Raw genomic sequence first — 64297 nt, 5'->3', positions numbered from 1 at the left:
CTTCAAGAAGGACTTTAATAACACACTTAAAGAAATGCAGGAGAACACTGCTAAACAGGCAGAAGACAATAAAGAGAAAGCACAAAAATCCCTTAAAGAATTGCAGGAGAACACTGCTAAAGAGTTACAAATCCTTAAAGAAAAACACGATAACATAATCAAACAGGTAGAAGTCCTTACAGAAAAACAGGAAAACACATCCAAACAGATGATGGAAATGAACAAAACCATACTAGACCTAAAAAGGGAAGTAGACACAATAAAGAAAACCCAAAATGAGGCAACACTGGAGATAGAAACCCTAGGAAAGAAATCTGGAACCATAGATACGAGCATCAGCAACAGAATACAAGAGATGGAAGAGAGAATCTCAGGTGCAGAAGATTCCATAGAGAACATCGGCACAACAATCAAGGAAAATGTAAAATGCAAAAAGATCCTAACTCAAAACATCCAAGAAATACAGGACGCAATGAGAAGACCAAACCTACGGATAATAGGAGTGGATGAGAATGAAGATTTTCAACTCAAAGGACCAGCAAACATCTTCAACAAAATTATAGAAGAAAACTTCCCAAATCTAAAGAAAGAGATGCCCATGAACATACAAGAAGCCTACAGAACTCCAAATAGACTGGACCAGAAAAGAAATACCTCCCGACACATAATAATCAGAGCAACAAATGCTCTAAATAAAGATAGAATACTAAAAGCAGTAAGAGAAAAAGGCCAAGTAACATATAAAGGCAAGCCTATCAGAATTACACCAGATTTTTCACCAGAGACTATGAAAGCCAGAAGATCCTGGACGGATGTTATACAGACACTAAAAGAACACAAATTCCAGCCCAGGCTACTATACCCAGCCAAACTCTCAATTAACATAGATGGAGAAACCAAAGTATTCCACGACAAAACCAAATTCACACATTATCTCTCCACGAATCCAGCCCTTCAAAGGATAATAACAGAAAAAAACCAATACAAGGACAGGAACCACGCCCTAGAAACAACAAGAAGGTAATCCCTCAACAAACCTAAAAGAAGACAGCCACAAGAACAAAATGCCAACTTTAACAACAAAAATAACAGGAAACAACAATTACTTTTCCTTAATATCTCTTAATATCAATGGACTCAACTCCCCGATAAAAAGACATAGACTAACAAACTGGCTACACAAACAAGACCCAACATTTTGCTGCTTACAGGAAACTCATCTCAGAGAAAAGGATAGACACTACCTCAGAATGAAAGGCTGGAAGACAATTTTCCAAGCAAATGGCATGAAGAAACAAGCTGGAGTAGCCATTCTAATATCTGATAAGATTGACTTCCAACCCAAAGTCATTAAAAAAGACAGGGAGGGACACTTCATACTCATCAAAGGTAAAATCCTCCAAGAGGAACTATCAATCCTGAATATCTATGCTCCAAATACAAAGGCAGCCACATTCATTAAAGAAACTTTAGTAAAGCTCAAAGCACACATTGCACCTCATACAATAATAGTGGGAGACTTCAACACACCACTTTCACCAATGGACAGATCATGGAAACAGAAACTAAACAGGGACACAGTGAAACTAAGAGAAATTATGAATCAAATGGATCTGGCAGATATCTACAGAACATTCTATCCTAAAACAAAAGGATATACCTTCTTCTCAGCACCTCATGGTACCTTCTCCAAAATTGACCACATAATTGGTCACAAAGCAGGCCTCAACAGATATAAAAATATTGAAATTGTCCCATGCATCCTATCAGATCACCATGGCCTAAGGCTGATCTTCAATGACAAAATAAATAATAGAAAGCCAACCTTCACGTGGAAACTGAACAACACTCTTCTCAATGATACCTTGGTCAAGGAAGGAATAAAGAAAGAAATTAAGGACTTTTTAGAGTTCAATGAAAATGAAGCCACAACATACCCAAACTTATGGGACGCAATGAAAGCATTTCTAAGAGGAAAACTCATAGCTCTGAGTGCCTCCAAAAGGAAACTAGAGAGAGCACACATTAGCAGCTTGACAACACACCTAAAAGCACTAGAACAAAAGGAAGCAAATTCACCCAAGAGGAGTAGACGGCAGGAAATAATCAAACTCAGGGGTGAAATCAACCAACTGGAAACAAGAAAAACTATTCAAAGAATCAACCAATCAAGGAGCTGGTTCTTTGAGAAAATCAACAAGATAGATAAACCCTTAGCCAGACTCACTAGAGGGCACAGGGAAAGCATCCTAATTAACAAAATCAGAAATGAAAAAGGAGACATAACAACAGATCCTGAAGACATCCAAAACACCATCAGATCCTTCTACCAAAGGCTATACTCAACAAAACTGGAGAACCTGGATGAAATGGAGAAGTTCCTAGACAGATACCAGGTACCAAAGTTGAATCAAGATCAGGTTAATGATCTAAACAGCCCTATATCCCCCAAAGAAATAGAAGCAGTCATTAATAGTCTTCCAACTAAAAAAAGCCCAGGACCAGATGGGTTTAGTGCAGAGTTCTATCAGACCTTCAAAGAAGATCTAATCCCAGTTCTTCACAAACTATTCCACAAAATAGAAACAGAAGGTACTCTACCCAACTCATTCTATGAAGCCACAATTACTCTGATACCTAAACCACAAAAAGACCCAACAAAGATAGAAAACTTCAGACCAATATCCCTTATGAATATTGATGCAAAAATCCTCAATAAAGTTCTTGCTAACCGAATCCAAGAACACATCAAAACAATCATCCATCCTGACCAAGTAGGTTTCATCCCAGGGATGCAGGGATGGTTCAATATACGGAAATCCATCAACGTAATCCAGTATATAAACAAACTCAAAGACAAAAACCACATGGTCATCTCCTTAGATGCGGAAAAAGCATTTGACAAGATCCAACACCCATTCAGGATAAAAGTCTTGGAAAGATCAGGAATTCAAGGCCCATACCTAAACATGATAAAAGAAATCTACAGCAAACCAGTAGCCAACATCAAAGTAAATGGTGAGAAGCTTGAAGCAATCCCTCTAAAATCAGGGACTAGACAAGGCTGTCCACTTTCTCCATACCTATTCAACATTGTACTTGAAGTCCTAGCCAGAGCAATTCGACAACAAAAGGAGATCAAAGGGATACAAATTGGAAAAGATGAAGTCAAAATATCACTTTTTGCAGATGATATGATAGTATATATAAGGGACCCTAAAAATTCCACCAGAGAACTCCTAAGCCTGATAAACAGCTTCGGTGAAGTAGCTGCATATAAAATTAACTCAAACAAATCAATGGCCTTTCTCTACACAAAGAATAAACAGGCTGAGAAAGAAATTAGGGAAACAACACCCTTCTCAATAGTCACAAATAATATAAAATATCTTGGCGTGACTCTAACTAAGGAAGTGAAAGATCTGTATAATAAAAACTTCAAGTCTCTGAAGAAAGAAATTATAGAAGATCTCAGAAGATGGAAAGATCTCCCATGCTCATGGATTGGCAGGATCAACATTGTAAAAATGGCTATCTTGCCAAAAGCAATCTACAGATTCAATGCAATCCCCATCAAAATTCCAAATCAATTCTTCAACGAATTAGAAAGTGCAATCTGCAAATTCATCTGGAATAACAAAAAACCTAGGATAGCAAAAACTCTTCTCAAGGATAAAAGAACCTCTGGTGGAATCACCATGCCAGACCTAAAGCTCTACTACAGAGCAATTGTGATAAAAACTGCATGGTACTGGTATAGTGACAGACAAATAGACCAATGGAATAGAATTGAAGACCCAGAAATGAACCCACACACCTATGGTCACTTGATCTTCGACAAGGGAGCTAAAAACATCCAGTGGAAGAAAGACAGCATTTTCAACAAATGGTGCTGGCACAACTGGTTGTTAACATGTAGAAGAATGCGAATCGATCCATTCCTATCTCCTTGTACTAAGGTCAAGTCTAAGTGGATCAAGGAACTTCACATAAAACCAGAGACACTGAAACTTATAGAGGAGAAAGTGGGGAAAAGCCTTGAAGATATGGGCACAGGGGAAAAATTCCTGAATAGAACAGTAATGGCTTGTGCTGTAAGATCGAGAATTGACAAGTGGGACCTCATGAAACTACAAAGCTTCTGCAAGGCTAAAGACACCATCAATAAGACAAAAAAACCACCAACAGATTGGGAAAGGATCTTCACCTATCCTAAATCAGATAAGGGACTAATATCCAATATATATAAAGAACTCAAGAAGGTGGACTCCAGAAAGTCAAATAACCCCATTAAAAAATGGGGCTCAGAACTGAACAAAGAATTCTCACCTGAGGAATACCGAATGGCAGAGAAGCACCTGAAAAAATGTTCAACATCCTTAATCATCAGGGAAATGCAAATCAAAACAACCCTGAGATTCCACCTCACACCAGTCAGAATGGCTAAGATCAAAAATTCAGGTGACAGCAGATGCTGGCGAGGATGTGGAGAAAGAGGAACACTCCTCCATTGTTGGTGGGATTGCAAGCTTGTACAACCACTCTGGAAATCAGTCTGGCGGTTCCTCAGAAAATTGGACATAGTACTACCGGAGGATCCAGCAATACCTCTCCTGGGCATATATCCAGAAGATGTCCCAACCGGTAAAAAGGACACATGCTCCACTATGTTCATAGCAGCCCTATTTATAATAGCCAGAAGCTGGAAAGAACCCAGATGTCCCTCAACAGAGGAATGGATACAGAAATTATGGTACATTTACACAATGGAGTACTACTCAGCTATTAAAAAGAATGAATTTATGAAATTCCTAGCCAAATGGATGGACCTGGAGGGCATCATCTTGAGTGAAGTAACACAATCACAAAAGAACTCACACAATATGTATTCATTGATAAGTGGATATTAGCCCAAAACTTAGGATACCCAAGATATAAGATACAATTTGCTAAACGCATGAAACTCAAGAAGAATGAAGACCAAAGTGTGGACACTGTGCACCTTCTTAGAATTGGGAACAAAACACCCAGGGAAGGAGTTACAGAGACAAAGTTCGTAGCTGTGATGAAAGGATGGACCATTTAGAGACTGCTGTATCCAGGGATCCGTCCCATAATCAGCTTCTAAACGCTGACACCATTGCATACACTAGCAAGATTTTGCTGAAAGGACCCAAATATAGCTGTCTCTTGTGAGACGATGCCGGGGCCTAGCAAACACAGGAGTGGATGTTCACAGTCAGCTATTGGATGTATCACAGGGCTCCCAATGGAGAAGCTAGAGAAAGTACCCAAGGAGCTAAAGGGATCTGCAACCCTATTGTTGGAACAACATGATGTACTAACCAGAACCCTGGAGCTCTTGTCTCTAGCTGCATATGTATCGAAAGATGGCCTAGTCGGCCATCAATGGAAAGAGAGGCCCATTGGACTTGCAAACTTTATATGCCCCAATATAGGGGAATGCCAGGGCCAAAAGAATGGGAATGGGTGGGTAGGGAAGTGGGGGGCGCTATGGGGGACTTTTGGGATAGTATTGGAAATGTAATTGAGGAAAATATGTAATAAAAATATAAAAAAAAAAAAGAAGAAAGAAAATCGGTTGGGATTAAAGAAAATAAAGTAAATTACAAATTTAACAATTAATGCTATTTTTCTTGCAAGCTAGTAAACCTACCTGTGATAGTTTAATTAACTGAGTAAATAGAAAAGGCCTTATCTGCCTGGTTACCTTACTAAACTGTTGTAAAGATCAGAAAACTGGAATTAAGGACTTTTAAACTTCACTTGGTGTATTACAGGCACTAAGGTGACTTTTTACAGAATAAAAATGAATACTTCAATCTTGAGAACCCTTTAAAAATATAATTTAAATTCTTTTATGTAAAAATATAACAAAGAATATAGACAATATACTAAAATAATTTATATATAATTTATATATAGTAATAATATATAAATATGTAAAGTAAAATAAATTTCTATGATTATATAAAATACAAATTGACATAAAATTATTATTTTGATATATAGTATAATCAGTACAATGCTTTTAATATAGTATACAATATAGAAATAATAAACGTGATGAAGGAAAGCAATGAATAGAAATCTTAGTTCAAAGACAAAACTACATTAATGTTTTGGTTGTGGATAATTTCTTTGTGTAATTTTTGATGTATGACAATAGGAAGCAATAATCTTTAATACTTTTTAGTTTTAATATTTAATACAATATACATTTTATATAGATACTTTATTGCAGTATTCTGGGGATAATGATAAAAAAGTTAATTTTGGTTTTGTTTTTGTTTTTTGTTTTAGTTTTAAGGCATTTATTGTAGAAAGGCAGAGGGAGGGAGAAGAGTAGGGAAGTGGAGGCTGGTCATGGCCACATGGGGAGAGGGGAGAAGGCAGAAGGAGATGGGGAGAGAGGGGGAGCAAGAGGGCAAGAATAAGAGAGGCAGGAGCAAGAGAGTAAGAGAACAAAAAGTAAATTGTTAATCCCACAGATTGGAGGAGAAAGATGGCCAATACAAATCATGGCCAAATTAATTAAAGCAAGCTTTTTTTATTTGTGTGCATGGGCTGTCTCTCCCTAAAGGATTGGCATTAGTCACGGGTAAGATAAGGGTTTTTATGGTTCAGGAGTGGAGGTTTCCAAATGGGGGACTTGGCAGGCAAATACATGGGAGATACAGAAGCAGAACACAAGCATAACAAGTTGGTCAGAAACTCCTGAAACAAAGACATAGTTGCAAGGTGGTCATGACAAGGTGACAGTCATGACAAGGTGATGGTCATGACAAGGTGACAGTTGTGACAAGGTGGTCATGACAACAGGTGGTCATAACAACCTTTTAAAATAGAGACATGGTTGCCATTCCTGGAACAGGTAGTATAGAACCATTTGTAGTTAAGGTTATAGATGGGGCATTTTCTTTGAGAATAGATTTTAATTATAAACAGGAGTGAATCTAGCTTGTCTTTACAATAAGATGGTGTACTGGCTAGTTTTGTGTCAACTTGACACAGGCTGGCATTATCACAGGGAAAGGCGCTTCAATTGGGGAAATGCCTCCATGAGATACAGCTGTAAGACATTTTCTCAATCAGTGATCAAGAGGGAAGGTCCCCTTGTGGGTGGTCCCATCTCTGGGCTGGTAGTCTTGGTTCTATAAGAGAGCAGGCTGAGCAAGCCAGGGGAAGCAAGCCAGTAAGGAACATCAATCCATGGCTCTGCATCAGCTCCTGCTTCCTGACCTGCTTGAGTTCCAGTCCTGACTTCCTTGGTGAAGAACAGCAGTATGGAAGTGTAAGCTGAATAAACCCTTTCCTCCTCAACTGCTTCTTGGTCATGATGTTTGTGCATGAATAGAAACCCTGACTAACACAGATGGCTTTCCAGTCTAAGATGGAGGCAAGTTGGTTTATCATTAATCTGTATATTTTTAGTACAGATCCAATCAAAAACTACTTTTCACATATGTATCAGTTACCTTTCCATTGCCATGATAAAACACTAAGGCAACTTATAGAAGAAAGAGCTTATCTGGACTTCAGTTCAAGAGGGTTAAGACTCTATCACCATCACAGCGGGAGACATGGCAGAAGGAAGATGGCAGCTGGAGCAGGAAGCTGAGGACTCATATCTTGAACTACAAGTACAAAACAGAACCAGCTCAAATCTCAAAGCCTGCCCCTAGTGACACACCTCCTCCAGAAAGACCGCTAAGGTTGATTCAAGACATCCTTAGATCCAAGTTCTCAGCACAAAGGGGATGTATTTGCCCCAGAGGGACAGAGGGCAGGGAATACAAGATAAAGACAGGAGATAGAGGACAAGGAGGAAGGGGAAAGGAACCAGGGATATTTGCCCCAGAGGGACAAAGGATTGCCTCTGGATAGAGAAGAGACAGATGTAGCCCATAGGCAAATGCCAGTTTAAAAAGGTAAAGGGACACCTTCTACTAATATTGATTGGACAGGTTAATTAACCCACAAGGGGGTTCTTGATTGCTTGACTTTAATACTATGATAGTTGGACCGTGGTAGTCAGCCTCAGGAGGAGGAGGAAGCCAAGTAAGGGGATGGCCCTTGGGGGTCAACTCTAGGAATGCAATGTAACAGTTTTTAGCAAGGCAGAGGGAAGGAGGGAGAAGGACAAGGCCTGCCAGAGCCTTGTTTGCCATGCTCAAGCTGGCTAGAGTCTCTTCAGACCACACCTTCTAGAACTACCCAAGCAGTTCCACTAACTGGGACCAGGTATTTAAATGCCCCAGACCATGGGGGACATTTACCATGCAAACCACCACAACCTGTGAATGGTTGATTTCTTTTAAATGCAAAACATGGAGCTATTGAGGGCCAATCATATTTATAATACCCAGAAAAAAATTGCAATTCACTCTTTAAGATGTTGATTAAAACAACTTAATATTAACATAAAAAATTCATGTAGTCCAGTGTTTGAAAGATCTTGGGGGTCCAGATTAATTGAGACTACTGGGACTCCTACAGGATTGCCCTTCTCCTCAGCTTCTTTCAGCCTTCCCTAATTTTCCTACAGGGGTCAGTTGCTTCTCTACCCATTGGTTGGGTGCAAATATCTGCATCTGACTCTTTCAGCTGCTTGTGTCTTTCGGAGGGCAGTCATGATAGATCCCTTTTTGTGAGCACTCCATAGCCTCAGTAATAGTGTCAGTAATAGTTTCAGGCCTCCCCTTGAGCTGGATCCCACTTTGGACCTGTCGCTGGACCTTCTCTTCCTCAGGCTCCTCTCCATTTCCATCCCTGTAATTCTTTCAGACAGGAACAATTATGGGTCAGGGATGTGACTGTGGGATAGTAACCCCATCCCTCACTTGATGTCCTGTCTTCCTGCTGGAGGTGGGCTCTATAAGTTCCCTCTCCCTACTGTCTGGCATTTTATCTAAGGTCCCTCTCTTTGAGTCCTGGGAGTCTCCCAGGTCTCTGGTGCATTCTGGAGGGTTCCCCAACATTCTATTTCCTGAAGTTGTCTGTTTATATTCTTTCTGCTGGCCCTCGGGACTTCAGTCCTTTTCCCTCAATACCAGATCAGGTTCCCCTCTCCTTCCCACTGCTTCCCCACCCCCACTCCGTCCACTTTCCCTCCCAGGTCACTCCCTTCCTCCCCACTTGTGATTGCTTTTTTCTCTCTCTCAAGTGGGACTGAGGCATCCTCACTTGGGCACTTCAGCTTATTGACCTTTTTGAGTTCTGTGGACTGTATACACCAGATGATAGGAGGCCCCCAACAGACATACAGTAGAGGACTTCCGGGTCTGTGTTCATTCAGAGATGATGCACCTAACCCTAGAGAGACTGGAGGCCCCAGGGAGTTTAGAGGTCAGGTGGGGTGGGGGTGGGGTGGGGGTGGGGTGGGGTGGAGAGGAGGTGTGGAATGTGGAACGGCCAATGCATCTTCTGTGTTTCATGGTTTTGAGACTTACTTTCTGGTAGGGAAGTGACTTTTCGAGATTATGTAATGGAATAGTTATGCTGATCTAGATCAGCGAAGCGGCGCTTTAAGACATCCTCGGAAGAAGAAACTTATTGCTTGGCTTGCTTCCTCGCTGCCAATTTGGGAACCAGGATGTGGGTGAGAGAATTCTGAAGAACTAGAAGGAAGCTGCATTACACAACCGTGGGTATCGTTACCCCAGACTCCAACCCAGCTCACCCTCACTCTTAGCCAACAGGCTACAGAACCACGTGTCTATTGGTAGCTCAGCAAGGTTGTACTGGGGCATGTGTGTGGTGGGCTGGTGAAGAGCAAGGAACAAGGCGGGGGAACGGATGGATTCCTGACTGAATGCGTATTATTGGCATGGTCATGGCCAGGTCGAGGACCCCAGTGTCTCAGTCCTGTGAGAATGGCAAGGCTTTTTCTAGTCTGAGTAAAGATGCTGACAGTGTACAGAAAGTGTCAATCAAAGCTTCCCCCTCCCAGATGACAGCATCCTGAGGATGCTACCCTACAGAGACCTGCTAGCTAGCCTGGCTCCCACTTAAACTGTATACATTAAACTTTCTGAGTTTTAGGACAGGCTGATATGTCTTCATAAGGCTACATGACCCACTCGACCCCAGCTTTTCTGTATGTGCCTATTATTTCTTCATTTCCTGATATTCTAGTTAGGTCAATCCTAAAGCCCTGGCTGGAACAAAAGTAAAGAGAGGTCTGTAGAAGACACAATGACTTCCCCTCCACCTCTGGCTTAGACCTTAGCAGCCACCCTCTCCCCTGTCTCTCAGACCAGCTCAGCTCCCAGACAACACTGGATTCTTGTTCTACCCTAGCCTGGTCCTTGCTTATTGCAGCCCTGTCCTCTAGAATCACCCACTGCCTGTCCCGAGGGATTGCTTGTCACAGGATCTCAGACATCAGGTCAAAGTTCCAGCACGTGGGCTGTCCTTGGAAGCTGGTAGAAACTGTGGTGGGGTGATGTGCCACCTACCAAAGTCACAAACAAATTGACTTTCTACTGGCCCACATTTTGTGTTCTGAGAAGAGTTCAAGGAACATTCTGACTCTTCCCTTCTCAAATTATCTGAGCCATTTGATGTAGCAGGAAGGCCTTTCTTCCTTCCAGGCCAAGGACACCTAGTACAGAGATAGAGAGAGAACTTGGCTCCACATCAGGAATAGAATTATCTTTTGGAGGATCAGTTTAGTCATTGACTCAGATCCAGGAATTGAAATGGAAGGCATTTGCAAATTTTAATTCAGAGGATTAAAGAAGTGTGTGTTACACAAAATATATTCTCTCTGGCAGAGTCAAATGATAAAATTAAGGTTCCCCCTGAAACCTCTCCTTGCTCAGTCTGTCTCAACCCCTAATAACGGCCACTTTCAGCTGGGTCAGTGCCCTTCCAGCTCTGCCTTAGGTGCACATGGGTAGATGCTGCACATGGGCTGGGCCTTTCCTTGTTTGTAAATGCCCTTGCTCTGCCCTTGTGTGGTTTGCTCTTTCCTATCGGTGATTTGTCTGGATCTTGCTTCCAGCCTCTTTTGTTAAGCATCCACAGACAGTGCATCTATGAGTGTTCTTGAACTTGTCTCTTTGGGGCAACAGCAAACAGTGAGTGGAATTCTGAACCATCGGGCATTTAACAAAGCTAAGCACTGTCAATTTTGCCTCTAAAGAGCCATGCACATCTATCTGCATTTAGAATCTGGCTACCTAACAAGTAAAGATGCCATTACAGGTTGCCATTGGACCTGAAAGGGTAGAAGGATTGTGTCACTGAACCAAGGAATGGTGGGTGGGTCCTTAGGCTATGGGACTACCTCTGCAACACTCATGGCAGCTCTCTGTTATGGAACAGGTGCTGTTTGGGTGCCTCTCCTAACAGTGGTCCCATGCTTTGCACTGGTGTCCTGGAACCAGGAGAGGTGAGAGCTGCCCTCCCGACTCTGCCTTAGCTTAGGGAGCTGGAGGGAGAGAAAGTAGGTGTTGGAAGGGGGCTCAGCAGCACTGACCATTCGGCCTTTGGTTTTTTGTGATTGGTCATTTAGGTTCTTTTGTTTGGGAAAGAAAGCTTTAGTCATTGCTATTTTATATCTGAGAAGGTGATACATTCACACAAAAAAATTAAACTATATAGAAAGTATACAGCGGTCGGGGAAGGGGGAGGCTTTATTCCTATGTGTGCTTATATGTTTTATTTCTTGACTCTTCCTTATGTATCCTCTAGAAACTTCAGATCAAATATGAGCACACTAGGTGGTTTTGCCCTTTTCTCTGCCCTGTTATGTAAGTTTGTATTTCCAGTCTCCTTCCATCCTTTCTTTCTTTCTTTCTTTCTTTCTTTCTTTCTTTCTTTCTTTCTTTCTTTCTTTCTTTCTTTCTTTCTTTCTTTCTTTCTTTCTTTTGCAGTCCGGGCACTTTATTTCTTTTTGTACATAGGCCATGAATTCCTATGGAATGGGCTCCAACAGCTCAGGCTCTTTTTCTTTAGTCCTCACAAAGTGTGCTTCCCTGGGTGGCGCACTTGCTTTTTCTGAATGTTTTGGAGAGAGTTCCATATTGATGCAAAGAGCCAGGTCTTTTCTCATTCTTCAGTTTTATCTCTGAGTCTTTAACCAGTCTTTTGCTGGTACTGTGTTAGTTCTAATGTTTGCAAGTGATCCATGTGAAATGAATGATTCTGGTTCTCTATATTTCCTATAGGTTACACACACACACACACACACACACACACACACACACACACACACACACTGTGGCTGGGACAAAGCCATCATCACATTTTCTTCCGTAGAGGTCATACTTCCATGTAAAATGTTTAACAATGGGGTTTCCCTACAGTTTTGTCAACTTTAACAGGGTGTGTTAAACCTTTGATATTTTTGCCCGTCACATAGGAACACATCAATATCTCAAAGTCCTTTTGAGTTGGCTTTCCTATGAGTAACGTTGAGTAACCCTTGCTCTGCCCAGGATCTGATGGCATTCCCCTTTCTGTGACCAGCCTGCTCTGTTAATATCCCTTTAAGTTTATTGTTTTCTTGGGCATTCGTTATGTTCTTCCACTAATGTATTGAAGGAGCTCTTCGTATGCTCAGAGAATTCTCCCTTTATATGGGATGAAGTACAATATTCTTTTTCTGTAATTTGTTTTGTGTCTTGACTTAGCTTCTGGCTATTCTTGATTTTATTTATGCATCATTCACTCTCATATCCCCATGACTTTGTTCCTTTGAGACTCTAGACCTGATGTACCTTTTTCCCCTCCATTTTTCGAACTTGCTCTGGTTCCTTTAGATCTGGCTCAAATGTCAACCTCCCTGGTTTGTCATCTCTCCTACCAGACCCTGTAGGTCTTTCCTGGCTACTCTTTTTATACTTTATCTTGTCTCTATTTGGTCATGTTGCCTTAATTTCTATATCTATCTGTCTGTCTATCTAGCTATCCATCCATCCATTTTTCTATCCCTCTATCTCCTAAGCTTATTCTTTTTTTTTATTACATATTTTCCTCAATTACATTTCCAATGCTATCCAAAAAGTCCCCCATACCGCCCCCCACTTCCCTACCCTCCCATTCCCATTCTTTTGGCCCTGGCATTCCCCTATATTGGGGCATATAAAGTTTGCAAGTCCAATGGGCCTCTCTTTCCAGTGATGGCCGACTAGGCCATCTTTCGATACATATGCAGCTAGAGACAAGAGCTCCGGGGTACTGGTTAGTTCATCATGTTGTTCCAACTATAGGGTTGCAGATCCCTTTAGCTCCTTGGGTACTTTCTCTAGCTTCTCCATTGGGAGCCCTGTGATACATCCAATAGCTGACTGTGAGCATCCACTCCTGTGTTTGCTAGGCCCCTGCATAGTCTCACAAGAGACAGCTATCTTTGAGTCCTTTCAGCAAAATCTTGCTAGTGTATGCAATGGTGTCAGCGTTTAGAAGCTGATTATGGGATGGATCCCTGGATACGGCAGTCTCTAGATGGTCCATCCTTTCATCACAGCTCCAAACTTTGTCTCTGTAACTCCTTCCATGGGTGTTTTGTTCCCAATTCTAAGAAGGGGCACAGTGTCCACATTTTGGTCTTCATTCTTCTTGAGTTTCATGCGTTTAGCAAATTGTATCTTATATCTTGGGTATCCTAAGTTTTGGGCTAATATCCACTTATCAGTGAATACATATTGTGTGAGTTCCTTTGTGATTGTGTTACCTCACTCAAGATGATTCTTAACTCTCAGCGTACTCATCTCTGTACTAGGCGCTCAGCATTTGTTAAACAGGTGTCTGTGAACTAAATGATTTAGGATCAAACCTTACTCCCTTTAAAGTTTCAGCTGATCTTATTTCTTTGACGAATCATGTGTAATGAAAATCCCTTTGTGTATATATGCTCTCTCTCTCTCTCTCTCTCTCTCTCTCTCTCTCTCTCTCTCTCTGTCTGTGTGTCTGCATTCACATGTGTGTAGGGGTGGAGACCAGAGATCAAAATCAGTTGTCTTCCTCAATTATTTTCCACCTTAATTTTTGAGACAGTGTCCCTTGCTAGATGTGGATACCCAGTAGATGGCTGCTGTCAAGCCGAGAGATCTTCCTGTTGCCAAATCTCCAGTGTTGGGATTACAGGCGTGTGCTACTATGCCAGGGTTTTTATAGGGATGTTGGGGATCTCATTCAGGTCCTCTTGCTCATATGATAAAGCACTTTACTGGTTATGCCATCTCCCCAGGCCTTAAGTATCCTTGAGAAAGACAGACAGACAGACAGACAGACAGACAGACAGACAGACAGAAGGAAAGATGTTGAGAGGGCTAGCGAGAAGGTTTAGGTCCTAGACACAAGGACATGTCTAGGATACTTTGTTGCCCTCAGCAGTGAGGATCAGGCTTCCTGACCTCCAGTGAGGATCCTCATGACCCAATTTCTCTTTTCCTTCCTATGCAAACTCTGAGAGAAGTCAATAGCCAGGCAGAACTTTTTTTTTTGTTTCAGTGAAATTTATTTCATACTCATCAAAGCAATGTGCTAGTTCTTCATTCATAAAAATTCTCATCCATATCATGGGAACCTGTTTATTCTCAGCTTCAATGAAAGACCTCAGTGCAGGCTATGTACTGGTCCAGATTCAATTCATCCCCCACAGGTTGACAGCTAGGCTCTGTTCTAGAGAGTGCTGCCTAATGTCCCCTTGAATCAACTTAAATAGATCAACCAATCAATAAATACATAAATAAATAGGTAAGTGGTTGCCCATCAGAGGCAAGGAGGAAAACACAGGCTCTCTTTGAACAGATCGTGCCATGTTTTTTTGTGACCCCGAGTGACCTGGCTTGGCTGATCACTAAGGATTCCCCTGGAGACTGAGCTGTCTGCTCATTCACGACAAGGGAGCTCCTTAACATGCCCCGGGGAAGGCATTAGAAACAGTCCAGCCCATACTTTAGGAAGACACGGATTCCATGGTGAAGTCAATTATATCCTGACCACTGTTGTTTCCCAGGAAGACAGGCTTGTGCTCTGCTTGCGAGGTGCTGATGTACCAGTTGGGGAACTCTGCAGACTCAAACTCCACTTTGCTCTTGACTTCTATCTTGTTGAAGACAAACCGCTTTTCCATCTTCTTCTTTGGGTATTGCTTGGGATCCACACTCTGCAGAAAAGTAGAAAAAAGAATTGTGTTAACGTCTGTGTCCGTGTGCATGTTGCATGTATGACAGAAAGGATAAAGCTACCACGGTAGACATGTTCTCAGGGCTGCTGGAGAAGAGAATGAAAAAGAGGTTGTGGAACTTGAGGCCACATTCTTTACTGCTGAACACCATCTTTCTATAATCACTGAAGGAACCTTTGCTATCTTTTTTCTGAATCCCACGGGAGGACCATATGGGTGAGAATTGTATTAAAGCTCCCAAGGGCACCCAGTTTCCAGGCATTTTTGTCACAGTTCCCCCTAAATCCCTGGATAGAGTGGCATCAGCTTGAAAATGAAGCTTTTGTTAGGAATGCCACAAGTGCCAGTACAGGTCTGAGGATTGATGGTTGAACCCTTTCACTGCATTCTCCAAACTGTTCTCTGTCAAAGGAGGAAAAACTGTCACCATATACAACTCTTTCATCCTTGATGCTACGACTTCTGTTGGGGGTGATAACGGTGGCCTGACATGACAACAGCATCAAAAAGGAATGATTTCTCATGGTGGCAGTGAGGTTTATGTGCACTTAAAAGTTATGCTAATTTTATTCTATATTTATGTAAATTGTCAAGAAGACCTCTAATGTTTTCTGGCGGGTCAGGCAGGTGGATGTCTGGGAAGTAAGTAAAGGCAAAGAGTCTTCGCTGAGCAGTGGGGGAGGCTTTTCTCTACTGATGGACTCACCTCCAGCTGCAGGGTGGGTGTGCCGTCTTTCATTACACAGGACAGGTATAGATTCTTTCCTTTGAGGCCCAAGGCCACAGGTATTTTGTCGTTGCTTGGTTCTCCTTGTACAAAGCTCATGGAGAATACCACTGGAGAAAAGAGAGGAGTCTGGGTCAAGGGAACAGCAATGCAGGGTGGGCTCAAGCATTAGACGTGACAGGCAAAGCCTATGCAGTCCCCCGTGTGAACCCAGAATGAGCTTCCTCAGACACAAGATATGAACTAGCAGCGCTAGACAGTCATAGTCATAGACAGTAGCAAGGTCAGTAGGCCGATCCAGGGTTCCCTCAGGACCTCTTAGGAGCAGCAATGAAGAACGAAAGGTGTCTAGTTGTTAAGCTCTAAGGGCTAAAGCTGTTATGTGGCTGGCAGGCTGTGTGTCCGTCTACGTGAGAAGTACAGTTTGGTCGCTATGAAAACAAAGCTGTGCTCCTAAAAGGACCCAGGGGCCAGCACGTTTTGAAGAAAATAGAGCAGTAGGCAGGTAGAACTCTATTAGTTGGGGAGAGTGACTCCAAAAAGAGACCCCCCACTTTGATCTTAGCCACAGTACCTCAATTGGAGGCCCCTGGCTGCTTTTATGACTTTATCAAGAAATAAGAATTATTCTTTTTAAAAGGTATAAAGCAATAAGATTCTGTTCTCCTGGACCAGAGCAGACAGCTCCCTTCAAAGCTTCTAAGATCAGAAACTAAAAGGAGATGCACACACTGCTGCTGTTAGCTGTTGTCCCCTCAGTTATGGTGGCGTGGTGCCATGTCCACACCATCATCTAAAGAGGCCCTGACCGCACTTGGAATGCTTGTTATTATGGAAGAGAGATGTACGCTCCTGATAGTCAGCAAACCTCCCTACAAGGAACTGTGTGGTATTGGTGGGAAGGATATCAGCACGAGGGATAGGACTGGGAACAGAAATAGACATATCAATTCTCTACCATCTACATTTCAGCCTCAAATGAGGGAAAAAGAACCCACAGGCAGTTATTGCATGTCCATCAAATGACTTCACACTAATGTGTTATCCCTATATGACTGGGCTGGAAAAATGGTCCTTTTTCGTTCTGTCTCTGTCTCCTTCCTTCCTTCTTTCCTTTCCCTTTCCCCTTCTTTTTCCTTTCTTTCTTTTCTTTTTTTTTTTTTTTTTTTTTTTTTGTATATTGACCATAGTGTTCCATTTTAAAACACAGGGACCCAGTAGGCTGCCAGGAGGCTAGAAAGGGAAACCAAGATGCTCCTACTGACCTTGTTGGTTTATATTCTGTCCATTGAGGTGGAGAGCTTTCAGCTCACACGGGTCTGACAGCACGAGGCTTTTTTGTTGTTCATCTCGGAGCCTGCAGTGCAGCTGTCTAATGGGAACATCGCACACCAGCAGGTCATCATCATCATCATCCCATGAGTCACAGAGGATGGGCTCTGAAAGTCCAAGGGCAGATGTTGTTTAGGCAGATAATTAGAAATGCAAGCACTGTGAAGCGAAGCAGCAGAATTTGGCTTATTGAGCAACACCTAAGCACGTGCAGTCAAGATTCTATTCTAATTTTAATGGGGGTTTAAAAACACTGGGAGTGGGCTGGGCAAGAACATTGGATTTGGCATCGTGAGATAAGCTGCAGTGTTATAACCATTCACTAGGGACTAGCAGTAGTGGTCCTTGCATGAAACGATGCCAGTAATAAGGCCAGCTCAACTGGGAGATTGTGAGATTCGCAAGCTCTAGTATAAGCCAAAGTAGTTTGCAAATCAATGGTTGAGTTGCAAGTGTAAGCATCATTAAAGCCTTTTTATGAGTTAATCAGCTCAAGATAGAACTGATTTGTTTGGAGGTTTCCTCATTTTCTTCTAATGGTTGGAATGTCTAGCACTAAGGGTCTTGCACTTGAGGGGCGTTGAGTTCTGAGAGGTGGACTGAGAAGGACCAGAGCGAGGGTCTGCTGTCTGCTCTCAGTCCTCATTAAGTACCTTCTTCAAAGATGAAGGAAAAGAAGGTGCTCATGTCCTCATCCTGGAAGGTCCACGGGAAAGACACAGGTAGCTGCCACAGCTTCTCCACAGTCACAATGAGTGACACTACCTGCCTGAAGCTCTTGTTGATGTGCTGTTGCGAGATTTGAAGCTGGATGCTCTCATCTGGACAGCTCAGGTCAAGGGTTTGGAAGCAGCCCTGTGAAGAAACCAGGCAGTGAGCACATCAAGTCATCAGACCCGAGGACTCCTACATTAACCCCAGAGAACACCAAGGGCCCGGGAGATAAGTTCTTAACTACAATCCCTGTCTCTGTGGAGCCCAGAGAATTTAATTGGCCTACCCAGGGGTACATGGCAACCAGACACAGGCTTCCTGACATTCTCTATAGTAAACCTCATTTCTACTTTATCTTTCTTGTACAGACCTTGCCTCACTGTATAATTAGACCTACTTAAACCTTTCATCTTTTGGTATCCTTGCTGCTCAAACATCATGTTATTTAATTTCTCATGACAGTATGTTCATGTCTATTCAACGGAGATCACCCAACAGGCTCTCAGTGGCTTCTCATACATTCTTTTCCTCATAGGAATATTTAGCAGACACTATAAGCACAGCTTTTGTTTGTAAAATATGTCACCACTTTTCTGTTCTTTGGAGAAACACTACATTAAGGCCTAACCAAAGTTGCCTTGAGGCATGATAATAGTTTCAAAGCTTGAAGGACAGCGATAGATCATTTCAATAGTGTAAAGGAAAGGTTGATTGGGAGAGAAGTTTCTGTCCAGAGTAGAGGCTCCCAGGGAAAGCCAGGTTCTGGAGCAGGCAGTGGGGGACAGAGCCTGGCTGGGAAGGTGAGGAGCGACACCCAAGGCTGAACTAACTAGTTAGAGTGGTCTTAAAATACATTCATGTAAGCCGAGGACTAGATTTTGTAGCTGGGGGAGACTGTTGAGGGATTGGGAAGAGGTCTGAGAGAAACAGCTGCCTCCTGAGCAGGGCAATGACGTGGCTGGACTGATGCCGTGTGGCATTAGAGCGTTCTCAGTCATCATAGGAAGGGACAGCTGGGATGCAACATGGCTCTTCGTGAGAGCAAGTCTGGAAAATGCTCTTGTGCTAGGATGGACTTGGCCAGCACTGAAAACACTTCAGAATGGAAGGTTGTGACAGAACGCCAACATTTCAGAGATCTTCTGGCCTGTGTTTCCCAAAGGACACAGTGGGGACTTGTCTAAGATCACACAGCGATTAAAGGTCTTGTCTAAGGCCACAGGTTATTTTAAAAAATCCTAACTAACTTTTTGTTTATATCACTTATTTCTTATTATCTTAATCTCCCCAGGAACATACGAAACTGTTCTTTGGCAGAGAAGGGAGAGATGCTAATTCTGAAGGCCATGCCCTCTGGATCCAGAGTTTGATTTAAGTGGTCAGATTAAGCTCCATCTATCTCAAGGGGGGGACTAAATGTATGTTGAAGACCTTACTGTCTTCTTAGCATAAAACACCATGATTGCCATCAGCAAGCCTTGGTGTGTGGCTATGGTAAACGGAAGCTGTGTGGGAGCCAGGTCAGTGTGTGGGTTTGCCTTGTCTGTGTCACTGAAAGAGGCAAAATAATCCCATCACAAAATAGCCTGGGAGCAAGGCAGTCCCATATCCCTTCCCGTTTGGGTTTTTTTCCCACGCCACAGTCCCTCCCTCCACAGGTTGGGAGCCAAGCTCAGAATCTCACCGTCATCTTTTGCGGTCCGTCAACTTCAAAGAACAGGTCATTCTCATCACTGTAATGAAAACAGACGTGGTCAAGAGATAGCTCCGACTTCCATTGTTCATAAGACCACGCCTACCATGACCCTTAAAGCTTCCCAAAGACTTCTGGGAAGTTCTACAGCGCTACGTAAGCAACAGTCTAGAAGCAGATTCTGGGCCAGGTAAGTGGGTGCTCTGGGTGCTCTCTGTTGACTTCTGACACCTAAATTCTAGACTAGCAGAGTTAGCTGAAGTCTGAGCTCTATGCCTTTGCTTCCAAGCCAGACTTTGCAAAGGAGTTCTCCTATCCTGTCTATGTGGAAGTTTTTCTTTCCATTGCATCTGTAGGAGTCCCTGTAGTGACAGCACCTAAGTCGCCAGGTTGCTTGAACTCTGATAGCCGCTGAAGTAGATGAGTTGGGGACTCTCTGGCCTCTGAAAGTAGATAGCCCTCCATTCCTGAAAGCAGAGTGCTGGACACGTGACCACTCTTCAGTACCCACTGACCTGTCAAAAGGTGTCATTTCACAGTTGAGTTCAGGAACAGTTGCCATAGCTGCTTCAGACACCTGTGTGAAGAAAGAAAGTGGGTGAGCATTCAGTGTTAGCTCCCCAAGGGGCGTCCTTCTCTTAGCTCTAGTTCAGGGCAGGCATGCTAAACTGGTCTCTGAGGAATGAAGGAATGGAGGAGCCATTGTATAGGTCTAGAACAGTGGCCCTTTTGGAGTCAAGGGGCCCTTTCACAGGGGTCACCTAAGACCATTGGATAACACAGATATTTACACTTCATAACAGTAGCAAAATTATAGTTATGAAGTAGCAATGAAAATAATTTTAGGGTGTGTGGGGGAGTCACTACAACATAGGGAACAGCATTAGGAAGATGCTCTGGAAGGAAGCAACAGCTGAGCCAAACCCTAATAGAGAAGCTTTCCTAGGAGACAGGAGCTGCCTTTTAGATGTCAGCGGCTATAGAAACAGCATTCATTTCCAGAGTACTTCATAAACCATGGAGTTACAGCTACTTTTTATAAATAAAAAGCCCAAAGCCCATCAGTGGGGGAGAGAGAGAGAGAGAGAGAGAGAGAGAGAGAGAGAGAGAGAGAGAGAGAGAGAGAAAGTCTTACTTGCACAAGGAAGCTTGGCCGAAGAGGATCCCAGATGAGCCTATTATGCCTCGAACCACCGAAGGGTTTGTTGTCCACTTGTTTTCCCTCCCTTGTTTTATAGTCCTAAAAAGCAGAAGTGAAGAGCTGTGAAATTTTCCCTTGGGTTAACTGATTTCACAACAAAACTGAAGGGTGGGGGATGGGGGAGAAGCTTGATGGGAATTCTTAGGGGAAGAGGCTATTGCTACCCTGAAATAATTTCTAATCCCTGGAAGTTGCAAGGGGTGGCAGACGGTGACACATTCGCAAGTGTGTCATCATGGTGGAAACGGGCATTATTTCCCCCTGGACAATTGTGCAGATGGTGTCAATATTAAAAATATTGGGTTTTCCTGAGTTAGCTGTACATTTTAAGTCAGGATGTGAGGAACAAAGGTAGGCACGTAGATGCACACCCAGAAGTGTGTCACCTCTCTCGCCTCCTTGTGCTTAAGCTGAGGGAGCTTTGCAGTTGGAGTTTGGTAACTGGATGGTGCTTCTGTGCCCTCCATCAACTGTGTTAGCAGGGGCTTCTGGAGAGACGTGTGCTTCCTTGTGTGGGTCAGGGCACACACTGTATGCAGGTATCAGTGTAGACTTATCATAGGGTCGGGGAACCCTGGAAGCGAGCCTATGCAGTCCGATAATGCCAGGGTGCTTATTTTTTCTTTTATTGGATATTTTCTTTATTTACATTTCAAATGTTATCCCTTTTCCAGGTCTCCCCTCTGGAAACCCCCTATCCTCTCCCCCTCCCCTGCCTCTATGAGGATGCTCCCCCACTCCCCCACCCACTCCTGCCTTCCTGCCCTGCCAGGGTACTTATAATACCATAGCCAGTCTCATGTTGAAACCATATCAGTGCTAGGTGATCAGCAAAATGAGCCTGAATTAAGTTGCACAGTGCAAAGGTGGTGAACAAGGCATCTGCCTGTTCATGAGCACAGTCCATCTTAAAAAGTGAAGAGATAGTCTTTGCCCAAAAAAATTGTTTTGGAAAATTCTTGTTTCTATAAGATCTGGGGAGACCAAGTCTCTTGGCAATATCAAGCATCACTAGACTGCTAACTCAGAGAGCCCAGGGAACTTACCCAGGGGAGCTCTTCTTGCTTGGATGGAATGAGCAACCAGGTCATATGAATGCTGCATACAGTCTCTTGGGCACATCTACGATATAGTAGACTCCTCAGTGGAAACCTAACTCCTTTGTTGAGCCCTCAGAGAGTCTGTGGACTCCATTAGAGCCAGGTCTTCACAGTGCCTGGCAGATGGATGCAGGCAGTAGGAGCTAGCACGGGTGAGTAGGAATTTGGCAATGTGTTCATTCAGATGAGTTTGTACCTAGTACGTTTTGGTTACTGAGCTTATTCTGCAGTACTGAAGGGAAATAGACAGACAGAATTGGCAGGAGGAATAGACAAGGCTCTACTATGAAACAAGGTTTACTTACTAGGCAGCCTTCTTTTGCCTATTTTGGCTCACAGCATCTCGATTTCAGGAAGGCAAACAGAAGAATCCTACCTTTGACCAGCTATATGTTTGATTTGAAATCTGAAGATGGTTCAGGGTCTCAGTTTCTTTTGAGTTTGGTGAGCAATGGTCAGTTCTCAGCACTAAGGTCTTATAAGATTTATTATCTAGTTCTGTAGACAATCCAGAGGTCCTGTCTGGGCCATCTGGTTCATTTGTCTGTTCTGCCTTCACTGGGTCCACATTTCAAACTATGCCTGGAGGGACTAACACCTTCCTCAGAGCCTGTGTGCAGGGCTGGAAGGTCTGATGATTTTATGGGCTGTCCTGACAGAGATTATTGGAGACTCCTTTGGTCTGCTGTTGTGAGTTGAACCAGGGATGGTGAAAACCAGGGGGCAGAGAAGGGTAACTAGGGGCCTGAGTGTCAGCTCCAAGTCTCTTCTCCCTGGATGATTTGTCAGGAGCCTTGATCTCAGTCTAGTTACAGAATCTTCTTCACCATCTGCTAGTTATAACACTCCTAAACCCCCCCGAGTCTGATGCATGAGAGGAGTGGTTGTCTGGGAGGATTTGGAGGAAGGCACATGCATGAAGACGAATGGCCATTTAATTGCGAGTAAGAGATGAAGAGATGGGAGGAGGTTTGTCTGGGAGGAGGCAATGATCTGGTTAATGATTCTTTTGCTTCTAGAGGGAGATTTTGGAACCACTGGGCAATGCCTCTGGTACTCATTGTTCTATCAAACCTCATCCTGGCCTGTGGCTTGGGCTCCAAACTTCCTCCCCTTGTCGTATAGAGCAGGCAAGTTGCACAATATGTATATCAAACCCTGTCTCTCAGACCACACTTCCCTTTTGGTCCCCAGTGAGTAGAAGAAATAACTCACTGTAGAAATTGTTATGCTGGGGGTGTGGCTTAGTGGTGACGATACTGGTGATGATGTTGGCAAAGGAAATGAACAAAGCAAAAGAGGAAGTCGGCAAAGCCAGGATGGTGATGGGCACTCTAGCTTTTGGGGAACTTTTCAGCTCTTGACACACTCAGCACTTTTAAGCTATAAGGTTTCCTTTGTTCTGGCATCTCACTCCTCCAAGATGGAGGCAGGCATTTCTTCAAAGCTGAAAGTGCCTTGGTACCTGTTTTACTTACTTTCTATTGCTGTGATAACTATGAATACTGTGCAGCCCAGACTGGCTTCAAGTACATGACAATTCTGCATTTGTCTCCCAAGGACTGAGATCACAGGCACGAGCTCCCAGGCCTGGTTGATGTATGTGTTCTACATCTTCTTTACTTATCCTCTTGCTCAGAACAGAGCTAAGCAATGACTGTCCTCACTACTTTCTCCAGACCTTGTCTTATTCCTTGAGTTGACGACTTAGCACAGGCCTTAGGGGTCTGTTCTTTCCCTCTCGTCTTTTCTGTCCTGGTTACTTTTATGTCAACTAGACACAAGCTAGAATCATCAGAGAGAAGGGAGCCTTAACTGACAAAATACATCCAAAAGATCTGTCTGTAGGCAAGCCTGTAGGAAATTTTTATTAATTGGTATTTATTTGGGGAGGAACCAGCCTGTTGTGGGTGGTGCCATCCCTGCGCTGGTGGTCCTGGGTTCTATAAGAAAGTAGGCTGAGCAAGCCATGAGGAGCAAGCCAGTGAGCAACACCCCTCCATGATCGCTGCATCAGCTCCTGGTTCCAGGTTCCTGCCTTGCTTGAGTTCCTATCCTGACTTCCTTTGATGATAAACTGTGATGTGGAAATGTAAGGCAAATAAACCCTTTCCTCCCCAAGTTGCTTTGGTCATGGAGTTTCACTGTAGTAATAGTAACCGACATGAAAATGAATTGGCACCAAGATTTACTGTGACATTACTGTGACAGACCTGAGCATATTGTTTTGGAAGGACTTTGGGACTTTGTGCAAGAAAACCCATAGAGCGGTCAATTCTTGGTGAGCTGTTCCTAGGAACTTGGAAGATAGGGACGTTGAGGGCAACACAAAGATGGAGGCCTGACTTGTGAAGCTTCAGAAGGAAGCTTAAGGACTCCTTCAGGGCCATTTGTTATATTGAATTACGATTCCGTGGTTCTCATTAGCTGGGGCTGAAGAATAGGCATCGATAAACAAGATTCCAGAACCACTAAAAATGAAACCTTTGCTTTGCTTAGATACTCAGTGCTGGTGAGCTGGAGCTGAGAAATTAGCAGTGACTAAGAAAAGTCCAGCATTATTGAGGTGAAATCTTCTGGGAAGTGTTTTCTGAGAGCACACAGAAGCTGTGTTCCAGAGATGGCCAAAGTTGTATTTCTCCACCGGCAGCCAAATTTGGTCATGTGGATGAGTCACCCAGGTGACACTGGTTCATGGAAGAGCAGCTGAGTCTTGGCACTGACAATACAGCCTCAGTGGCAGCTGAAGGCCCAGGATTGAAAGGGTCATGCAGAGCAGTTGAGGCTTGTCCCCATGAAGAGAGCCCAGGAGAGTACTGGTATAAGTGCAGCCCAGTCGCAGCAGAAGACCCCAGCATTTTGGAGATGCAAGTACCATGGGATGACCATCAAGAACAGCAGCAGCAGTGGAGTGGAGCCAGCCAGATCCTAAAAGACGAGCTGTTTGTGCTACAGAGGGCTGAACTGCAGAAGTTAACTCAAGCCCCTTAGAGGAGCCCAGAAGATCTTGAGTGCATCTCTGATGTTGAAAGATGCACTATTTACACTTTTGGAGTTTGGTTTTGCTTTGCTTTGATAGCGATTTTGACCTATTTCTTCTCTCTTGAAATATAATTTATTTTTGATTTTACAGAAGTCCACAAGTTGAGAGACAGAATTTTAAAAGACTTAAATTTTAAAAAGAGATTGATTATTTTAAAGAGAGAGAACTTTTAATGTATTTGAATTTGTGAGGATTGTGGGACCTTTAAGTTGTTAATGTTTTATATTGTGATATAAATATTAACATAACATCTTGGGGATAAATGAGAAAAGAAAGGTTCTAATTAAAAAGTGATATGTTGGGCCTTGAGCTCAGCAATTTAGAGCACTGGCTGCTTATCCAGAGGTCCTGAGTTCAAGTGCCAGCACCCACATGGTGGCTAACAGTGTCTGTAACAGTAGTCCCATTGGGATTCAATATACTCTTCTAGTGTGTAGGAGTACATGCAGACAAAAACACCCATATACATAAAATATATAAATAAATAAATCTTAAAAAAAGGAAAGTGGTCTGTTTGTGTGTCAAGTTGACAAGGGGTTAGTTGTACTGATTAGTTTTATGTCAATGACACAGTTACAGTCATCAGAGAGGAGGGAGACTCAATTGAGAAAATGCCTCTGTAAGATCTGGCTGTAGGTAGACTTGTAGGGCATTTTATTAATTGGTGATCAATAAGAGAGGGCCCAGCTCACTGTGAATGGTACCAGCCCTGGGCTGGTGGTTCTGGGTTCTATAAAAAAACAGGCTGCCAAAGGAAGCAAGCCAGTAAGCAGCAATATTCCATGGTCTTTGTATCAGCTCCTGCTTCCATGTCCCTGCCCTGATTGTGTTCCTGTCCTGACTTTCTCAAATGACAATCAGTAATGTGAAAGTGTATGCTGAATAAACCCTTTCTTCCCCAAATTTCTTTGGTCATGGTGTTTCATTATAGTGATAGTAACCCTAATTAAGATATTTTCCATGGTCTTTTCTGGAGTTTATCAGAAATGATAATTATGTTGTGTGTATAGTTCTGGCTCTCCTTTTTCATTTTTATTTTTATTTTTTTAATCTTAATGGATTTAGGGATTTAGGGTTAGGCACTATGGTCTTAATGAAAATTTCCTTGTTTGTTTTACAATTACTTATTTTTTAATTTAAAAAAGTTTTATTATGTGTATGGGTTGCTTGAATGCGTGTATGTGCACCACGTATGTGCAGTGACTGCAGAACTCCCCGGGACTAGACTTCCAGGTAGTTACAAGCTACCATGTGATGATGGAAATCAAACCACAATGCTCTGGAAGAGCAGCCGATGCTCTTAATTGCTGAGCCAACTCTCCAGTTCTGTTTTGGATTATTATTATTATTTGTGTATGTATGCTGCGTAGCATTGTACGTATGGCACACATGTGAAGTGCAGAGGGCAACTTTGTGCAGATGTTTCTCTGTTCACCTTCTCATGATTTCCGGGAATAAAGCTCAGGTCAACAGGCTGCATAGCCAGCACCTTACCCACTGAACCAAACAGTCACACTGTTCAGGATGGCTTTAAATTTAAGATCCTTTGTCTCAGTTGGGATTATGGGTGTACATCATCACATCCATTCATGATCTTCAGTTTCAAGGACTCTGCCCTTCTCCAACTTCATCTCCAGGTAGCCTGCTCTCTTTTTGGACCCAAGAGTTCAGAAAAGGTGTAGACAGATTCCAGTGAAGATTTAATTCCCTCCCTTATCTAGAGTAAGGGAAACTTAAACGAAGGGACTGGGATGTGAGCCTTGTAATACACGGTCTGTAGAAGTTAGGCCTGGTTCTGCCTCCCAGCCCCATGCTCCCAGAAATATGACTCAGACTCAAATAATATTTCCAAATACCTTGGCCTCTACTCTAACTAGATCCTAACTACAGATAACCCATTTATTTTAACCTACATTTTGCCACATGGCTGATTAGCTGTGCTCAGGTGCCCTGTGTCCATCTCCTCACCTCCTTCCAAGTTCCCCCTCCTCTCCTTCTTTCCCAGAATTCTTCCTCCTCCAGTTGTCTTCCCACCTCTATTTCCTGCAGAAGCCATAGGCCATAGGCTTTTTGATTGACAGATGAGGCATCCATACAATACACAAGATGATCTCTTTACAATGGTCTCCAACAGCTTTCTCTCTCTCTCTTTTTTTCACATCTTCTTTCATTTATAGAAAAAATTTTAGAAAATGGCAGTTAATAAAGGGCACACACAAATCAAGAGGAACATAGGAGTGGAAAACAGAGAACATAAAACTAAAAATGCCACTGGCTTCTTTAATTGGTTAAGAGCACAAAAAGTAACAGGTAGGTCTATTTTAAACAAATTAAACAGCTATTTTGAATTTTTGTAAAAAATAATTCTCCCCAAGTCAAATATATATATATATATATACACACACACACACACAAAATGGCATGTAAAGGAAAGCTGTCATACTTAATAAGTTGTATCCTGGATTTAAGGAAATAGTTGCTGATGCAGGGGTCAATACAAACTCAGCAACAAGTTAACAATCCTCACTCCCCAAGACAGGGCCTGACTCTACAGCCCAGGATGGCCTCAAATTCATTCCTCCTTCCTCAGCCTGGGAAGTGCTGGGATTCTGGGTGAACACTACTGTGCCCCAGCAAGGTTAGTAGTTCTTAAGAACTGAGCATTCAAACGCTGCATGGCACAAAGCTAGACTGCATAAAGTACTATTAAGCACAAAGGAAAAAGTATGCTTAACTCTTACAAAAATGCTCCTTAAGGAAAGCAACAGAAAACCACTCAGCAGACCAGGGAGGCTACAACCATCAAAGGGACAGCTGCATATCTGAACTAGGAAACTCTATTCATCCAGGGTGGATTAGACAGGGGCATCTTCAACATTTCTTATTTGACCAAGCTTAAGCTTTATGTCTCCTCCCCTATCCACCAGTGAGTCGTATGATCCAGCAGAAGGAGAGCTTTTAGAATTGGCTATTTTATTTTTCTTTCTGTGGCAAGACTGTCATGGAGTCTGGATATTTCAGGTTCACATGCCTCCATGACCAATGTCCCGCTGTTGTCAAAGAACTTAGCAATGGACTTGGTGAACTCGGCTTCCCGCTGCTGCTTTGTCCTCCCACTGATGAAGGTCAACTTCAAGGTGTATTTGTCATCAAACCTTTTGAGGCTGGAGGACAGCTGCCAAATATCATCAGGACCCATTCCTGTAGCGTCTTTTCTGTGGGCCACAAGAAAGATGCTCTTCTCTTTATATGAGGTATAAATGGTCAGAATCCCCATCATCACAAAATAGGATATGACGCACAAAGCCAAAACTGGCTTGGACTCAGGAAAGGGATGCATGTAATCCCAAATCAAAGCCACGATGGCAAAAAAGCAGGAGATGCTACAGATGGTGAGGCGACCGTCAATGAGACCAAAGTTCTCCACGTACTTGTACTTTTCCAGTAGTACCTTTTTGGCAGAGTCATCCAGAGAGTTCTTCACAGCGGATCCATCCCACTTATCAATTTTCACAGGCTTATCATCAATCTTCCACTTATCCAACAAACCACTGCGCCTGCTGCTTGTCCCACAGCTGGGGCGGCGCCAGCCCCACTTCTGCCTCTGCCACCACCGCTTCTCCGCTTCTCCCGCCTTGCGCCGCCGCCACCGCCATCTTGTCTCTGCTTTCTCGCTTTGGTTGAACAAGCAGTTGTGCTACCTTTGGAAGGCCACTGACAGCATGGCTTCCCTTTGCATCTAGCAGAAACAGCTCTAGGTGGCTGGGTGCATGTCTTTCTGTCCTTTTTCCCAGTAGGTGAAAATGCCATGAACATGGGGCTCTGGCACTACTTATCTGAGGGTTCTGGAAATATGTTACAAAAAGATTTATTTATTTATTTGTAATGATTTTGAGTGCTTTGCCTGCATGGACACATGTGCACTGTGGCATCAGACCCTTGAACAGAGTTACAGACAGTTGGCAGCTACCGTAGAAGCTCTGGAAATGAATCTGAGTCCTCTGCAAGAGTGCCCATCTCTCCAGCACCCGCGAATGCTTTCTAAAAGGGCAGATGGGGGTTTCTTTCAGGTGCAATGATTTTGCTATTGCTTCAGAAGAGCAGCCATAACGAATGCATAATTTAATGCACTTCTGTTGGGAGCACAGCAGGAAGATCCTTATGTCCCCAGATCTCCAGAGAAACCAAGAATGTTAAGCACACAGGTCTGTTCCTTCAAAGGCTTAGATATAAAACTTGTTTTCCCACCCAGAAAGCTGAGAGTTGGAGGTGATTAACAGCCTGGTGATCTACATTATCTGTTGGGCCAGGCCATAGCAAGCTCCTACAATCAGGACCAGAGTTGGTTAATAGCCCAAATGACTTCTACACTATCTGTATGATCAAGACCAGAACAGACCCTTAGATCCTTAGACCCTTAAGCTAGTCCAGGTAGCCTATCTCTACCACCCATCTTCTTGGAAGGAATGGCATATACCCTAAATCAAGTTTCAATATAATTATGCTTTCCTGTGCACTGGGGATCCTATTAACCAGGAAACTTTTCCCCAAATTGTATTGTGTTTTAAATATGCTGGCAATGATCCTCCTGTCACCAGACTCCCCAAGTCCAATCCTGGTTGATGAAGTCAATCTGAACTGGGTTTTCATTCTCAGTCTTCTTGTTTCGCTTCCCTGTTTGGACAACGGCAGGGTCTGCCCCGCCCCTCCCTCAGGCCTCAGTGGATTGTCTGCTTATTTTAGGTCACAGTCTTGTTTCCACACCATTGCATTTTACCATTTTTCTTGGATGCGAACTAGAAACAATCGTTTTTTTGTTTGTTTGTTTTGTTTTGTTGTTTTGTTTTGTAATGGCCCTTATGCAGTACCTACTATCAGCCACTCCCCTGCTGCATCACCCCAACCTCCATAATGACTTCTAAGTATTATCTAGAACTGCTCTACTGCACGTTTAATTGCTCTGACCACTTACTGCCCCTCCTCCTGTCCACACAGAACCCATTGCTGGACCGTTTTCTTATAGACACAGTCGTATTCTAAGCAGGATTGCTGGCTAGAGATGTACATCTCAGGACTTCTGCTCCTGTGTTTCTACACTGTGCTGCTGACATGGGGGCCAACTCCATTCCATACCTTTCTTCTTTGCCCTTCAGTGGGTGACATGTTGTGTGAATTTGTTTCTTTCTGTCTCTGGGGGCAACACTGGGACTTTCCAAATTAGTCGTGGGTTGTTTTCCTTCCCCTTTTCCGAGCTTCTTCCTTATTCCGATTCACTTCCTCGCCTGTGACTGGCAGCCTTGGTTATGGATGTCCGTTTGTTTTCTCCTTCTCTGCTAAAAAAAGAAAATCTCTTCAGGGTTTATGCCTTTGGAATAATGTTTTTTCTTTATGGACTTGGGGCCCTCCCATCTATGATAAACTATTCCTAACATGTCTGATCTGCCTATTTCATCTCTCTGGTTTTTACTTCATGGGAGGTGGTTTGGCCATTCCCCTCTAGGACGATGTTAAGTTCATGTCTCCAGTCACCTCCTCCTTGTTGGATGGAGCAGAGTTTTCCATCTCAAACAAGAGAAAGTTATCAGCAGGGCCACTCAGAATTTGTTGGTGTCTTGATCAGGTCCAGGACTAGACTCTGGGTGACTGATATGACTGAGTAGTGTGGGATGAAGGAGTCTGATGGTAGACAGACCTTAATCCTTACTGTGAAGACAAGACAGGATTATTGATATATAGCCTAAAACTCACCAGGCTCTGGGATGGGCTCCGTTCTTTACTGACATTATTAAGTTTAGACAATCTGCCAATATCTCATAGACATCAGTGAGGTAGTCACACAATGTCCAGTCTTAAATACAAATTTTAATATCTAGCAATGCTTGGTATAATGTTCCAGGAAAGAGGTATTGATTTGTAATGATAAAACTATCCTTCTTAAGTTTTTTGGTATTATATAAAATAATTTTTGTTTAAAATATTAAAGTGTTAAGTTCAATGAAAGTATAGTGTATATGTAAGAGCAAAAGGGAGAAGAGCTCCATTATCCATGCCTTGCTTCCTCAATCACTGTAGAACTTACTTCAACTATAAATTGTTCTCCAAACGCCACCACCCCAAGGACTTATCTATTCATCTCAAACCTACTATCCATGGATTAAGCTGTTCTTTTGTGTGGGTAAATTTCTCTCTATCCCTACTGACTACTGCGTTGTAGTTGAAGCTATCTCCATTTTAGCTCCAGCCATTTAAACCATATGCTACTTGAATCCCTTGATTGCAATGGAAACTTCATCTCCTTTCTAAACAGCCTTGGAGCTGTATCCAACAAGCAGATCGGAGGCCAGTAATCTCTTGCTTGGTTCCCCAGCTCCTGTGCGGTCAGATCTAAACATGAACATGCTGTACAAAGCCTGCCGTGAACTCCCAGGCTCTCTTCTCCTATCCAGGCTTTAGCCTCTCCCAGCTATTTGCAGCTCCCTAAATAGTACATTCTCTCTGTTGTCTGTGCTTTTGCACAACCTGTGATCCTGCTAAAATCTTTCCCTTCCTTGTCATTCGGGCCTACTCAGTCCTTCAAGATTCATCTCATGCTTCCCCTCCCTGTGACAAGCCAAGTGGAGGATGCTTTCTGTCTGTGTTCATCAGCACGCCTTTCTCAGGAAGCCTTATCTGTACAGGAACTACATGGGGCGAGATCTCCTTGCTTGTAGCTATGACTGGAGCCAATGTCCCATGAATGTGGACTGATGAAATAAAAAACCAGCCACAATCTTGCCATCACCTTGGCTTCCATTTGGGACTAGTTTCCTGACAAATGGGGCCATCTACTCATTCCTCCATTCATATTTGGGCTGTGGCCTGGAAGAAGAGTGGGAGAGAGCAGGGACAATCTCACAGAAGGCTTCCTCAAACTTATTTATATTATGTCCTGAGGGCAAACTGCTTTTTGGCTACTTTATTAGGTTCTTATAGCTACCACCTTTCTCCAGCCTAATCCCTTCCAACACCTAACACTAGTAGGAGAGAAAGAAGGTTAGACAGGAAAGGGAGTATACATCTCTTTAGACTACTTCCTGCTGATTAGGGGTCTCAAGCTCCGTGGGGCAAGTCCAATCTTTGTAGTCAGGATCTCCAGCCAGCAGTAATCCAGCAAATAGCAAGCCAACAATTCAGCAAGAGCAGCAGCAGCAGCAGCAGGGGCAAGCAGGAAGGGACCAGCAGCTGCCACCTCTCTCAGGGCGCTGGCATTTTTATATTCGCTGAAGAGTCCCCAGAATTCCAGATACAAACGATTTTCAGCTGGCAGAATCACACTCTTGCCAGTGCATGAGACAAATCATAGTTAGCTGCTGTGGACAGTCTGAAGCAGCCCCACAGCCCACACATGGGACTAAAACAAAACCATGCTTCCATATAGCATAACTGGTGTGGGTTTTTTGTTTGTTTTGTTTTGTTTTTTTCAAGATAGGGTTTCTCTGTGTAGCCCTGGCTGTCCTGGAACTCACTTTGTAGACCAGGCTGGCCTCAAACTCAGATATCCGCCTGCCTCTGTCTCCTGAGTGCTAGGATTAAAGGCGTGTGCCACCATGCCCGACTGCATAACTGTTTTTTTTTTTTTAAAAAAGAAACCAAAATTCTGGCTGGAGAGATGGCTCAGTGGTTAAGAGCACTGACTGCTCTTCTAGAGGTCCTGCGTTCAATTCCCAGCAACCACATGATGGCTTACAACCATCTGTAATGAAATCTGATGCAGTCTTCTGGTGTGTGTCTGAAGACAGCTACAGAGTACTCATATAAAAATAAATAAATCTTTAAAAAAAGAAACCAAAATTCTTACTACATGGGTGATTAAAATATTGCAAAGACTGGAGAAAGGGACATTTTCCATTCAGCTTCTCACTTTGTAGTCTTAGCGACTCCTGCCTAGAGTTTTATTTCCTGTGCTCTGGAAAATGTAAGTCCTGGAAAGTATTGAGAGTCCCTGAGTATTCAGTGTCCCTGAGTGGGAGGGTCATAACCCTGGGTCCTGCCTGGTAGACTGTACAACTCTAGCTAGTATGAAATCAAGCAGTCCTCTGAGGGGAGAGTGAGAATTATAGGAAAGAAGGAAAAGAAGACTCAGAGACAGAAGTTAGAAATCGGGAGGACTGCCCAGTCAGTACTGCGGCAGCCTCGAGTTTAATTCTCGTAGGTTTTATATACTTTGCAGTATCGTGGGAAACAAAGTCACAAGCCAGCAGAGACAATGGCTGAGGTACATTTGATATCTGTATCCATCTGGAGGCCTCCCAATTCCTCCTCGTTCCTTCCTCCGAGATTAACAGGACATTCATCCCTTCTCCTTGAGATTCACATGTAGCCCCTCTTATCGGTCCATGCGTCAGCAGGCCAGGAACTCTGCCAGCAGAGCCTGGCCTGATTTGACTCTGCCTGACACACAGGCTTTCACAGAAGCAGGCAAAATGGCTCCTGACAGTAGACTGTGTGGCTCTAGCTGACATTGCACATTTGTCTGTCTTCCCTTACTTCCACATGGGTGTTCCTTCTGAAACTGTTTGCTAGCCACAACTGCAATGTTTTCCAATAGACTCCTACCTCACAGCAGCTTCTAGGCTCCTGAAGACCTGTTTAGCCCTCTATCCAAATTCCCAACATTAGCTGATAGTCACGGGGTGAGGCTTGCTAGAGATTAGGACAGGTGCTTGACTTCCAATGCCAATTCTTCTTGCCCACACTAGGTATTCATGTGGAGAGGAGGGCCTGGTGCTACATCCTGCTCTTGCGACATCCTGGGACTATGGAATTCAGTGTCACCCTGGGCTGTAAACCTCAGCAGAATTTGCTTAGCTACTGGGAGTTGGTGCCTCTCCTGTCATCTTACCGATGGCAGTGCAGGCAATGGAACACATGGGGATGGAATGGAGAAGAGTAAGCCCTCGGTGTTCTTTCTGAGCCCATGTTTCTCTTACTGGCTTACTCCGACTGCTTGTCAGAGCACTTAGCTCTTGTACTGACAAACATGCCCTGACTGGGCTTTAGGAAATTCCCTGAGTCTTGCCCTAGGGCTACGAAAGCTAGTTTTAGTAAAGAATGAGGTTTAGTTTAACAAGAACTGATCAGTCCTGATATTTTGTCTGGTTCTACCTTTTGCCTCATTTCCCAGGAACTGTCTGCTCACATGACTTGCCTTTAGCAAAGGGCTTGTTGCCAAGCTTGGCCAGAATTCGCCGACTTCTGACATTTCTGCTTGCTAATTTTCTATTCCTTAACGTCCTCACTCGAGTCTTTGCCTATGGAATCCCATTTCCTTGGGATTATCTGATATTTATAACATGAACTCTTGCCATTATAATGCTAGACAAAGTCCCACAAGGGAAAACACTTCAGAAAGACGAAACATTGTGGACACGGGGAGGCACTTCTTTGCCTCTTCCTCTCCTCATTCTGTCCCTGCTAATGGATATGACCTTGTTTCCACTTTTGCTGTTGCACCTCTGACACACCAACAGGTACCATTGGTTATGTGTGAGCCTGTGTATGACCAGTGAGTATCACCTATGGCTGCAGTGGAGATGGGGGAAATTAGTGATGCATCAGTGGCCCTAGGGCTTTTGTCTCAGTGGAACAACGTCACTTTCCTTGGCCTCTCTACTCAGAGGCATCCTGGGTTTTCCAGCACTCTTTACAGCCTAACACCATTTAGTCTTCAAACAGAGGAGTCAAACATGCAATCTCCCTTTGGGGAACTTACTATCTTCAATATAAAAAGATAAAAGTAGGTACTGAACACAGGTTCTCTCTTTTTGCTGCCCCCAGAGCCCTTGGGACAGACCCACGTGCATACCCACTCTCATCTGTGACCACATTCTCCAGTGGTCCAGAGTTCTCACCCACACAATCTCAATACATCATTGTGTTCTTATCAGAGCTTCCTACACATCTGCATCCGTGTTCTCAGGCTGCCTTTCTGCTTTTCCTTCCTTCGATGTCCACACCCCATCTCTTCAGCCTTTGTACTGCTCTCACGTGTAGCCCTTCCAGTTCTTTTCTGGTGCACTCATTCTACAGAACCCAAGGCTGGGTCGTATATATGTATGATCTGCATTCGCCCTGTCCCTGCTGGGGCTGCTGCGGGCTGTTGGAAGAAGCTGCCTCCCCTCAGCAATGCGTGCTGCTCACTTGGCTCTCCCTCTGCTCATCAGTCCTGCAGAGATTCCTGTCCACAGCAGCAATTTTACATACTATTGTCCTGCAAACCTGACATTATTATTATTTTTTTTTATACTGAACCATGGAAGGGGGCACTCTTGGCATTTCCCCTCATGCCTCTGTTGTTTTACTGTCTGTCTTAGTAGGGTTTTACTGTTATGAACAGACACCATGACCAATGCAACTCTTATAAGGACAACATTTAATTGGGACTGGATTACAGGTTCAGAGGTTCAGTCCATTATCATCCAGGCAGGAGCATGGCAACATCCAGGCAGGCATGGAGCTGGAGAGGCTGAGAGTTCTATATCTATATCTGAGGGCTGCTAGTAGAATACTGACTTCCAGGCAGCTAGGATGAGGGTCTTAAAACACACGCACTCAGTGACACACCTACTCCAACAGGGCCACACCTCAAGATAGTGCCACTCCCTGGGCCAAGCATATACAAACCATCACACTGCCAAAGTAGCAGAAGCTCTGCAGCCTATCTGCCTCTTATGCAGGCTTAGAGCCTTCGACTATTATCTAATACAGAATTTCTTTGGTCTTTGCTCTAGCTTACTAATATGCTACTTCTAAAGCCCTTGGGATTTTCTAAGCAGCAGGAATATCTTTGATAACGTAAGAATTAATTAGCTTGAAGCTAGCCCAATGACTATATATATATATATATATATATATATATATATATAGAGAGAGAGAGAGAGAGAGAGTCAGATAAAGAGCAAAGTGCTTCAGTGGGCAGCAGTTAATGAAGGAACTCACAACTGATCATGGACCATCTTGGAAGAACAGGTAGGAAAACTGTAAGAGCCAGAAGTTAGGAGGACTGTACCAAGACAGTGTTTAATGGATATGATAAGATTCGAGCTCATAGCTATGGTTGCTTGCACAAGACCTGCACAAGGTCAAGCTGCTCGGCCTTCCAGCATGGATCAGGGTGGGGCTTGAAGAGTGAATATGATAAATTATGATAAAAAATACATGTGTATGTATGAAGTTATCAAAAATTAATAAGAACATTATATTTTAAAAGTTCATTCATTGTGCTCACCGCCTAGGAATCTACTTCCAATTCCAATGCCTCTGTAGCTTCAAAACGGGGTCTAGACTTTATAAAAATCAAATACATGATTGGTGGCCTGGAGCCACTGACATCAGTTCATCATTAGATCCTTAGAGAAGACTGAATTCGTTCAGTGACCGGAGACTCCATCTGTCTTTCTTACATAACCCTGCCCCCAATCCCAACACCTGGTTCTTGGAGCCTGCAGATGCTTCCTGGATGGGGGTACACTTTTCTGAGAACACTGACATTCCATAGCAAGCGAGTATAGAAGCCTGTTCTTTACTTGATCTTTCTCCCTGTATCTGGCCATTGGGCTAGCCCATCTGATTGGTGTCCTTTGTAAAAGAATTGTGACAAATATAAATGCTCCTGAGCTCTGAGTCTTACTAAGCAATTCATTATATTTTAAGGGGTTGCGAGGCTCCTTCAACTTAGAGCCAGTTGTTAAAAATGGTGAATGAGCTTCAGACCCGATGGAGGGGCAGTCTCACTGAGAGCATGCTTTTGAATGTGTGGGATTTACACTACTGTAACTGTGGATGCTGAATGGCAGAACTGAATCGAATCCAACACGAGAGGCTGAGACGGAACTCTGCTTCTCCGGGACTTTACTGTTCCCGCTTCTTACTCTATTTTAACTCTGTACTCGACTGGCATGCGATTTCTCACCACACCCACTTACATCACACACCAAACAAACAAACAAAAATCCAAGAGAAACAAAAAACCAGAAACAACAGAGAAACCAAAAGGAAGGCGCTTCCCTGGATGTCCCTCTCGTCTCTCAGCCCCCACCGTCCTTGCTCTCAGCACACTTAATCCAATCCTTCTGATGACCATCGGCCTCAGTCAGAGCTCACTCGGTGTGGTGTAAGATCTGACTCCCCAGCAGAGTTTTATCATGAACCATTTTCATTTCTTCTTAGACTCTGATCTTTCCTGCCTCAGTCTCTGCAATGCCACCTCACCTCTCTCTGTGTGGACCCTTCCTTGCCTGCCTCCTGCAGTAGTATCTTCTGCTGACCCTTTCCGGATTCTGAAGTGCACATTCTGTCCACGCCTGCTTCCCTCTTTGAATACTAGCTCACTGTTTTGATTTTGATTTGGTTTGAGTGTGTGCTTCCCCTTTCTCCCAGGCATGGGCATCTCAGGATGCGGAGCACTGAGGCCTGGTGGTGAAGCCAACAGGTCATTGAAAGCTCTCACAAGGGTTGCTGGTTACCCTATGGGGACCCTTGAGTTGCTTTTTAAGGGAAGCATATTTTGCTGTAGCCAGAGCCTGAGTTGCTTTTGGTGTCTCATTGGTAATGTCATCTCTGTGTGTCCTTGCTATTGAAGTTATGACCTTCTTGCCAGAGCTGAGCTGATGCTGGCATCATGTCCTTAAATTGTCAGAGCCTCAACTTAAATAAATGTCTTTTCTTTATAAGAGAGGTTGCCTCGTGTGTCTTGTTATAGCGAAACCAAGCTAATACATCCGTGTATATCCTAACGCCCACCTGATATTTGACTATGGCGCCTCCTGTCTTCTCACACATCACTCTGATGTCACAATGAATCAGCCATCCTATCAGCTCCCTTCTGTCTCACGCCTCCCCACTCCCCAGCTCCCACCCCACCCTATCTCCGAATCTATGGTCTCTTCCTTGAAAAATGGCCCTGGGTTCACCTCACAGATGATCTGTCTGCTGCTAGTTGCAAAAGAACCTTCAATCTGTTCTTTACCCCACAGACAGAGTGAGATTTCCTCAATGGATAGAGTTATGTAGAATGCAAGCCTGTATTGGATCTGACCCATGGTTGGCGGTAGAGAATTTTTTGCTAAATGAGTGAATGAGGAGCTGGGGAGATTGCTCGGTGTGCAAAGTACTCACTGTACAGCCCCGAGAACCTGAGTTCAGATCTCCAGCAGCCATATGAAAGCCAGGTGTGGTAGTATGCCTCTAATACTGGTACTAAGCACAGTGGAGAAGTGGAAATCTTGGTGACTTGGTGGGTCATCAGTCTAGTAGAAAAATCAAGCTCCATGTTCAACAAGAGACTCTACCCCAACAAATAATATAAAGAATAGTCTGGGGGGGGGCGGAGGGTTGGAAAGATAGCTTAGTAGTTAAGAGTACTGACTGTTCTTCCAGAGGTCCTGAGTTCAATTCCTAGCAACCACATGGTGGCTCACAACCATCTGCAATGGGATCTGACGCCCTCTTCTGGCATGTAGGCATATATGCTCACAGAACACTCATACATAAATAAGTAAGGTTAAGAAAATAGACTGGGAAGATGCCTGAAGTTAACCTATGGTTTCTACATGTACCTGAATGGACAAGTGCACACACACACACACACACACACACACACATGTACACACCCCCAATCTGAATGAAGAAATGAGTGAGTGAGTGTTACACTTCAAGCCCTGGGACTTAGACTGTAAGCTCGTTGATAATGGCCTTTGGCTTCTTGACTTGGGCTAAGCATGCTCCTTTATTTGACACTGAATAGAGCACACCCATCCTCCCTCTGCCTGGAACACCCTTCCTTGCCAGAGATTCAGCTTTCAGGAAGCCTTTCCTGCTCCACCTTCTCTATGGTCCTATGTCATCTCCTGGTCCACCTATCATGGACTTACTGTATTTTGCTGTGAATGCCAGCAACACACACCCACTGACAGTTTCGAAGCAGCCCCAGTCTCACCACATTCTTGGCAATACTTGGTGTAGGCAGACTTTCAATTAAAGGTCCATTTGGTGTAAAATGGTATCCTGTTGCAGCTAAATTTCCACATTTCTAATTTTTAATGAGCCAAATAATCTTTTTAAATGTTGACTGGCTACTTGTATGTACTCTTGGATAAAATACATACATTACTCTACAGTGGGGTATTTATTTTTTCATGTTTCCTTGTAGGAGCTCCTCATATCTGAGATCCTCTTATAAAACATACATGCTATAAGTATGGGCTCCTAGTTTGTGGCTCATCTTCTTACTTTTTTTATTATTGGATATTTTCTTTATTTACATTTCAAATGTTATCCCCTTTCCTGGTTTTCTCTCCGAAAACCACCTTTCCCCTATCTCCTCCCCTTGCTCATCAACCCGCACACTCCCACTTCCTGGTCCTGGCATTCCCCCATTTTTTTTTTTTACTTTTTAATAGTGTCTATTGGTGAAAATGAGGTTAATATTTAAATGTCAAACTGATCAGTTTTTCATTAATGATTTCTGCCTTAAGTACCTTAAATGAAAAATACATTCATGCCCGAGTCGCAAAGATATTCTTCTATATTTTGCTTTAAAAGAGTTTGTTTTGCCTTTCATATTTGTTCTCTCTTGGAGATCAGGCTCCATGAGGATGGAGAGCATCATCTTGATTGATGTAGATGGCCGTGGTGTTTCCTGAGCACCCTGAACCACGCTGTAGGGGATCAACAAGGACCTGTTGAATGGTTGATCCAATGAGCGAACAAATAATGTGGCTGGAGGTAGAAACAAAGTGATGTGGGAGATCTGAGGTATTAAGAGATAGTTTTGCAGTGATGAAGGAAGAGATTGAGTGAAAAGTGGTCCTTAGTCCTGGGTCCATATTGGAATCACTTGGACACTCCTTAGGTATGCTATGGATGGCTTCATCCAAGCCATCCTCTGCACTGGGCTTGAGATGTAGTTTGGGAGGCATATGAGGTCAGGGTGACTGTATTGGATTTTGAAGTAAAATGATATGGTGGTCAAGGAGATAGATATTGATGTTAACAGACTTGGGGTTTGAGTTCCAGCTTGTCATCACATGCCTGCTTGAGCCTGTTCTCTTAACTACATAATGTGCATGATAAAAATCTATCTGCCTAACTTCGAAGGGTCAGAGGAGATAAGAAGTTCCTAGAATGAAGTGCGTTTTAGGTAATTTTCATTTCTTTTCCTCCTTTTCAAATTTAGGTCACATGTGAGGTTGAGTTTGATGGGTGGTATTCAGACATATGGTGATTGGGAGAGATGGGCCAACGAGAGGGAAGGGGTGTAAGGCTTAAAGGAGCTGCTGGATGCTGTGCTGTGAAGATACAGCAGTTAGTGCTGGTGGCAGGTCCAAGACAGCTGTGAGGAATCTTCCAGAAGATAGGTGAGTGGCCAGGATGCAAGGGGTGGGACTTCTCAAGGGTTTTCATGATCGTCATCCTTTCAGGTGCTCAGCAAGGGTCTTCTGGAATTCTTGTTTTCTCCCCTCACAATCGCCATGTCTCTTTCTTTCTCTCTCTAGAGCAGTGATTTGGATAAAGAGGAAAACCAGAGCACAGAGGGAGAAGAGGCCAGGAAAACAGAAGCAAGAATTGATGTTCATCCACACATTAAGAGAGGATGAGAGTTGGGGTCCAGGGCAGAAGAACACAAAGGCTTTGGAGGAGATTTAGATGGCTATATGACCCTGCCTCAGGATTGGTAGGAAGCATTTTCTCTGAGAAAATGGATTGGACGGGATGGAGAGATAGTGCAGCAGTTAAGAGTATGTACAGCTCTTGCAGAACGTTGGCATTCAGTACCCAGAACCCATGTTGAGCAGCTCACGACTGCCTGTAACTCCAGCTCCAAGAGATCTGACTTCTTCTGGTTTTTGAGGGCACTGCCCTCACATGTACCCAGTCTCCACATACACAGTTAAAAATAAAATAAATCTGTAAAGGGAAAGAGTGGAGAGTAGTGGTAGAACCAACTCTAGTTGACTTCCTGAAACATAAACCTTTTAGCTTGGTGCAGTGTGGGGCAGGGCAAGTTGAATTTGCCATTTGAATCATCGGTCATTATAGTAGCACAAAAACTTTTGGGGCAAACTCAGGTGCGAGTAGCCTGGAAGCTCTGTGTGGGTTCAGTAGGTGCCTCAGATGCACTTTATGCTCGTATCTTCAACTGCACCCCTGTGGAAGAGTCGCCTGGCTCCTCCACAGACAGCTTCAAATCAATGTGCTCCAAACAGAACTCTTGATGTACAGGCCCAGCCTGTACCTCTCCCAGTTTCCTGGTTCTGACTACATGGGTCTTTAATTATCCAGTTGCTCAAGTGAAAAGCCAAGTGCTTGTCCTGAGTCCCTCCCTCCTCCCTTACCGCTACCACCCTATTTATCAGTGTGTTTTGTGGACTGGCCCTGCAATGGACCTTGTCTTTGTACCCATCTCATTTCAGCTGCATCTCAGGAGTGCCCCACCCTCCATTCTCCCAAGCACCCTCCCACTCATCATCTCTACCATTTTAGCTGTCTAGTCAAGTACATGCTTAAACACAACCAGGAAACCTCGTAATCCATACTGGGTAGGGCTGCAACTTTCAATGCTTCCTTCAATCTTTGTTATTTATATTTGAAACATCACTTTTCTTCATTTGATTGCTAAGAGACTCTCAAAACACCAGGCCTAAGTTCTGTTCACCTGCTTCAGTCTAGAAGTTCCTCTTCCTAGGGCTTGCTTTTCTGGGGCAAGAAGAAATTTGGAACGTGCTCATGAAACATGACTCATGGAATCAGAATCTCAGAGAGACCTCAGCTGGCCTCTAGGTTACTCTTAGAGCTTTTCTGGACAATTGGGGGAGTGTTCCTTTGGTAAAGCCACCCTGGTTTGAACACTGATCACAGTATTCAAGTAGAGACGGTCTAGATAGTCTTTGTTATCGTGAGACTGTCAGGCATTTTATTCTTTGTGATCTTGTTACTGACATTCACATTCATAGACCATTAAGCTAGGTTGCCAATGTATTAGAATTATGATGAAGGACAGTTACAGAGACCACGCTTGGTCAAGTTCAAGTCAGATTTGAGTTCTGTCAAATCCATGTGTGATATCTATAAAGTTAATTACTTGAAATTTAGATTTTCCTATCAAATCAGAATATGTAATTATCATTGATAAACCTTTTCAGAGATTCTTATTCTAATATTAAAGTAAATGGGAAATTAAAAACCTAGTACCAGGCTCTTTTACTGCCCTTTTTAATCCTGAGACCTAAATTGACTCCCATCATCTCCAACATAGTTCCCCCACCGCCTATGGAATAAAACGCATAACCCAGCTTTCATCTGATATAGACTTTTCAAGGTTGTTTAGACCCAAAGCAAGTTGATCTCAGGTAAAATAGATTTTTGAAATACTTTTTCGGGACACCCAGAAGGGACAGGAAACCTCTGATTTTATTTTTTGCATCTACTGCCTTCATGTTCCCTCATAGCAATAGGCAGAGTTGTGGTGAGTTATAGGCAGACACACTTTTGAGGCAGGCCTCCTCCTCTAGAGAAAATACATTAGTGTTGCAAATGATGGAGCCCTTGAACTACGGGGCAGTGATATGGGACAGTGAGTCTCATAGGCGGGAGCCACGATGAGGCCTTTGAAACATGCAAAAGTAAGTTCTAGGTTGTTGGCATTATCCCGACTTCCCAGCAAGGAAGCAAAACCAAATTCTTTCTGGAGGTAAGACCCTTAATTTATCCAGAGATGACGATCCCCACAGATTGAAACCAGCTGTGCCTGAGCTCATCATTGAATGTCACCAGACATCCAGAGCCACAAACGCTAGGTTACATGTGTAAGAGTCAGAAGACACAGCAGTTGGGACATTTTAAGATTCCACCCGTCACTGAATTACTGAACATATTTCTGCTAAAGACTATAACTGCCACACAGCAGGCATCTATCTTGTTACTGGTACATAAACAGTCTACATGTCATGTCTGATGCTGACCAAGCTGGACGTCTGCCCTCTCCCACTGTGTCGTCCTACTCTGTACCTGGTTAGACTACAGCAGTTAGTCGGCTCTTGGCTGACTCTTCTTGCTGTGGCCTCCTAGTGGTGAAGAGATGAAGAAGTTACGGGATCAAGGGATACCTGGCTGAAGGGAGAGCAGCCAGCTGATAGACAGGAGTCGGGGCTGTGGGAGCAGAGCAGAGGAAGCTCAGAAGAGCCTCTGTACACAATAGCAGCTTTCTATGCTTCTGACCTTAATGCCACAATATCTCCTCGTTTTCCTGTTATTATTAGCTCTGTTAAATTTTGTAACTGAGTCTCTTGTATATAATAATTTCCCTTCTGACTGAAAAGCTCAGGCTGACTTTTATATCCTGACATAGACATTGTAAGATACCAACCATCCATTTAATGCTTATCTGTCTATGAGGATGGTACTATTACTATCTCCATTCACTGGATCTATTCTTATCATCTACAAAAGATACTATCCTGTCTAAAGTCACACGCTTAGTTAGGACAGCTGTCGCTCCAGCACAGAACCACGTAGAAAATGTTTGGAAATATAAATAGAGGGGTGGAAAATAAAACCAGGCAGGGTGGGAAAAGTGGCATGACATCCTGAAAGTGAAAAAACGGGATTGTTCAACTCCATAAATAAATAAACAGCTGAATGAGGAATCAATGAAGTAGAAGAGTTCTGAAGAAATTCCACACAAGTGGAAGTAAATTAGAGTCCTGTAAAAGTCAATGAGAATCTAAAACCAGGTTAAACCACAGGGAGGATGAAAACACAAACCAACATTGACCTAATTGGAATGGGAAAAAGCAGTGTTTAAAGAGACAGCCAAGAATTTTCCAGAAGTATAGTGTATATTAGGGAGGGCACACAGATAAGTTGTAGTCTCTCTCTCTCTCTCTCTCTCACTCTCTCTCTCCCTTTTCTTATATTTTTGGTTGTGAGCCTAGCCTTTAACAGCTGAGCCATCTCTCCAGCCCTCTCTCCTTTTTCTTAAGAGACTATTTTAAGTCAGAAGACAAAGAATAGAGCTGTTGGAAAGCAATTACAGTGCTAAGCTTCCCAACGGCAACAATGGAAGCCACATGCAGTAGGATAGCATCTTCAAAAGTCAGAGTCCAACTGAAAGATACTGCTGATAAGCATTGTTGAAGAGAATTTTTTCACTGTAGTTTTCCTCTTTTAAGATTTCTATTCTTTGGAACTTTCATAGATGTGTACAGTGTATCTTACTACAGTGTACTAATTCCCACCTGTCCATCCATGCTTCTCCCCACTCCCAATATGTCTCCCTTCAAGTTTCAAGTCATGTCTTTGTTTCTTGAAAAAACCCATTGAGTCCAGTCTTCTCTGCTCCTATATACATAGGATTATCCACTGGGGCATGGGCAGCCTGCCACTAGGCACCACTCCAAGAAAGTGGGCAGCTCTCCCTCAGCAGCTATCAAGTACTACTAGCTCCCCAGCTGGGAGTGGGGACTAGGGAACCCCTCCTACCTCCATGCTGGAATTAAAAAATTAATTTATTTAGCTGTATTTTTTGTGTTTTGGTGTCAAGGTGTCAGGCCCCTTGGAACTGAAGTTACAGACAGTTGTAATCTGCCGTGTGGGTGCTGGAGATTGAACCCAGGTCCTTTGGAAGAGCAGACAGTGCTCTTAATCACTGAGGCATCTTTCTAGCTCCTTCATGCTGGACTTCATAACTGACCTGATCTTGTGAAGAACCACAGTTATGAGTTTCTGTGTACAGTAGCCATGTCATGTCCAGAGGTCAGCATGTCACAACACTTCTCAATCCCAATCCTCCATTCTTCTCTCTTTTTGCCTGTCTTCTTGGGTGTAGGGGTTGATACAGATGTTCTGTCTACTGCGGAGCATTCACAGCTACTTACACTCAGTACTTTTAAAAAGTGCATACATCTTTATTAGCCACTATCCACTGTAATAAGAACCTTATTGCCGGGGGAGGGGAGCGTAACCACTGCTGTTCTTCTTGGTTCTCTCTTGTGGTAAGCTTAGAGGGGATAGCATTGGTGGGGGCAAAACTTGGCCTTGTGAGATGATGAGGGTTGTCTTTTCTATAATAAAACGTTAACCTGTCTTAAGTCTAAGTTACTTTGCAGTAGTAGCTGACCTGTCTGAGTTCCTCTAAGGCCAGAAACTGCAGTCTCTGACATATAGCATCTCAAAGTAAAACAATGGGGACTTAAGTAAACAGATTTATTATTTGTGTTCCTTTCTCTAGTGAGTCATCCAGAATCCTCTCTGGCTAAGCTGGTTAACCATTTGTGAACTAGAGAGGCAGGAAAGGAAAATAACTAAGATGCTTTTAGACAGTCCAATATGCATACACACACACACACACATATATATATATATATATATTCAAACATTCATACACACACTCTGGCTAGGCCTGACTATCTGTCACAATCAACTCCACAAGTATTCATGCATGCTTACATACATTCACATATACCTACATACAAACATCTAGACAAACAGAAATATACATTTGGATGGATGGGTGGATGGATGGGTCAAAGCTCCCCAAGCCAAACAATTCAACCAACAACTTAATTTCTTCTTATTTTTTTATACCTCCTTTGACAAAATTACCTCAGAGATAAAATGTTGCATAAAATGGGAGTTACAGAAGGATGTTGATATGAGTTCAAAGTAGTGTTTCACTATAATATACTCAAAGCAACAGTTTTTACATGGCCTTGCCTTATCATAGTGCACACCTGTGACTTTATCCTTGGACCTAAATGTTTTTCCTTGAACACAAAACTGTCCCAAGTCTATTTCTCTTTTTAGTGTGATTATGAAAGCTCACTGTATTGCTTATTAAGCAGCCTTTATTTACCATTATGAGAAGTGGGCACATTCTATTCTTGATTCTAACTTTATTACATCTTTCTAGCAACTAGGACCATCTCTAAAAACTTCCTAAAATTATTTGAATCAAATTAGGAATTTTATAGAATCATTATCTATTTGTCTATATAGCATCACCACAAGATAGTACATCTTCGTAGGTCTGCAAAAATCTGCTCAGAAGGGTGGGTCAATACCTAGGTGATTGTTATAATTTAATAATAACAGGAAAAGCATGTTAATAGCAGGAATCTCTCCTATATTTAATCTTCTCAGCTTTGCCTAGAGAAGCAAATCCGTCATAGATTGGGTGAACCATCTGAAGAAGATCACCTGCCTGATTTTAGTCTTTTCTAGATGGGCCTGGCACCTTATCTGCCCAATATTGAGATCAACACAAATCTATGCATAAAAACATGAGTATTTAGAAGGATTTTTGGCAATTCAACTAACTAAATAACACCAAGAGCTTTGCTCCTTAACCCTATGACTTGCCTAGTTACATGTTTATAGTATCAGCCATCAAATTCTCTCCCGTGGAGCAGACCTCAAATCCAATCCAGTCTGTGGGTTGTTACCTCCTCAGGCAGTCTCACCACTACTGCATTAATGAGAACATCTCTCCTGGTAGGTTGGAATTGTAGCCCACAGGGTCCAGCAGTGGGTCAGAGCTCTGATGTCTTTTCTCTCCAGCAGCTGGCACAGGCTCTTCTATCAGAGAGAGAGGGAGGGGGGTAGGGGGAGAGGGAGAGAGAGAGGGGGGGGGGGAGAGAGAGAGACCTGGTCGGTCCTAGTTTATTCCTTTGTGTTCTCTATCCGAAATGAATGGTGTCTTGAAGAAGAGAGTTTTAACAAAGAATTTAATAAAATTTTAGAAAAACAATTCAGGAAAGAAGGTCTAAGGTATAAAAAGTAATTATGGGCAACGAAATGGTTAAGATTATAATTGAGGGCTGGAAAGATGGCTCAGTGGTTAAGAGCACTCACTGGCTGCTCTTCCAGAGGTACTGAGTTCAATTCCCAGCCATGACATGGTGGCTCACAACCATCTGTAATGGGATCTGATGCCCTCTTCTATCATGCAGGCATACATCCAAATGAAGTGCTCATTTACATGAATAAATAACTCTTAAAACAAAAATAAAAACAAACAAAAAGATTATAGATAAATTTAAAATATATTATCTTAATGAATAATAATAATGATAGTAATCATAATGATAATGATAACAATTATATCATTAACAAGGATTTTGGTAGGACTGAGGAAGGCTCAGAACTAAAGTGTTAGTGAACCAAGCATGAAAAATATTCATAAGTTTCAGAAGTTATCTGGAAGCTAAAACTGTAGGATCCTTATTTGGAGAGTAAGGATACAATTTAAAAAAACAAAAAACAAAAAACAACGAAAACCTCTATTAACTATGCAATGTAACCACAAAAAGAATAGAAGTAGAGGGCTGTAGCATGTAGTTTTTGCTACCCCTCTTTAAGCTCAGGATCAGCTCCTTGCAGGCTACCTTGGATCCACAGATGAAAGACACGTACACACACATTAACTTATTTTTCAGTCTGCCTAATTGGCTCAACTGCTGGGCACTTCTAATCTCCCTTGGTTAGCTTGCCCTTCCCAATACTCTTAGCTCAGCACTCTAAATCTGTCCTCAAGTTGCTCAGTTACCTTCTCCTTGTTCAGAAACCCAAAACTGCCCTCAGCTTAGCTGCACTTCTATGGCTTATGGCCGTTCCACCCAAGGTCACACGTGGCTGGTCACCTTTTCTCCCTCTGAAGCTTGGTGAAATCTCCCTTCCTCTTCCTCTGTCTCTAAGCCTGCCTGTGGGGACTGGGAAGTCCTGCCTCTTTCCTTCCACCCAGCAATTGGCCCTGGCATCTTTATTGATTGATCAAAGAACCAATTGGGGAACAGGAACTTAGCATTAGCACCACCCTCTACAGAAGGCGTAACTTCTGACATAGTCAAGGGAAAATAGGGAATAAGCACACTAATTAAAATATATTGCAAAGAGTCTAAAAAATAAAGCTGAGCATGTACTTCAATTGGCAGAGTGCTGCCTGGGATTCAGGAGGTCCTGGGCTCAATACCCACCGTCACGTAAGACAGTCCTGGTGTCACAGCTTGTCATCCTAGCACTTGAGAAGGGGAAACCAGAGATAGGGCATCTAATTAGCAAGTGCAAGGACCTGAATTAATCCCAGCACTGCCACAAAAAAAAAAAAATAAAATAAAATAAAATAGAAAAGAAGATACTTAGAAAAAGGAATTTATAGCATAGGAAAAAAAGAATGGAAAATAGGAAAGAAAGTATCACTAATGTACTAAACTCACTACTTAAAGGTGAAAGTGAGTACTAACAATAACTAAAACATGTATAGTGACTATACTAGTCTTACTCATACTGGAATCTAAGATTGGAAGCAGTATTGTAAACTAAGCATGTAATGATAAATGCTTAATTTACCAGAAAGACAACAGCATTTAAGGAACTAATAAAATAAATATAAATAAGACAATACTGGAAAGACTGGAAATACACAATGAAATCTTTCAAATACAACTCTCTCTCTCTCTCTAAATATATATATATATATATATATATATATATATATATATATATATTTCAACTTTATGTCAAATAGGTATAGATAAAACTGGAAAAGACTTTAAAATTTAAATATGCTCTAAATGAGTTCATTTAATGAACATCTGTTGGAAAATGTACAACGACACCATAGGATATATACTAGTTTTCAGTTTACGTGACCTACTCACAAAGGTTGACCAGATGCCTAGAATTGCTGTAGAGCAAAACCCTTGGGTAAGAAAGTCCAAGTCCCCCTGCCTTCCTCTACTTTCTAGATTTATCTCCCACCATGGTTTGCTACGTACATTGTACTGTTTACTGCTCTTCATATATGAGCCTTATTTCTCAGCTCAGATCTCTCCTTGGTAACTATTTTGTATATATTTTCCTACTAAAACATTATTTCAAGACTTTGTGTAATCAGAGACAATGTCTAGTTACTCTCTCCATTTTTCTAGATTACTTTATTATTATTATTACTATTATTATTATTATTATTATTATTATTATTATAGTATGGTGTACATTTATAGGTGTTCATGTGCTACTTGGGCAGAAGTCAGAGGACGACTCTGGGGAGTTGGTTTTCTCCTTCCCCCTTTACATGGGTTGCAGGGATTGGATGCAGGTCATTAGGCTTATGGGTCAAAAGGTTTCACCTGGTGAGCCATATTACATATCTATCTATCTATCTATCTATCTATCTATCTATCTATCTATCTATCTATCTATCTATCTAGTTTTTTCCTTTGCTAGATCATGAGAGCTTCTGAAGAATTGCTTTTTTCAGGAAAAAGAAAGATCATTTGTTTGTTTGCTCCCTATAGCACAGTGAGCTTTCTAAAGTGATTATTGATTCAGTTAGAACATTATTTAAATTACCATAGTCTATGTTAAATTGGCCTGTAGGTGATCATATTATTTCTAGTGTACCCAGGGACTTGAGATCCATATCAATCAATGGAGGAGCAGAGATATGAGAGCTTCTCTGTAGGTGCTGATAAAATGAGAATGTGAGGAACAAGACTTGTTTTGGTCGTTACTTAAGACCGTGACTGGCGTCATATAGAGCATGTCATGAAGTAATTGTTGGGGATTTCTGATGTTTACCCAAAAATTTACCTCCCACTTAAGCAACTGGGGTGGGTGACTTTGTTGATGGAAACTCTTGGTAATGTTGTGGTCACTTTTTGGGGGAGTTATGCAGTTTTTGAAGAATTATGTTTTATATTTCTCTGACTAATATTTATCTTAGTAGGAAGTTTGGCTTTTGGCAGAGAAAATGTTTGGGATATCTTCATAAGTGATGGTGTTGTGTTAGAAAAGTTATTCTAGAGTTGCTATTTCTGGCAACTGAAATCATGATCACTTGTTTATTAAGGCCTGGATTGGATTGCGATAGTGAAATACCAAGGCTTTGGTTCTCTACAGCAAGATACGAACCCAGTTTGTCTCCTAAACTAGATTAGGTGATTAATTAGCCATTTCTAAGAGGAGGAGCAGACCTGTTATTGTTTTCCTGTGTTGAAAGCACCCATCTATCAAGAGACCCTTCCAACTGTCCCCAACTCATGGGTGACATAAGGCCAACAATGATTGAGGCAGGATTAATTGACCAGGCTGAAAACACTGCCATTTGAGGGCAGTGGCACTGGTGATTTGATTTACTTCAAAGCTAGATTTAATTTAGTTGAAAACATAGTCTGCAAGTATCCAAGAAAGTTGAATTATGTAATGATGCTGAGAAGAACCAGCTCATTTACCTGAAAGACATGAGCCTGAGCGATCAGTTGACCAGATTTGGAGATGAGCAATACTGTCATTCATTCCTCCCCTAACTGGCACTTCAACCTGGTTTATCTACTGCATGGGGGACTTACAGGCTAGTGATCCTGGGGAAGAGGTGTGCCTTTTCCCCCTCCTACTGATCGGGTACCGACTTGAACACTGGGAATGTAAAGTGGACTAAGGCATAGTCTCCAGTGGCTCACAGATTTTTCTGGAAAGATAGATAAAAATAACAACTATCACAAGTCCCATACATAAGATAATTACAGTGCACATGAGGGACTAAGAGGGAAGACAGGTAATTGAGTCTGGGTGCATTAGGGACACACAACCGAGAAGTTGCTACAAAACTTAAAAGAAAGGAAGCTTGGATAGTGTCGTTGAAAAAGAACTTCAGGCTAGGTCTCTGCAGGAAATGACAAGGGTAGCCTGGGAAAGGGGGCAGATTAGGAAGGACATTATTGGGCAATCCTGATGGCATGGTCAGATGTACACATGCCGTCAGTTCTTTTGCTTCCCACAGCAGTAGAGAAAGGGCTGAAAGTGAAGGGTAAAGACAGTGAGATAGACCAGAGGGAACTCACAAGGCCTTGTCGTAAGGCAGGATGGTGAGGAGAACATGGAAGGATAGAACTGAGCTGTGCTTCATGTAGAATCAGAATGGATTCAGTTAACTACCTGGATGTGGATAAGGGGTCCAGAAAGGAAAACTGAGTGTGGGGTACAGATGAGCTCTAAGTGTGTTACCCTGCCTGGTAACAAACACAGAGTGGATGTGTTTTATTGATGTGAGCATGGCCATATCAAGGACCCTAGACCCACGGAAATGGCAAGACCTTCGCTGGGCTAGGCTCAGAAGAATGGCAAGGTCTCCCAGTAGACCAACTATGGATGCTGACAGTGTATGTGGCAAGTGTCATCTGTAGCTTCCTCCTTCTAGATGACTGGAGACTGAGACTTCCCCCATCCTGAGACTGCTCTCCTATACCTATCGACTGCCATGATTAGCTGACCTGCCTCCTCTTCATTCCTGCTGTATATAATAAACGTCCTGAGTTTTTGGATGGCTGCTGCAGCGATCATAACAGAAAACACAACCCACCCAATTGAATGAAGCTTTGTAATACCCACATTTGTTGTTTCTTCATTCCCAGTCTTCCCAGTGAGGTCAATTCTAAAAGCTGCATAGATAGAGGCAGCTGAGGATACTTGTAACATGTCTGGGTTGACTCGCTGAATAGCACTATTCAACACCACCAGAAAACCAGGCAGGGTAACTAGCTTTATTAGCCTGTTTTTGAGGATGAGGGTAACATAAGAGCAATTAGTCATTTGATGTTTGAGTGTGTGAATTTGGTACGGCTGCAAGATTATAGTGGGATAGTGTAGGCAACAGATGAAATCGTGTGTTTCTCAGTAAATGATAGACAGCTCTGATACATATCAGCAAGGAAACAGGGGGTTTAACTGGATGGATATATTTCAAAAGTGGTACTCCATAGTTATGTAAGTCTCTATTAATTAAGGATAAAAACCTTTATCTGGTGGGACACATTGTTAGGGGTAAATGTGCCCAAATACCTAAGATACTCCACACAGGGACTCGCTTGTAGTAAGTGCTTGGTAAATGTTATCATTTATTTCTATTGGAGCAGTCTTGGGAACTCAAATACAAACCGATCAGCTCTGCTTCCTGACTACAGATGCAGTGTGACCAGCCGCCTCACCGTTCACAGCCATGCCTTCTCCACCATGACACACAATGCCCTAGTGAACTGGTGACCTCGTGGAATCCGCAGGAATCAATGCAAAAAGCCATTCGATTCCATCAACAGAGGTTGAAGAGGTGAGGCATGTACTGTCTGAACGTCTGATGTGAGCTAGAAGAAGTCAAGGCTACGTGAGCTTTGTTTATTACTCAGAACACAAGAACAAAACTCTGAGGTGAAATCTGGGATTAGTGGTTGACACTTGGTGACTTCAGGAGATTGTTTCCTCATGTCTAGTTGCCAAACCATACGGCAACCATGTCAAAATATGTCTCTTGGGCTGTGGTAGGGAGGAAGTGGACTAATTTGTGTGAACCTCTACTTTGCAGTGAGACTCTGTAAGTGGTTACAGGGATGTCTGGAGGCACAGCTTGGAGGCAACTCAGTAACTCTTAGAGCCCTAAAGATCCAGGAAGTAGGGACTAAACGTGATTGTGCTGATGACGGACTCTATCTCAGAGTGCATGGCCAGTCAGAGGCATGAATAGAGGACTTGGCTCATCTGTCCAGGTGTTGTACAGGCCCAGGGCAGCATCTTTCATCTGTTTCCTCTTGGTCCTCCTTGTGTCTTCTAGGGCAGAACAGCCTTTCTCCTCAGACACAGGCCTCCACGGAGGAAGTCCCTTATTGTACCTTACTTTTTAAGTGCAGTGTTCTTGGGGTACACCTCTCCATGAAGGCAGTGTTCTGGAGCCACAGGGCTGGGTCCACAACTCTAGGTCTACATGTGGATCTCGCACGTGAAGACCTGGCTCAGTCATCAGGGGATAAGGAGAGATGTGTTCCTTCCTTGAGAAATTGAGGAGCTCCTCCAGATTCTCCCTGAGCCAAGGAAAGACAAACTCCCTGGTTGACCTAGAGCCACAGCTCTGCAGGCCCCTGGGTGCCTCTGCTGAGCCAGAAGAGAAGGCTCTTATGAGGCCCACAATGGAGGCTTCTGGGTGTTTCAACCTTCCTAAGACGGTGCTCACTCAGAACTCAATTGTACTCTCTGGTCAAGCTCTCCATACACTCTTAAGACTTTCTCTGTCAGCCAGAAAATGGCATCTTTTGATCAGATAAAACCTGTAGCTGGCTTCCTCATATGACAAATGCCATTGACACCAAAGATGTCACTTGCTGATCGTTGGGGGCAACTGTCACTGCAAGCGAGATAACAGTCTTCTGTGAAAATGGCTGGATGTCTTTTTCTGTTTTAAAACAAGCCGATAAACAAACCAGCAAGCCCACTATCCTCTCAGAACACTAGAAAACAGATCTGAACGGAACTGACAGAGATGCCTGAGTGCCCTCGGTGATCAGTCTGGCCCTGAATAGAATCAGTCAGGGTCAGATGTAAGGAGATAGGATGGGTATGGACAGAGTCTACGGTACATGGGCATAGGGGTCCCTCCACTCAGACCCAGGGTAACTGTTTCAAAATGAAGGTCAAGGTGGCTTTAGGAATACCAACAAATGGAGTGTTAATCAAGGAGTGTGAGTGGAGAGGTCATGCTGCTGCGTCTGTGAGAGTCTTGGGCTGGCTACTCATGGTTGTATCGTCTCAGCTCTTCTGCTTGTACTCGCCTTGCCAGAGACTCCATTCCAAGTTACCTGGGCCGGGTCATCCCCACACACTCAGAGCCTCTGGGTCTTGTGTTAAGCACCACTCAGGGAAGGCAGAATGGCTCTCCCAGTGTAATACACTCCCCGCCTCCCCTGACCAATGATTAGGACCTTGATTCCCAAAAATCAGGGCAAGCCACATTCTTTGAATGGGCCTCCTGAAAGCCAAGTGTATGCCTTTTCATTTCTGGAGAGAACAGGACTGGTGTTCTGTCCTGTCCCAGCATTCCCATGACACAGAGCTGAGTGTGCGTTGGGTAATTAAGAAAATGCCCTTGGGCTCACCTTGGCTGCAGGCATCATAAGGTACTTGATTTATAAATAAGAAACAAGACAGCCGGACAAGGTGTTTTGAGTCACCTACCAGAAGCTGTTAGGGATTTTATACCCAAGTTGGAGGCTGTGCAATTGGGATGAGGTCATCCTGAGATCCCTGGAACATTTTATTTCTTTAACAATCCACAAGCGAGGAAATAAAAGGAGCGTCTGTTACTCCGAGATCGCCTCTAGCAGCTGCTTTGAATTGTGGCAAGTCCTCTTTGAAATATTATATGCACTCCATTCTATTCAGACATTTCTAACATTCACTTCATTTATGTCTGACATGTTACCTCCACACAGGAAGGATCTTCCTGAATCACGCCATCTAAATAAACCACACGGTGGCAGACAGTGTGGATTTGACACTTTAGTGTGGCCAGGAAACTACCCAGCTACGACATGTGTATTATTTCATGTTATCCTTACAACACCACAAAACAACAGATTTGATCATCCTCTCGTCTTTGTAGGGTTATAAACTAGGTTTAGAAGTCAAATAGGCTCTCTGGTTACTGTGAACAAAAAGTAATGGGAGGATTTGCTCCTGAATCAAACACCTTTAGCTGTCCTGTACAAACAAGCGCCATGTCCCGATTTGACATCTTTCACTAACAGTTGCAAGAATTACACAAAACACAACCTGGTGCTAGGAACTGAGAAGTCACTACCCTTGAAAAAGAATCAATATAGGGTTACATTAAAAATAGAAATCAAATTAATTTTATAGAACAGGGCAGATAGAAATGTGATTATAACATGCAACTGTAAACCCAGGTTGTAACTTAGCATTTTCTAGTTTCTATTTTTTTAAAAATAAGAAGATAGCTCAGTGAGGTGGCTCCTGCTGGTTACCCCAGTGCTCAGGAGGCAGCGCAGGGTGATCAATGCAAGTTTGTGGCCAACTTGATCTATATAGTGAGATCTAGGTCCACCAGGACTCAATAATGTGAGCTTGTCTCATAAAAGAAAAAAAGAAAAGGAGAAAAGAAAGAAAAAATAATTAATAATAAAAAGAAATAGGTCAAATAAATTTTAATATATTTTGTTTAAGTTGAAATATCAGAAATATTATTCGAATATGTAATCATATAAAAGTTATCAGCGAGATTGTCTACATCCTATGTTGTGCTTTGTACATAAAATCTAGTGTGTGTTTTAGGCTTTATATTTCAGTGAGTCCCATTTCAAGGTCTCAGTAGCCACATGTGGCCATGGCTGCCACTCTGAACAGTACAGGTCTACAAATAAAGAAATGGAAAGGCATTTCTGGAGGGATGGTTGCTGGGTGGCAGGGTATAGCCAACATTTAAGGGGTTGACTTGGAGCCAAATGCTGATGGACCTTATCAACAGGAAGTTAGAGGACATGGTTGCTATGGTTACATTGTCACTTCGATTGAAGTTAGACATTTTGAAAATCAAGGCAGTTGCCCAGTACGCCCAAAGTGTGGTATAATGAAAGAGAGCTGATGCTAGCTAGGTGTAGAGTTGCCCGACGCAAAAGTTTGAGTTTCATCTCCCAGCAGCCAAATAGCGTCAGAGACAATGGGGATTGCGGTGTTTGTCTCACAGAGATGTGCATGTATTAAACCGCAACTCAGAGCTCTTCCTGTTCAGGCTTGGCAGGTTCTGCCCCGAGATGACCCATCCCATGTGCTTTGTGCAGCCTACGAAGCAGGAGACACCTGAATCATGGAGGCCGCTCTCTACTACTTTTAACTCCAGGTCTAGGGGAATCTGACTTCCTCTTCTGGTTTCTGAGGGTACTGCACCCACATGTATATTTTCCCACCCACTCCTCCACCCCTCACCCTGGCCCCATACACGTAAATGAAATAAGTCTTAATAAAGTAAAGTAGAACTTCCCTTATTTTAAAATAATTTATTTAATCTCAGGTGAAGTTCTCCTCTTGTACTGTGTCAGAAACCAGCTTTGTATTAGGGATCATGTGGAAAGGCATTGTCTGTGGTGGCTCTGGAAAATGCTGATATATATATGTCTGGCTGCATGACCTCAGATCATGGGCCTTGAGTTCTGTGGTTCCCACTAAAAGACAGCATGGCTCTTCACCCTACTAATATGCTTCCAGGCCTGTAGACCCCTCTGTGTGAGATGTAGAATAAAGGACAGTTTTAGATGTTCCTCTGATCTCTGGGCCACAGAAAGCTCGTGTTGCCTATATTTGCACAGAATTCAGTACTTTCTTGCTATGAGTGCCATCATTTCTATCTCTCTACAGCTTGTAGCTTTCCTGGCTCCCAGTGGAACCACAGATGTCTAAATGACTCTGGGATTTGGTCTTGCTCTTGTCCCAGAACCCAGGGGGAAATAGGAGGGGCAGCAGGTACCGGGGCTCCTCTAGGATTCCTTCTTCTTCAAATGTCTTCCCTCCTGCCTGACCATCCTGTTCCCAGTCCTGGGAAGGCTTATTAGGCTCTAACATAAAGGCACAGCTCTGAAGAGTGTAGGTTAAAGGCAGGAAATATCACAACAAATAAACGGTTCTCTGAGAAAAATTACCCCTGGAAATAAAAATGACCCCACATTGAAGGACAGCCAGAGCTACTTGTTATAACGGGAGAAACAGATTCATTTTAGGACTGTTGCAATGGGGAAAGAGAACGCAGTGCAGAGCTGGGCTGGGTTCTGGATACAGCAGGGGCAGGAGAAAATCTACAGCAGGGAGCACGGTGGGTGGCAGAGGGTGGCACAGGATGGACAGGAAATATCAGGAGGCAGGAAGGTTCTTGGTGCACTCACCTAACAGGATTCTTGCAGATGACTGGGCAGGACACTGCACGTCACCTGGGCGATGATGACTCAGAGTGAGGAACCTGGTTAGACGTCAGGGTGAGAAAGTAGCCTGACTGCGCGGAATTCCTGCTAAAGCTTGATTTTATCGAGAAACAGAAGGCCTGGGACAGGGATCAGGACGTCGACTAAAAATGGAACAGGAATCAGGACGCGGGCCACAAACTTAGTCAGGGGGAGAGAGAAACTTTGTGCCTAGGACAGTGTCACTTCACTCCTTTTGGGTCCTCAAGTCAACTTTTATCTGGAGCAGTTTTAGGGAGCTGGAGCTGGAGAGGGAAAAACAGAAAATGCCCAAAGAAAATAAGTGGGTATGCGTCCGCTCAGCGGGGAGCAGGCGAGGGCATGCTTGTGGGAAGACTTGGTTAGATTCTCCAATTCCTTGCGCTGTCAGTACTGCTCAACTTTGCCCCAGACCTGGTCTATGGACTTCTGACCATCGAGAGAGGAACACATTGGAGGCAAAAGAGGTCAATATCTTATATCAAAACAGGGGTTATGAGCTGCGCTTAGTGTTTCTTTGGTTGGATTGGTTTAAGAATGGTGAGCAAAACCAGGCTTCCGGAAGCTAATAAACCTTCGCTTGGCTGAAAAATTCCTGCGTTCAGAATCCTGGGCTGGAAATCTAACGTTTTCAAGGAAGGTTTTCCTCTGAAGCACGTTTTTGGTTATCATTAGATAGTCACGTTCTACGGATGTTAGCAAACAGATGCCATGTTTACTGGGCGGTCCTTTGGAAAGTTCCCTTGCCAGGGATGCAGGCAGCAGGAGCTAGGAGGCCCCTGCTTCCACCGCAGATAGACAGAGCCGCGACTCAACCCGACTGCCACCTAGTGGCAGGACGCCCGCAGTTCGAGCGAGTTTACCAAGCTGAGTTCATCAGCCCAGGAACTTCGTAATGCAAAACTGAACTAAATAAAGATAGGGGGAAATAGATATTATAAGAAAAATGCGCTATTTGTGCTCCAGCTCCATGTCAACGCATTGCATCCACAAATAGCGTCCGTATGTGCTAGTCGGTATACTAAAAGTGAAACGTATATTTTTAAATGTGCCCTATCTGTGGCTATAAAAAGATGGCTGATATAAAACTTGGGATGACTCATTTTACGGAGTAAGATGTAGGATTCTATAATGCTTAAAAAGTATGGTGGGACCAGAAAGCTGAGCTGGGTGGGTAGCAAACTGGGTTGGTCTGGAGGAGCCTGCTGTGCAGAAACCACAGAGGAGGCTGAGGAGTGGGCGAGAGCTCGCAGTCCTTGAGGAGCTGGCACTAGAAGGATCACAACTCTCTATTTACAAACAACTCTCTATTTACGAACTATAGGATTAATTTTTTGTCGAAGTTTATATCCTTGTTTGGACACATTTTCTGTGCTAGAAAGGCTAACAGATAACAAAGAGCATCTTTCTTTTCAGTTCCAATGGGATGTGGATCCACCGTCCCCACCCCACCCCACCCACCCCCACTTCTAGAATTAAAAACCATGGACTTGAATGTCATCTTTCCCTGGTACTCTCATTAATCATTGAAGTTCCAGTTGCTTCCTGACCCTCTTTTATCTAAGTAACTTTTTTTTTCCTAAAATGCAAAAATCTTAGAATCTGCAGGGAAAGAACCGGCCCTGTTTTTATAGCCCCTTCTCACCCAAAGCTCTCTTGGACCCCAAAAGGACCATAACTTGATATCCTAGCTAAACCCTTTCTTTGACATGTATAAGTACTGATGTATATACTTATGAGGGGCCCTATGGATGTCACACTTAGCTATAATATTTTCTTTTAAAATCAATGTTAAGCTAGACAAGCTGACTCATGCTGGTAAGTCTAGTCTCTGAGATGCTGATCCAGTCTCAAGGGTGCGAGTTTGAGTCCAACTTGTCTACACCATGAGTTCAAAGGAAACTGGACTTGAGGTGAAACCCTGTTTCAAAGAACCCAAACCAACAAAAAATACCCCCACTGTCTTATTGAGGTATAATTTACATGTAACAAAATATCCAATGGAGTGTACGTACAACTTCCTCATTTTCAATAAATGTCCAACTCGTGAAACCAACACTCCAATCAAGTCACCCTCTACCCTAATCCCATTGCAGACATGACTCACTTTTTTGTCACCACAGTTTAACCGGGCCTTTCTATAACGTCTTTAGATGGAATTGTGTGTTGTGTTGTCTTTGGTGTCGGGCTTCCCTTGCTCATTATAATTATCTAGGTTTGTTAATGTTTTCATTTCTTTCTAGTGTTGAACTGTGGTAGGAATATATACAACATAAGATATACATTCGACCACTGGTGGTAATTTCACGTCAATCTAGTTGCTGCAAATAGTCATATGTAAGTTTTAATGTCTACTTACATCTTCATTTTTCTTGGCTAGGAATAGATTTGCTGTGTCAGCTGTTCACTGCATGCTTGTTCTCTTGAGTGGCCTGGCCATTTTGAATTTCTCACCAGCACTGACTGAGAGTTTCAGTGGCCCCACATCTTTTCAAGTGCCTTTGCTGTAGTTAATTTTGATGGATGCGTAGAGGCATCCTACCGGCTCTAGCTGCTGCCCTACAGTGACTATTGAGCATCTTTTCCTGTGCCAGAGTCAATGAGCCAGTCTGGTGTGCTGGTGGCCGCTATTAGTTAATCGGGTAGATTTTTTGTTTTGTTTTGTCTTGTCTTACTGTGTCACTTTAATTTGTGACACACGATAACCACATAACTGTTGTGACACTGGCTTAGGACATCTAGGGGTGTGGAGAACTGGGGTTTCTTTGATTTTGCAACAACTGTGCGTTTTGCTTATACCATGACTGTCTCCTTTGTTAACACAAATGCATGGAAGTGCCACACGTAAGAAAATGTGTTTCCCTTTCTCTACCAAACAGGTTTCTCTTAAGTATGTTCACTTGTCCCATAACTTTAAATATAAATTAAATTGTTTTCTTGCATCTATGTGTGTGTGTGTGTGTGTGTGCATGCATGCACGCGCACACATCACTCTGAGCATGTGGAGGTCATAGAACAACTTACAGTGATTGCTTTTCTCCATCTACTCTGTGGGTCCTGTGGATTAAACCCAGGTCTTGGCAGCAAGCACCTTTACCCGCTGAGCCATCTCACTGGCCCATTCCTTTCTTTTAGAAGTGATTAAGACGACTGAAAAGATTTGGAAACTGGAGCATAGAAGAGAAAAGATCCCACTGTCTTCAGTTCAGCATCCTCCCCTTTCACAGGGTGAGATTTCTCGACCTTTAAGGAGTTCCTTTTCTGCTCTGATTTGCATTCTTGTGAGTGTTGGTTTTTATTTGACTTCAGCTTGCATATCTCCTGAGCCATGATTAGAACAACACCTCACAAAGCCCCAGCAACATATGAAGCCAAGCAGTGCTGCTCTTGTGGTTCAACGGAGAGTCCTCGAAGAGACTCTGCACACCTTCTCCCAGGAGGGCAGCCAGGGACACTTCAGTATGTACATATGGACAGGATGACCTGGTCTTGGAGTTGGCCTTCTTGTAAGCTTTAATTTGGTTTTAATTTTTCAGTTCAGTAATTTGATTAAAAAATATTGGAGCCCAGTGAACCTACGGTACTTAATCATGTCTAAGTAAGCTTGGCCAGGGCAGTGTGAACGCTGAAATTACCTTTGTTCTTAAATGGTCATTGCCAGTGTAGCAGTCTCTGTGACACCCCCTCCCACCCCAGAGATCGGTCTCAAGCCTGCCCATGTTTTGTTTTGTTTTCCTTACTATTTTGTTCGAATATCAATGGCTTATTCCTGTCCGCACGGAAGGAAAGGGCTGTACCAACTGCTTTTATTCTGCCCCTTTAAGAGCACTCAGTGGTGGTGGTGGTGGTGGTGGTGGAATCAATAAGAACTAAGGAGAATGACACATATGTATGGAATGCCACAACAAAACCCATCACTTGGCCTGCTAACATGGGTGGGGCACGCCAAGAAGCCACCTCCATCTCTCTTAAGCCCTGCCCACGCCTCAGGGTACAGGTGTTCTTCACTTACCTTGGCTCATGGCTCAGCCTCCAGAAAACTTTCCTGGCTCAGCTCCTCTCCAGCTGGATTCATGTCTATGACACTGCCATATATGATAAGAGGAAATCCTGCAGCATTCCTGAGCAGCCCAACGGCTTCTGATCTCAAGGGATTATAAGGTGTCTGTGTCCACTGCCAGGCGCAGGCTCCTCAGCTCCTCTCTCATCCAACCCATTCAGCACCGATGCCCAGCAAGACAAGTTGAGAGCATGCTGGCTTCTCCATTCTCCTATGCCCCTCCTCCTTTGCCCCATTCCCTGCCTAAAATGTCCATTACCAGCTCTTCCCTTCTCTGGCTCTTCATAGACCGAAAGCTCAGAGCTAGGGGCGCTGTGGGCTGGCTCCTCACGTATCCGGCATCTGGTTTGGCAGGTACTAAATAGATAAATGTTCTTTGGCTGCTCCCTCTAGATCTGCGTGGCCACAGTACACGATCAGAGCACCTCTGCCCTCTGGTAGGTGGAGGTTGGAGTTGCCTGCAGGTCCGCTGGCTTAGGTCCCCTGGCAAGGACACCTAAGCATGATGTGTTCATTCATTCAGCTTTCTGGGCCATGCAGTTGCTTCTCCTGGCTTCCTCTGAGTCCTGGTTCCTGATGGTTATTAGTAAGCCTCTGGCTTTTCTTTCTGCCATTCCTGACTGACTTCCTAGCTAATATCCGATCTCTGCTCAGCAGTGGCAGGACTCTAAGGCTCTGGTAATCACAGTGACCTAGGCCTCTTTTGGAGAAGAGGAAAAACATACTGGAAGGAAATCATTCCCAACTCCACTATTTGGATTTATTATTTTGGGGTCTTGCTATGTATCCTGAGCTGGACTTAAGCTCAGATCTTCCTACCTCACCCTCCCAAGTGCTAGATTATAGGCATGTGAGAACCACACTGTTCCAAGTACACACACACACACACACACACACACACACTTAACACAGTTTTGCCCATTGTATAACATTATCCTAAGTAACTTTTTTAGACTAGTCAAGAGTATTTGTTGCTTTTACAGAGGATCCGGGTTCAATTTTCAGCACCTACATGGTAGCTCACAACCATCCATAATTCTATTTCCAAGAGATCTGACACCTTCTTTCTGACGTCTGCAGGCACCAGGCATGAATGTGATGCACATGCATACATGCAGGCAAACACTCAGACATATTAGATAAAAATAAATCATCTAAAAGTATTTTAAAGTTACATTTTATTTACTTTGTGTTGTGTATGTATAATGTGTGCATGTGCACGCATGGCAGAGCACACATGCAACATTCAGAAGAACTTGCAGGGGCTGGTGAGATGGCTCAGTGGGTAAGAGCACCCGACTGCTCTTCCGAAGGTCCAGAGTTCAAATCCCAGCAACCACATGGTGGCTCACAACCATCCGTAATGAGATCTGGCGCCCTCTTCTGGAGTGTCTGAAGACAGCTACAGTGTACTTACATATAATAAATAAATAAATATTAAAAAAAAAAAAGAAGAACTTGCAGGACTCTGTTCTTCCCTTCTACATTGTGAGTCCTGGGGAACTTGGAAGGTCAGGTCATTGGTTCGGTGACAAGTACCTACCGGCTAAGTCATCTCCCCAGCTCCAACTAGGCATTTTAGCAAGAAGTGCTAGATTGTAGTCATATCTTTAGTTCAAATTCCAGTGCTAGAGACTGAACTGAGTCTTTTGCATGCACGGTAAGCTCTGAGCCACACCCTGATGCCTGTGGTCATATGTTTTATGTTCACCATTTCTTAGGTGAAACTCGTCTTCATTTGGGGGTTCACTAAAGAGAAATACGGGAGAGCAATGCAAAAGTGTTGATTGAAAAAAACGTCAAGAGGCACATCTTCAGGTAACGTGGGTCTAGGCTCGTCTAGACATGGCAAGCTGTGTCAAGGTGAGTCTGACACGAAGGGGTAGAGGAGCTGAGGAAACTGATGCTTAAGGAAAGAAAGCCAGGTGGCCTCAGGTTTCCCACGTGAACTGGGATGAGTCAGCAGAGGAGTAGCTATCTGGTCCCCTGCACCTGGCTGCTGGGCCCAGGCCAGAGAGGAAAGTGCGGAGAGGTATTGCAGCTGGTGGCTCTCACCACACCACGAGGAGGAAGAGGAAGCTTTTCCTGTCAGTAGATAAGGAGGAACCGCTGGAGTACAAGGTGCTATGATGAAATGTGACCTCCAGAACCCTGTAGATGTCTCAGTAACTTTCTCCTGCCGTCAGCAGCAAGCTGACTGGAACTTCTGAATGATTTTGGGCCTCCCTATCTAGACAAGTGGTCTGCTTTATCCCTGGTCTGTTGGGCTGCACGGTCCTCTCTGCTTGGGCTCAGTCCGCCGGAGTTTATTGAGCACCTGTGGTGTGTTGCCCACTGTGGCTAGTGTGAGGTGGTCAGGATAGGATTTGGGGTCCGAGGTCTCTTAGCTTCCCTACTGAGGGTGCTGACTGTGGAGGATACCCTAACCCTCCACAGAACAAGCATACCACTGCAACCTGTTGTGAGTTCCCTGACCTCTGGGTTGGGTGGCTAAGGGCTAGTTCCTCTCTCTCTCTCTCTGAGCCTAGGTGGTTAGGTGTGGGAAAGAGAGTCTGCAGCTCTTCTCATAGTCAGCTTCCTAGAAGACAGTTGAAGTTGGGAGAGAGTGACAGCTCTCCTGGACTTCCTTTCAGAAGGCTCTGACCAGATACGTTCAGGACCTAGGTACAGGAAACAGAAAGTAGACAAGAGCAGGGCTGGAAAGTCCTCACCAGACTTGGTGTTAAGAAGTGTGCCTCTCCTCAGAAAGCAGCAGCAAGGCCAAGGGAGCCTGCCTGCCTAGGGACAGTGAGAGTGGCCAAGGCAGGGCTATGACTCCCAGCCACCCCTCAAAGCCCTCCACCATCAACTTCTCAAAGGACACACGCCTGCTTCCCTTCTCCATGTCTCTTCACTTCATTTCCTTCATAGAATGAGGCCCTTTCTGATTGCTCAGCTCATACCTTATCACTGGCCTGTAGCTACCGCTGGCCTGAGAACTGTGTGCAGGTGCCTTGGGGTTATAGCTTGAGCTAGCACACAGTGGGTACTACCATGCTATGCTTGTCAGTGGTTTTAAGGAACTAGTATTTATTTTAAGTGGTTCTCAAACAATAGCAGCAGCAGAGCAAACCATAGCAGAGCCCGTGGCCATGGTGATAACCATAGCAACAGCATCAGCCTCTGCTCAGAGTGATAGAGAAGTGTTAGGTCCCATATACATTTATTCTCTGATCCTCAATGTCATTCTACCTGGAAGGAAAGTCAGGCCAATTGTTAGATCCTGCAGCAGGGCTGGGATTCACATAAAATCTCCGGATTCCATGCTGGCCATAGGAAGTGATAGCGCCTTAACCCTGGGGAGCTGGGAAGGTAGATGTTGAAGAAAACTGTTCCACAGCAGTACCTGTCATTTCCTCTCTGTGACCTGGAGCAAGTAACCTGGCTGCTACTTTGCTTCGGTTCCCGCTATAAGATGAAATC

The 64297-nt window shown here is 43.5% G+C and overlaps 1 protein-coding gene and 1 pseudogene across 1 annotated transcript; both read right to left on the bottom strand.

Annotated features, from left to right (window-relative positions):
* Positions 1-14467: 14467 nt before the first annotated feature.
* Positions 14468-20818, bottom strand: Il1b (interleukin 1 beta). Its single transcript, XM_021156585.2, has 7 exons — positions 20765-20818; positions 20145-20206; positions 19621-19669; positions 17876-18077; positions 17156-17329; positions 15870-16000; positions 14468-15142 (listed from the first exon to the last, which is right to left on the bottom strand). The coding sequence occupies exons 2-7, from the start codon at positions 20189-20191 to the stop codon at positions 14933-14935; spliced, it is 813 nt and encodes a 270-aa protein (XP_021012244.1). The 5' UTR covers positions 20192-20206; positions 20765-20818; the 3' UTR covers positions 14468-14932.
* Positions 20819-27941: 7123 nt separating this feature from the next.
* Positions 27942-28629, bottom strand: LOC110290450 (signal peptidase complex subunit 2 pseudogene; annotated as a pseudogene).
* Positions 28630-64297: the final 35668 nt, after the last annotated feature.

Source organism: Mus caroli, unplaced genomic scaffold, assembly GCF_978045245.1.
Source record: "Mus caroli unplaced genomic scaffold, Mus_caroli_1 scaffold_2, whole genome shotgun sequence".
Classification (NCBI taxonomy): domain Eukaryota; kingdom Metazoa; phylum Chordata; class Mammalia; order Rodentia; family Muridae; genus Mus; species Mus caroli.
The sequence above is the reverse complement of the archived record's forward strand: the minus strand, read 5'-3'. Positions and strand labels throughout refer to the sequence as shown.

What these genes read in the sequence shown, in the direction of transcription:
- Il1b (XM_021156585.2), bottom strand. Translation starts at nt 20,191, where the DNA reads ATGGCAACTGTTCCTGAACTCAACTGTGAAATGACACCTTTTGACAG. An exon ending in ACAGAATATAAACCAACAAG is followed by an intron (nt 16,001 to 17,155) that starts GTCAGTAGGAGC and finishes TCTTTTCTCCAG; the next exon opens with TGGTATTCTCCATGAGCTTT. An exon ending in CACCCACCCTGCAGCTGGAG is followed by an intron (nt 15,143 to 15,869) that starts GTGAGTCCATCA and finishes ACTTTTCTGCAG; the next exon opens with AGTGTGGATCCCAAGCAATA.